The 69,486-nt window shown below is 36.0% G+C and overlaps 9 protein-coding genes across 11 annotated transcripts in view; 1 reads left to right on the forward strand and 8 right to left on the reverse strand.

Moving 5' to 3' along the window:
- Positions 1–5,677: 5,677 nt before the first annotated feature.
- On the reverse strand, positions 5,678–8,989 carry LOC140975695 (probable inactive receptor kinase At1g48480). The gene is made up of 2 exons (XM_073439551.1): positions 7,383–8,989; positions 5,678–6,593 (listed from the first exon to the last, which is right to left on the reverse strand). Exons 1-2 carry the CDS (start codon positions 8,749–8,751, stop codon positions 6,016–6,018), a joined length of 1,947 nt encoding a protein of 648 aa, XP_073295652.1. The 5' UTR covers positions 8,752–8,989; the 3' UTR covers positions 5,678–6,015.
- Positions 8,990–13,160: 4,171 nt separating this feature from the next.
- LOC140975696 (nudix hydrolase 17, mitochondrial-like) lies at positions 13,161–14,810 on the reverse strand. The gene is made up of 5 exons (XM_073439553.1): positions 14,520–14,810; positions 14,152–14,272; positions 13,952–14,035; positions 13,726–13,854; positions 13,161–13,633 (listed from the first exon to the last, which is right to left on the reverse strand). The coding sequence occupies exons 1-5, from the start codon at positions 14,609–14,611 to the stop codon at positions 13,424–13,426; spliced, it is 636 nt and encodes a 211-aa protein (XP_073295654.1). The 5' UTR covers positions 14,612–14,810; the 3' UTR covers positions 13,161–13,423.
- Positions 14,811–20,331: 5,521 nt separating this feature from the next.
- Positions 20,332–23,999, reverse strand: LOC140975697 (glutamine synthetase nodule isozyme-like). 2 transcript variants are annotated; one of them, XM_073439554.1, is made up of 12 exons: positions 23,817–23,999; positions 23,208–23,244; positions 23,015–23,118; positions 22,748–22,796; positions 22,545–22,651; positions 22,060–22,147; positions 21,798–21,926; positions 21,613–21,687; positions 21,433–21,486; positions 21,308–21,345; positions 21,038–21,197; positions 20,332–20,661 (listed from the first exon to the last, which is right to left on the reverse strand). In XM_073439554.1, the coding sequence occupies exons 1-12, from the start codon at positions 23,888–23,890 to the stop codon at positions 20,509–20,511; spliced, it is 1,068 nt and encodes a 355-aa protein (XP_073295655.1). In that variant the 5' UTR covers positions 23,891–23,999; the 3' UTR covers positions 20,332–20,508. The 2 variants fall into 2 exon arrangements, with proteins under 2 accessions (XP_073295655.1, XP_073295656.1); XM_073439555.1 differs by lacking the exon at positions 23,817–23,999 and adding an exon at positions 23,602–23,732.
- A 4,073-nt stretch (positions 24,000–28,072) lies between these two features.
- Positions 28,073–33,340, reverse strand: LOC140975698 (auxin response factor 2A-like). Its single transcript, XM_073439556.1, has 15 exons — positions 32,951–33,340; positions 32,746–32,861; positions 32,353–32,448; positions 32,222–32,278; positions 31,971–32,126; positions 31,806–31,890; positions 31,399–31,489; positions 31,156–31,320; positions 30,726–30,845; positions 30,519–30,594; positions 30,251–30,422; positions 29,200–30,125; positions 28,938–29,128; positions 28,628–28,823; positions 28,073–28,414 (listed from the first exon to the last, which is right to left on the reverse strand). Exons 1-14 carry the CDS (start codon positions 33,039–33,041, stop codon positions 28,646–28,648), a joined length of 2,520 nt encoding a protein of 839 aa, XP_073295657.1. The 5' UTR covers positions 33,042–33,340; the 3' UTR covers positions 28,073–28,414; positions 28,628–28,645.
- Positions 33,341–38,495: 5,155 nt separating this feature from the next.
- On the reverse strand, positions 38,496–39,020 carry LOC140975021 (putative invertase inhibitor). The gene has a single exon (XM_073438508.1). It carries the CDS (start codon positions 39,018–39,020, stop codon positions 38,496–38,498), a length of 525 nt encoding a protein of 174 aa, XP_073294609.1.
- A 929-nt stretch (positions 39,021–39,949) lies between these two features.
- Positions 39,950–40,468, reverse strand: LOC140975022 (pectinesterase inhibitor-like). Its single transcript, XM_073438510.1, has one exon. The coding sequence runs from the start codon at positions 40,466–40,468 to the stop codon at positions 39,950–39,952; it is 519 nt and encodes a 172-aa protein (XP_073294611.1).
- Positions 40,469–54,000: 13,532 nt separating this feature from the next.
- Positions 54,001–54,537, reverse strand: LOC140975023 (pectinesterase inhibitor-like). Its single transcript, XM_073438511.1, has one exon. The coding sequence runs from the start codon at positions 54,535–54,537 to the stop codon at positions 54,001–54,003; it is 537 nt and encodes a 178-aa protein (XP_073294612.1).
- A 4,406-nt stretch (positions 54,538–58,943) lies between these two features.
- LOC140975699 (uncharacterized) lies at positions 58,944–63,837 on the reverse strand. Its single transcript, XM_073439557.1, has 13 exons — positions 63,515–63,837; positions 63,370–63,436; positions 63,072–63,182; positions 62,562–62,757; positions 61,788–61,873; positions 61,279–61,474; positions 61,047–61,158; positions 60,835–60,962; positions 60,416–60,622; positions 60,159–60,268; positions 59,876–60,005; positions 59,468–59,617; positions 58,944–59,390 (listed from the first exon to the last, which is right to left on the reverse strand). The coding sequence occupies exons 1-13, from the start codon at positions 63,606–63,608 to the stop codon at positions 59,166–59,168; spliced, it is 1,812 nt and encodes a 603-aa protein (XP_073295658.1). The 5' UTR covers positions 63,609–63,837; the 3' UTR covers positions 58,944–59,165.
- Positions 63,838–64,675: 838 nt separating this feature from the next.
- The window catches only part of LOC140975700 (transcription initiation factor TFIID subunit 5-like), a 7,092-nt gene continuing 2,281 nt past the window's right edge, over positions 64,676–69,486 (forward strand). The window contains exons 1-12 of one of the 2 annotated variants that reach the window (XM_073439558.1): positions 64,676–64,949; positions 65,259–65,337; positions 65,676–65,754; positions 65,831–65,928; positions 66,018–66,074; positions 66,556–66,643; positions 66,901–67,010; positions 67,754–67,861; positions 67,961–68,112; positions 68,606–68,716; positions 68,812–68,881; positions 68,954–68,993. In XM_073439558.1, coding sequence (XP_073295659.1) covers positions 64,777–64,949; positions 65,259–65,337; positions 65,676–65,754; positions 65,831–65,928; positions 66,018–66,074; positions 66,556–66,643; positions 66,901–67,010; positions 67,754–67,861; positions 67,961–68,112; positions 68,606–68,716; positions 68,812–68,881; positions 68,954–68,993 — 1,165 coding nt within the window. In that variant the 5' untranslated portion in view covers positions 64,676–64,776. Of the gene's footprint in view, positions 64,950–64,994; positions 65,184–65,258; positions 65,338–65,675; positions 65,755–65,830; positions 65,929–66,017; positions 66,075–66,555; positions 66,644–66,900; positions 67,011–67,753; positions 67,862–67,960; positions 68,113–68,605; positions 68,717–68,811; positions 68,882–68,953; positions 68,994–69,486 lie in introns of those variants that run through there. The other variant, XM_073439559.1, reaches the window with a different exon arrangement.

Consider the following 69,486-nt stretch of genomic DNA (forward strand, 5'->3'; position numbering starts at 1 on the left):
TATATACACACACACATCATTGCAATTGATGATATGACGTCGAAAAATACTGACACGATATCGAAAATTGTCAATTTTCAGATGTCATATCAACAATCAGACCAAAATAACTGAAAAATGAAATTCGTATATCAAAACCGAATTTTGACAACGTAATGGATTAAAACACAAAATTAAACAAGTTAATGTAAAAATCATTTTCCAATTTTTTTTGTAAATAAATTGAACAGGAACTCAAAATTCGTTTTTCTTGGCCAATACTTTTATTTTATATTTGCACAAACACGCAACACGTATATCAAAGTAATAATGCCTATATATATATTATATGTGTGTGTGTGTGGGATTGTTGGGCTAGAGGTACTTAATAGAGAAAAATAAGTTGGTGTTATGATATATTTTTTTATTCAAAATATCTAATTTATTTTTCAACAGTTATTAATCTCAAAAAAAATTTTGAAAAATTGTACAAACACACAACGTGTGTATTAGGGTATCAAAAAATTTGGAAAAATTATACAAACAAACAACGCGTGTATCATGATATTAATACATGTGTCTGTGTGTTTGTGTGTGGGATTGTTGGGATAGAGGTAGAGATCCAGAAGTAATAATAACAACAACAAATATATACGGTACTCTACAGTTGATTTGTTACAAAAAAAATGAAGCCTAAAAACGTATAATTGCACGCTTTGATTCTTTTGGAAAGGCGCTTTTTACTCTTTTAGATTTGATGCTTTGACTTTTGGACTTTCTCAGGGAAACTTCTCTTTTTGGATTTAAAGTTGTGTGGTTTACCCTACCCACATGCTCTGTCTTCCCTCAATGCAATTCCTATCATTCTTGGATAGCTCAATTATTATTTAATATTTTTTTTAACTTTATTGTTTACATAAATATGTTCATTAATTAATTAATATCTACTTAACTAACATGGCATTATAAATTATTTATTTATCTAGGTTTGAGTATTTAAGAAATAATACATGCTTGATTTTTTTTTTTTTTTTACGAGTGCGAGTAGTCGTACTTTTATGAGATCATACATATGACGTTATGTATATCATATTTCAAGTCATCTCGAATAAATCAATTGTCGCCTAATTATTAGTGAAATCAAATTAATCATGATATTAAATATATTATCTCAATAAAATTGTGAGATTTGTGTATATGTTGATGCTTTAAAAAGTATAGAAAAGAGGAGCATATTTTGAAAAAAAAAAATGTAATTGTCATCTTTCACAAACTAAATGGGAATTAACTAACATCATGTTTATAGCTAGCAAGATTACCTAACCCTCAGCAAATTGTCTCTTAACAAAAAGTTATGAAAAAGGCACCCACTAGAAATTAGGTGAATCGATCTCATTCATTCGAGTTCAAATCTCAATCTTAAACTGAATATAAGTTATGCTCATATCCAAAATTACACATCCGAAAACTTGTAAATGTAATGAACTCGAAATCAAGAATCCAGTATTTTTAACGTTACGAATATGCTCGTGTAAAAACTAACAAAACAATTCACAATACTTACTTCCTTCATGAGTTGAGACTTCTTATTTAAAAACAAAACAATGAAAGATTCCAAAATGTAGTAACAATAATAAAATTGGACCCCATGTTGTTCATATATTGATGATTAGGGTTAGTTGGTCGATGATTTAAATCTGTATCTATATTCTTACATATATAAGATATATAAAAAAAAATTGCCACTTCCTCTTTTCTTTAGATCCTTCCTAGCAAAGCAGATGTCATTTCAAATAAGCTTTTTGGTTGTAAATAGGACCTTTGCTAACTTTATTCCTTTTCCTAGTGTGTGTGTGACATGTTACCCCCCCCCCCTCCCCCTCCCCCTCCTTTCTTACTTTTTGTTTGTTATTCATCCCAATTCTCACATATACATACATCCATATATATGTGTATGTGTGTGTGATACACCATCATATAAATTTATATCCAAGGGATTCAAGGAAATTTGGCACATTTGAGTTATCTAAGATGGAAGATTAATCCAAGAAAGTTAAAGATTTCTTTTGATTGTGGGAACTTCCATCCTTTTTCTTTTGTGAATGTGTTTGTCTTTCATATGAAATGAACCCACTATTGGAGATGAAGTTGATGGGAGCACATGGAGACTAAAAAGGTCTCATTCTCAAAAAAGGTTACCACTTTGCAACCAAAAAAGAAAAAGGGATGAAAAAAATTATAAAGAGATAAAAAGAGGAACAAACCATGCTCCATTCTCTTAATGGGTAAATGTACTTTCAAGTTTCAACCCTATTTTTTTAATGCCATACTTATGATAATAAATTATTTGAGAAATCAAAAGTTTTAGATGTATATATTATCTTAAATGATACTATGATAGCACCCACTCAACTTAATTAAACTATATATGTGATAGTATTTCAAATACTTTTTATTATTGTTGTTGTTGTTGTTACACCAACAAATCGCGAAAATAAAAATCGATATTCGAGCATAAATTTATACGTACCGAATGAGCATTTGTTGTATGTATACCATTTGCCATGATTGAGTTTTTGCCCCAAATGCTTTACATGCACCTCTTCTTGTTGCCCCCAATTTTATTTTAGTGGACTACACTTAATTCCAAACTAAAACGTCAATTATACATACACATATACATATACATATACATATATATATATAAACTAAAAATGGATAAAGATTTTAAAAATATACGTCTGCTTAATTTTTTTCTTAAAAGTACGAGGAAACGTCGATAGTACATGTTCCTTCAAAACGTATATACGACATTATTTTTCTCGGGTCAATATGTATGTATATTCGTTTATTTACGGATAAAAAAAAAGTGATATTCATTATTTTCGCGACGTAATTCGATTGTGAAGGATACATAAATTCAAATTCTTTGGCTGATAAGTGGCTCCAATGTTGTCGGCACGTAGTGTAGACAATAGAGTACCGATTTAGGACATACATTGGAGTAATGAGGAGGAGCAATTGATGAGCCAAAAATGGTTGTTTCTAATGTATAATGCAAGAATTCGTGCTATATAAAGACTTGTAAGTATCTAAGGGCAACAATTCTCGACAATGGGCTGACACTAATTTAATTTGTCGTATATATCGAATTCGAGTCGAAATCGAACAAGGCCCAATTAAAGCCCAAGCTCAGGGAATCAACTTGGGGTCCAATTTTATACCCAGTTAATTTGGGCCACATTGATTGTATTAATACCAATTAGAAGCCCATTCGTTATTGAATATTCGGCAGTGATCTCCACGATGGCCCAACAGGTAGGGCCCATATTGGCGTTTAAGCTATAAACGGCCCAAAAATCCCGAGAGGGTAGAATATGAAGATCCGTATTAAACAAGCCCGGTTAAAAACGGGTCTGGACCGGATCCGATTTGGTTAGCATAGACAGAATTAAGGATTTTCTTTTACTTTTTCCGATTTTATCAATATTATTTTTTATTAAATAAGTCGCTGTTAATCGTTATATTTTCCACGATAATAACCCTAAAAAAGAGTAAATAATAGTTATACTTTTTAAAAAAATCTTTAGTCATTTTTTATTGTGGATATATTCTAATATTAAGTAATTAGGTTGATTTCGTATTGTAATATTTGTTGTTTCCTCTATTAAAAATTGATTATTATCTTATTTATCAAAATAACCGACTTTAATTGTTCAATTGATTTGACTAGGGTGTAATTGTAAACAAACAGAATCGACCCGAATAATAGCAAAAATTTAATGCTCAAATTAAGTATATTCGAGTTCAGCTCGATATTTTTTTATTTTTTTTTTGCTCGAGTTTGGCTCGAAATGAAGTTCGATTTCGAGCTCGACCCAAATTCTTCGAACCTATTTTTGAGATAATTGAATTATTGTTCAGCTAATAAGGCTTGAGAATGAAAGTTCGAAAAATATATATATATATATATTAAAATAATAAAATATCAAGAGTTGCGAGCGGCTCGCGAAATATAAAACAAAATAATTTTAACTCGAGTTCGACTTAAGTTTGAACATATTCGATCTCGATTTAAATTCGAAAAATTAAAATAGGAATCAAATATTTTTCCAAAATTTTGTAAAACAACTCAATTCATCTAAGGTCGTCTTAGATTAGACAGAAATATGCCAATTTGACTTAGAAAAGATATTTGTTAAGACTGTAGGAAAAGACCGCCGTTGGTGTGATTTAAAACAAAGCAATAGCATTCATTATCACGTTCACGAAGTGGGCCAACAAAATCGCTTTTATTTTTTATTTTTTTTTTTTTTTTGAAGGAAAAAATCGCTTTTATTTGTAGAAAGGAAAGAATACAATTCAAAGAGAAAATGTCAATAATTAACCTGCTATTCGTAATATGTACGACATTTTGAGTTTGATATCATTCTTTGAGTCAATTACTTATATTTTGACGATGAAATTTAATAATTTTTGTTAAAATCATATCGAAATATGACTATATGACGACTATAACTGATTTAATTAAAGATATCAGACTAAAAATATGATACCAAAATACATCGCAATATTAAAATTGATATTTTTTAGAGTAGGTTTTTTGTGAGACGGTATGATACCAAAATACATCGCAATATTAAAATTGATATTTTTTAGAGTAGGTTTTTTGTGAGACGGTCTCACGAATCTTTATCTGTGAGACGGGTCAATCATACAGATATTCAAAATAAAAGGTAATACTCTTAACATAAAAATTAATATTTTTTCATAGATGACCCAAATAAGCGATCATTCTCACAAAAGTTTTTGATCATTTTTTAGACACGTATTTCATAACCATTATCAATCTTAATTCTTTAATGTCCCTCAGGCTTTAACTGCCGATTGGGATTGGGATTGGGATTGGGATGTTGAACCATTTGAGTACAATTATTTCATTTGACCTATAAATTTAGTTGGCATATGTATTGTTGTGTGTTGGATGTCATTTTCACTTAAATTAGCATTAATTATCAACTTTTTTAAAAAAGACTGAAAATTGTTGAGATCGATTTTAGCCTCCTTTTTCAGTGATTATGGATATTATGTGAATTTAAATCAACATATTGAAAAAGGAACACATCCACAACCATGATCGTCCCCATGACAAGTTATTGTATATTTTTGAGTAACGTGAACGCCTTTGAGCACATCAAATAGAATACATTGCTAAAGTTTACTATGTTTCCGGTTACACGTCGCGTCTGATGACTTGTAATCTATCTAACACGAAAAGTTCTAAAAGTGGAATGAGATATTGTGTTCTTGACCAATTGTGATAATCCCACATTTAGTGCTTTTGAAATTATACTCATCATTTTTGGTGGGCTACATTCAAATTACATGAAGTACTTTTGTGACCCTCACCAGCACTTTTTAGTTATCTGGTAATTTGCTTTTGCATGCAGTACTTTATATGACATAATGTCACACTTTTGTGACTCTCACCAGCACTCTTTACTTGTGAGGATTGCAGGTATTTGTCACCTTCACCAAGGCTCAAATTTGAAACATTATATTTATTGGTGTTTATGGAGAATTTGTTACCAGCTCCACGCAGTAATTTGATTGACAGATTCGAAACGAAATCGATTGATGTCGCGGTTTGATAAGAGTCAAGTTGCTGTATTAGCTCGTCGCGAATCCAAGTTCAGTTGTATGCAGCAAATTGAGTCACAATAAGTAACTACTGGCTCTTGATCAAATTCAACACAAAGGGAAATAATGAAGTTTAAAAAACAAAGCAAAAGAAAAAAAAAAGAGTAAAGGTACAGGCAATAATTACAGCAACCATATTCCATCCAAGGAAAAATGGACTAACGATGGGAGGGGGAAAAGTTGATGAGCTGCTAATTCTTGACAACTAAGAAGTAAGAACCACGCTCAAATCAACAAACGAATACAACCAAGCTCGAAAAAGATTAAATTTCTCGGTTGGAGATCTCTTGACAGAACTTTTTAATCAGCTTCAGTCACATGATCAACAATCTGACCTTATGTGTCTCGTGATGTTGATAGTTTTAGATCTTCGATCCGTCTCGCAACTTCAGAAATGGAGGGCCGATTATCCGGGTGCTGAGATGTGCAGTCGATACCGATTTGCAAGACTTGCACTAGTTCTTCCTCTACGTTCTGGTACCGGAGGAGTTCAAGATCAAAAACTTCAGAAGTCCACTCTTCTCGGACTACAGACTGAACCCATCTTGGCAGGTCGACTCCTTCATCATTCAAGAGGGTGTGTGTAGGTGCTTTGCCTGTAAGAAGCTCCAAGAGCAACACACCAAAGCCGTAAACATCAGCTTTTTGGGAGACTTTGCGAGGATCAGTCACTTCTGGCGCACGATATCCGGTGGTTCGGGTTGGAGAGGATGAAGGACCAACTAGATGGTTCAGTCCATAATCAGAGACTCTAGGTTCACACGACTTGGTAAGAAGGATATTTGATGATTTAATGTTTCCATGGGCCACATTGGGACCTTGAAAATGAATGTACTCGATCGCACGAGCAGCTCCAAGTAAAATGCTTGATCTCGCTTCCCAATTTAATGGTGTTCGACCAGCCCCTTTATTTCCTGAGCAGAGTATGGTTAAAATGGTAAGAAAGCCCATTACAGCAGCTAAATTAGTAAATTATCGCCAAATAAAGCAATTACTTGAATTTAGAGGTTAAAGGTTATGCTTTTTGGTGGAACACACCAAACTACCAACTCTTACCAATATAACCAAGAATTAATTAAACACAACGAGAAAACGAATAAAGTCAACTTCTAAACCAGAAAGAATTGCATATGAAGCACTGCCAGCATAGATGAAGTTGAATGAATAATAAAAGCGATAGATTGATACCAAATCTCTACCAAGTCTCTTATTTAACATATGACTTATATGGTTTTTTTTTTGTGTGTAAAATAACTTTCATCTAAGATAAAAACTTTAATCTATCATTTGCTACAAAATGAAATTCTCGCCAACTTAAGCTAAGTGGTTGATAAATCAGGAGCAGCAATCTCATAGCAGCAAATTTAGATGTTTGCTGGAGTTTTAGCCTCCGGTACACGTCACCGGCAATATATAAACATGTTATTCTCACTAACGATTTACATGCCAGAGAGCCAATTTGTCGATGTATCTTCGCATCATGAATGATTATTACAAGCAAAAATCCATATCCTACATAGTATCACTGTAAAAGATACTATCTTTGCAAGCAGTAACCAAATAGAAAGGCCAGATTTAATTTGTTCAGTGAAGTTTAATGAAATTTTGTAGCCTTGAAAATTCCCGTTGTATATTTGAGCCAAGATCGATATAAATATATCATAAACTAAATTGAAGCAGAGAATTCTAGAAATCTGACTCACCATGAAGAAGTGCAGAAAGGCTTCCCATTTGCATGTAATCATATACAAGAAGCTTCTCCTCTCTACTGTAGTAATAAGCTCTAAGAGGCACCAAATTATCGTGCTCCATGGCTCCAACCCCCTCAATTTTCTCCTTGAATTCTTTTTCTGAAGTGGTAACATCTTTCAACCTTTTCACAACCATCACAGTCCCCACTTCCAAAACAGCCTTGTATGATGTACCAAACGTCCCCTTCCCCAAAACCTCGGCCGAGGCCCTCAGCAACTCTTCCAAATCGAACATCCTCGACCCGTTACCAAAGAACACTAATTTCTTGGCAGCTGCCATGTCAGCTCCATTTTCTGCCCTCCCATTCCCATTAGCACTCATTGCAGCAGCGGCTGCGGAGGCCACAGAAAATCCATTGCCCATCCCGCCATTCTCAGCCTCCACTGGTTTTCTGCCCGAGTCATTTTCTTGGCTTTTGATCGCCGCTAAATCAACAGACCTAGCCTTCTTTCCGCTCCTCTTCATACACAAAAACAAAACAATAAATAGCAGTAAAATAAATCCAACAACAGATCCTATCACGATTCCAGCAATTGCACCAACAGACAACTTTTTCTTCCCACCATTTCCCGAGTTTCCACTCCCATTTCCATTCTCTTCAGGAGAGGCAGCCGGAACTTTCCCCCCGTTTTCAGCACATGCATTATCAAGAGGCTTCCCACAAAGCAAAGTTCCCAAAAACGCATCTTTGGGCTTCCCCCCAAGTCCTTTCGGCACCGACCCATTTAAATTATTAAAAGAAACATTAAACTGAGCAAGAAAAGGTATATCAATGTCGGGTAAAACGCCACTGAACTGGTTATCCTCCAGGTAAAGCGTACGCAGACGGGTCAAATTGTTAAACCCGGATGGAATTTGACCCGAGAAATTGTTCGAAGCCAGATTTAACCGCACAAGGGCCTGAAGGGAAAAAAGAAATTCAGGCACAGGGCCGGAAAACTGGTTCCCCTGAAGATAAATATTCCGAAGCTGAGAAAGCTGCGAGAGGTCAGAGGGAAGCGGACCAGAGAGATGGTTGAGGCGAAGGCTGAGAGTACGAAGAAGCGTTAAACCGGACAAAGTGTTGGGAGGAATGGAACCAAATAGAGACGAGCCCGGGAGACGGAGGACCGTAACCCGGTTGTTCTCACACAGAACACCAGGCCAGTTGCATGGGGTGGTAAGGGTGGTGTTCCAAAGCAGAGTGCGGCCGCCGACAGCGGACCGGAAGGCCAAGAGGGCCTCCCTATCAGTCGACAGATCCGAGGAAACAGTGAAAGAGAAGAACAAGAAAAGGAGAAACAACATTTCAGGGAACTTCCGTGAACCCAGTGCCCACATTGTGTAATCTATTGAATTATTGTGATCTTAATCTAGAAGAAGAAAAAAGGGCGGCGAATCATTTGGTTGAGTGCTCCATTATGAAGCATGTGGTGAAGCGGTAAGCGAGTGAGGGATTTGGTTGGGAGGGATGAACTTAATGAACGCCATGAATGAATCTGCCACTCTGTGTGTTAGAGAAAGAAAAGCAGTGTGTGTGTGAGAGAGGGTTATTCAAGTCTTGAGACGGAGTGATCCTAGCTGGGAATAAGGGGATTCTATTTTTTAAAATCAAATACCAATAATTTATGAGTAAGTTTTTAATTAGATGATTTTATATATTTTTATTCTTTAAATACATTAATTATATTTATATTGTATTATTCTTTAAATACATTAATTATATTTATATTTACAATAAAAATTAATATATTCGACATAAAAAAACATTATTTTTTCGTGGATTACTCATATAAAATATCTGTTTCACAAAATTGACTGTAAAACCGTCTCACATGAGTTTTTGTGACGATTTATATATGACATACAAATTATGAAACGGTGTATATTTATTATAGTGTCATTTCATTGATGAACACGAAAATAAATATAATAAATAAATAATATTTCAAACCATATATATTTTATATTTTCAACACCTTCGNCATTGTGATTTAAACTACTCAACTAAGTCAACCAAAGCTCAAAACATGCCTATGAATAAATAAATAATTTTTTTATTAATTCACAAAAAAAATTGTATGAAATATTCTCATAATTCAATTTTATAAAGGTCTGTAATTTGAATTAATTTATGAAATTATTTTTCATTATAAATATGAATTCATTCGATCTGTTGTAAATATAAACACGTGAGACAGGTTTAAAAAAAAAACATATTCCCCTTCTTGTTACTTAGTTTTATGTTTAATTTTCTTTAAATTTGCTATTTTTCTACTGTCAAACTTTTCTTTCGGAATTTATTGGTTGAATCAAAAGTTTCTTGGATTCGGTGTGAATAATGAAATATACAATTTATCAGTTAATTTGGTGTTCGGAAACGTGAATCACAATCAATTAATTTTTGGATTACTGTTAGGTCATCCACGATAAGAAAAATATTTCTTTCAAATATTTGTGGAACTCATAATTCACATCATCAATCAAATATTTTTCTACTCAAATATTTCATATTTCACAATCAAATATCACACCAACTAAATATTTATGGATCTCACTGTCACTTTAATTAATATTTTATTTTCATTTAAATAAAATCATTTAACCACTTTAATTACTTTCATCTATTATTTAGTATTATATTTTTATTGAAATATAAAACTAGAAAGATTATAACCATTATTTTTGAATAACTAATTTGTAATAAAAAAAATATTAATAAAATTAAAAAATTTATAACGAACTATACAAAACTAATTTACCACAAAACAATATTTATAACATTAATAATAATAAATTACAAATCATAAAACAACATTTATAATAATAATAATTGAAAATTAGTAATTCACAAAGATACTAAAAAAAGACATAAAAAATGTTGTGCATATTCCATTCAATTGTCCATTTATATTTCACATAATAATTAAATATAATTAAATAAATAATAAAAAATGAAAAAAAAATAAAACTACTTCATAATAATTAAATATAATTAAATAAATAATAAAAAATCAAGAAAAAAAATAAAACTGCTTGGCTTTTCACCTCGACCCACCCAACTCCTGCCGAGACCCAAAGACCCAAGCTCTTCACAATGGTCGAGGCACCTCGACCCAGCACGACTCAAAAAAAAACGTTGTGCATATTCCATTCAATTGTCCATTTATATTTTACATAAATAATTAAATATAATTAAATAAATGAAAAAAATAAATAAAACTGCTTCATAATAATTAAATATAATTAAATAAATAAAAAAATCAAGAAAAAAAAAATTAAAACTGCTCTGGTCGAGGATTCACCTCGACCCACCCAAGCTCTTCACAGAGCTTGGGTCGACGCATCTCGATCCAGCCCGACTCAAAAAAAAAAGCTCGACAAAAAAAAAAAGAATCTCAACCCATCTCGTTCTAAAAAAAAAAAACTCGACCCAAAAAACAAGGGCGTCTCAATCACGCTTGTTTCAAGAAATTAAAAAAAATACAATATCCGGTTACAAATTTGTAACCGGGTATTGTTGTGGCACACAAATCAATAGTGTGCAATGGTGAATATTTCAATGGAGAAGATATTTGGATGACATGGTTTGGATAATATCCACCGTTGTGGATGCCCTAAGCAAAAATAAATGAGAAGAAAATTACGAGAAAATATTAATATTAAGTAAATAAAAAAAACTGAGTCAAATTTTTCTTGATAATTAATTAATCTTAGTTTTTTTTGTTTATTATATTTTATCTGATCATTTTATCTTGAAATAAAAAAATATACAATAAATCAATTTCCCATATGGAATAATAATAATTAATATGTATATGGGACTAAAAGATTTTATTTTTGTGTATAAAATAAATTCATTTAATTTTAAATTATTTTAGAAATTCACAATTAAATGTTGGTTTTGGGCCAATTAATTTTGTTGGTACAAATTATATTTCCCACATATCATTAAATTTTCATTTTTAATAAATTAATAAAACAGTATAAAAATAATAATAATCGCATTATTATAATAATAATCATGGAAAGTCGATTATGAAAGTAAACAAATTATACACACATGACACATTCAAGATTAAGATTTAAAGCTCTTTGTCGAACGAATTTTTTATCGAATCGAACTTTAGGTGGCTCACGAACGACTTTGTTCGTTTACATCTTGAATTATAAAAACATAGTTTATTATCATTTCTCTTTTTAAAAATATAGATATTTTATTATCGGTCAATAATAATATTTATCAACAAAAATAGAGCCCAAGTCTCCCTTAACTCAAACANACCGTAATTGGGAAGTTGGAACGTCACAACTTGTCAATTTTAAATGTATATATATATATATACATGTTAGTTATATATTGAAGTGGACAAGTCAGAATAATCAAGATTATCCAACTAAGATTTTGTCGATTAATATGGAAATTCGAAAAATATTATATTTCCTGAGAAACCCTTTGATTTGTGGGAGACTCGCTGGCTTAATTAATTTCTAGAGCCTCAAATATTAGGCCCCAAAATTTTTTCATCTATGAAAAATGCTATAAAATACCATTTTTATCTGTTTGCTTTTATTTAGGATTTTCGGGTTTTCTATGATAACGAATTTCAGTCTTAGCTTTGCATCGAATCTTACTTAGTAACAAAAAAGGTATTTTGTTTTAGTTCGGCCTCATTGTCATATATGAAATAACGGAAGGTACAAATTTAGTGATGTTTTTTCCTTTCGGTCTGTGGTAGGAAAAAGATAACGTGAATTTTTTCATTTTTAGTCATTTTTCATTGAGAATACTGATATGATATTATGCATGTTAGTTTTACATTACGTTAAAATTTAATAAAATAAAAAATCAAAATTACAAAGATCACAAATATACATAATAAAAATATTTATATACAAACATAGTATAATGTAACAGGTAATAATAAATACTACTACTGAAGTAGGGCGGGCCGTATCATCAACGAAGAAAGGGATTGTGAGCTAAGTTAGTAAAGCCCATATCTTATAGTTCCGGCCCAACAAATAGGTTATTCATTGAGTCGGTTACACGTAATTCGAGTCGGATTAGTTTATTACTATCACTTATATGCATATCTCAATATCTTTTTTGTGAGAGACGAGTCAACTTTATCAATTTTACAATAAAAAAATAATATTTTTGACATTAAAAATATCTTTTTTCATGGATGACTACCAATTTTATAAAATTGACACGTGAAACCGTCTTTATGAGAGTTTTTTTGTGTTTTTCTTAAAAGTGTAGTTTTTTTGAAAGGAAAGTGTTTGTATAGTTTTGTACTTATCTAAAACTAGAAATCTGGACATCAAATATTTGAACTGGTTTTGTAGAAAGAACAGTGTTCCCACCTCAAATTCCTTGTTCCCATTGGCAAAGCAGTTGGCAATGAAACCAATTTGAATTGTACAAAGTTCATTTTATATGATAAAAATACTCAAAAATTTTATTTGTAATTTTCTAAAATTCAATTTTAGAAAAGGAAAGCTATGTTTCTAAACACAAAAACTCTTGTTAGACGGTGTCACGGATTAATTTCGTAGGTCAAATATCTTATTTGGATCATTCATGAAAAAATATTATTTTTTATTGTGAATATCGGTAAAGTTGACCCGTCTCACTGATAAAAATTCGTGAGACCGTCTCACAAAAGACTTGTTTATTTCTAAATTGTCTAGAAAATAGGCCTAAAAATCACTGATTCAATGTTAATGAACAAACTTTTAATACACATAATGAAAGTTACCATTCTTAATATACAAGTCACCCTAACTGCTTACACACGAAGTAATCTCGGACTCGAACTCGATCTCGAACTCGAGTTATGACAAGACTCGTGTAGTAAAAGAAAGAATGAATCCAAGAATGAAGCTGTACATAATCTCTACCAACTCTCCCTCCTTATACTACCAATTCCAAATCATTACAGCAACTAGTATGCCGCAAAGTTAACAACCCAACCCTCGAAAAGTCGTGGGATTATAGTCTAATAGATCAACTAATCAAATATCGATCAACATCATCATCCCCATTTTGAGCCCTCCTGCACAATCTCAATTCGTCCACTCGGCAAGATCCTAGTCTAGGCAACATCAGAGGCTCTTCCACCATCCTCGTTGGAGCCGAAAATTGACTGACAAAGGCCTCTAATGCCTCCTTCATCCAAGGATGTGCACATGCTTCTCTAGCTTCATTCACAGACATCTGTATCATATATAGGATCAAATGACATGTTAGAGAGATCATCATCATCACACGTGATATGACATTGAATTGTATAGTACTCTGAATCGTACCCAAACTCGTTGGCGGACATCTTTCTCCGGCCAAACATCGAGTTCCTCGGTTACAAGGAGGGGAAACATCGATGCCTCGTGGTATTTATCTTGGCTTCTGCTCTTGAAAACCCATTCGCCTAATTTATCCTGCAAGAAAATGGTAACCAGGAAATCTTTAGAATCACAAAAGAATTTATGTACATAAACATTGTTCAATTATTCTACAAGAAGGCGAGATATTCACCTCGAGTAAGCCGATTACACCGGCTTCTTCGATGGTTTCTCTTGAAGCAGCCATTCTGATATCTTCATCGAGTTCCCAACCACCCTGAAAATTCCATTGCAAAAGATCAGTCTCAAACCAAAGATGGTCTTAAATAACTACAAATTCTTGTCTTTCTCATTATTTTAATTCAAAGTTAACTAATATGCGCCCAAAACTACCTTAGGAAACATCATTCTTGGACTCTTTTGAGAGCTAATCAAAAGAACCTCCAAATCATGAATTGAAATCTCGTGGTTTTGGGGTGATTTGTTGGTTTTCCTGAATCTGTACGGGATACATCTGCACAATTCGTCAAAGGGAAGCGATAATCAGACAAATACATCATTTTCAGCCAATCATTGTATATCAGCAAATCAAAGAACAAAGAAAAGTTCCATCTTTGAAGCTTAAAAAAAAATTCCTCAGTCATCATTTTCAATTACAAACGCCAACTTCAACACAACCGGGAACCCCTTCTCAAAAGTTGCTGGGTAAAATCTCAAAACTTTTTATTTTCTTCAAAAGATAAGGTTTTCAAGAAAATTACCCGACAACCAGACGAAAACCCTGGCTGTAACGCTGCAAATGTCTGCCTGTGCGGGCGGGTAAAGCCACCAATTTCTTGATTTGCATGGTCATCACTAATAAATCAAATCTCCAATCTTTTTACACAGAACAAATCTCAGTAACTCCCCAAGAAGGCTAAAGGGAAGAAACTCAGGATATATCTTTCCACACCGTTTAAGGAACCACCTTAAAAATCTCCAGTTAATTATTCGCGAGAGAACTCAACGAATGACGTGTAGTTAATTTGTATTTATGGGGCTGTGGATAACTAATGCGATGAATCATCCTGTCCACTCGCTTTATAGGGGAAGAGGCATCAATTAATGGGCCCCAAAACTCCATGATTTGCTGTATTTTTCCTGGTTAATGCGTGTGAATATATAATATTCTTGAAATAATAAAGATTCGTATGTTTATTTGAATATTTCGTAAATACTTTCTTGCGTGGACGTGTCTGCCTTTGGGAACCGCCTCGTCTTAGAAACGAAGCGTATACTGATGAGGAACTGGATGTTTGTCCCGTATTTGTGAATTTGCAATTGACCCCTTACGATGGGGTTATTTGTTTTCAGCCCACCGATTTCTCTTTTTTTGCGAAACATCTATCTATCACGAAGTGTTCTTTTTAAGTTATATATAACTTTTGTATTCAAACTCGTCTTAAGTCTAAACCAAGTCGAACTTGAATTTGGACTTCATCTGAACTGAACTCATGTCTGAAATAGTTTATCTTTTTAGTTTTGAATCGATTAGAAACATCGAGTTGAGCTCGAACTCTATCATGAAAATACTTGTATTTATTTCAAGAGTAGGTCTCTTGTGAGACGTTCTCACGAATCTTTATATGTGAGACAGTTCAATCCTATCGATATTCACAATAAAAAGTAATACCTTTTCATGGATGACCCAAATAAGATATCAATATCACAAAATACGATCCGTGAGACCGTCTCACACAAGTTTTTACCTTATTTTCAATTCGATTATAAAAGTTTGGAACTACTTTTCAAATTTTAATGTGTCACTTGTAAAATATAACAGTTTGAAACTCTATTGAAATATTTAAAACACCTTGACAAATACTTTTATATTTCATATACAATTAACTCGTCACAACAAACCAATCGACCTAACTTAGTAAATTATTAAATGATATGAACACGAAGTACCGTCATGCCAAATTCAATATGTCGAATGAATCTATACCCAAACCGTGAATGATAGAAAACACAAATTCCTTCTAATGCATGCATATGTGCAATGAATAGACTACACGAGCTTAACTTTTATTTAGTTAAATTTATTTTGGGACAAAATATTTAACATGTTGAATATTCGTAGGGGTCGAACGGGTATTTTCGTATAGCTCGGGGACCAAAGGGCCAAGAAACCCTATTGATCAATAATTTTCAATGGGGGTGGGAGCAAAATTATCTAAATTATATGCAATTACCTAGAATCACCACCTTTTTAATCTAATAGTGGGAAAACTGTTGTCAGAGATGGAGCCAGAAAAACGAAATTAAGGGGACGAGAAAATATATTAAAAATTTTAAGGGGGAAGAGTGAAAATTTTAAGAAGACAAAGGTGGAGTAAAATAATTACGTATAGTATAACACCATACTCTACGTATATTTCACGGTCGAGTTAACTATGATGATGATGATGTATCTTGTCTAGACTATAATATTATATTTAATTAACACTATATGTTATATGCACTTTTATCGAAAACTTACTCCAAATTCTAAAATTATATGTAAGTGAATAAATAAACATATAATTGCACAAAGGTAAATGGAAAATTTTCTACTTTTCATCAAGAATGGATCCTTTCTTATGATAAAGTTCCTTGTGAAATAAATTATCTTATGCACTTGTGGTATTAGACAATGTCAACTTTATAGGGTCTATAAATTACACTTTTTTCAAACATATTACGTTGGCATGGATGAATTTAATCTATTTTAAGAGATATGATTTGAAAACTGATTTTAACATCGACTTAAAATCTATTTAAATCGATAGTAATTTGTAAGTTTCCTAACATAAATAAGAATAAATCTAAAACTCGTCATAATTAAATTTACTCGGTCTAAACTTGGCTTAAAAGACGTAACCAAGTGTTTGCATCGGTCCATACATATGAGATTACTTGGTGTAAAAGTGGAGGGGGAAACGGAGGGAGCATAGAACAGACCTATTAAGGCGAATGTCATAATAGTTTCATTTTTTATCTGAAAATGCTCTCTCTTCAATGAAATGGTTTATATAGATTAGGATTACGATATTCAGACCGAATCTTTCTCCTTCTTACACATTTCCTAAAAAACGATGCCTCGAACGCACTTGGTTACGTTAATAAAAAAAAAACCCTACACAATAAAATTCTAAATTCTAATAGTTCTAGAAACGAAGATTGTTACACAAGTAGAAAAATGTCAAATAAATAGGGGGCATCTAATAAGTGTGCAATTATACGTTTAAAATTATAATATTAATAATATTATAATTAAGAGACTTTAAAATATTAATTGTCAAAATTGTGAACACAATGGGATAAAAATGTCAAATTCCCAGACGCCCATTACATTTTTTTTCGCTGATCTTGGAAAGTATTCACATTCTAGAATAAAATTTATTTATAATTTCTAGAAATTAATAATTTTAGAAGATTAGAAAATGTCAAAAATGGGGCCATGATTAGCTTAAAAAAAACCAGTGTGCAGTCTTCTAAAAACATGCATATTATCTAGAAACGAGAGTTCAACAACCATATGATACTAGTTATTCTGTACATGTGATACATATATGTACAGTTTTTTTTATCATTATCGATAGACTAAAGTGAAATTTGATAAATTATGAAGGGACTAAATTGATATTTGAATTGTTGAAATAAAAAAATAAAAATAAAAGTGTGTATTGAAATTTAAAAAAACAAAAAACAAAAAACAAAAGTGTAATATTAATATCATATAAAGGTAAAGTTGGAAGAAAAAGTTGGTATCCTTCCTAAGTGGTTATTATCATATCTTCAACTTTAATAAAATAAAAAAATTACTGTCAAATAATGGATTAAATTGTGAGAATTTTTTCCCTTGTTTATTATTTTTTGTTTTATTGCATTTCATTGTCTTCCACAAAAACTGTGACTTTGTCCTTATATTAGAACATTTGAGTTTATCTAAATATAAAAATACCTTCTTGTCATAGTATTTGTGGATTTTATTGCAAAATTGTATACAGTAGANAATACTAATCTCAGTTAAAGAACATTTAATCATAATACATCTTTTATGACTCACACAATCAACCAGATGATAATATTTTTTTTACGACTCACATATTTCAATATTACTCACACTTAAACACGTTTAATCAAACGAACACAAAAACTTATTATATAAACGACTTTAATAAAACCAAAAACGTATGTTTCAAAAAAACTTATTATATAAATGACTTTAATAAAACCAAAAACGTATTTTTCAATAGAATATTTTAATTTAAAGAGAATTAATGTTTTGGGATGAATGGCAATCACTCGTTTGGCATCAAATTATTGTCCTTTTATTATGCCACAATAATTGGGGAAAGGTTAGGCTTTTGACTAAGTAAAATATCATATCTCGGCCCATTTATTTGATTCTTTCAGAAAGGCAATGGCCCACCAGCCCACAATAAATATACCTGTCGTAAAGGGGTCTACCGAAATTAAATTGAAAAAGTAAACGAAGAGGCTTTTAATATTAAAAATTAATTAATTTTACGACACAAATCGCCATCTCCACCTCGTTTATTAAAAAATATGAATGGATCGATATTCAAATACCAATTTTCTTTTTTACTAAATTGGATTCTGATTCGACTGATCATCTTTCGAGTGATCATCTTCTCAATCCAACACATCTTTTGAATGATTTAAAACAAGATAGTTTTATTTTTGTTTTTTTTATATTATGGAGCTAATTAATTTGGTGAAAAACAAATGAGGCCAGAATTCTTTTAGAGGAAAAAATTTCGAATTGTTTGAAATCTATATGAAAGTTTTAATACTCTTGGTTTTGCTCTTTATTGGGCATTAAGCGTGCTTAATACGGACCACGGGTTTGGTCATTTTTTTCTATTTGAGTAGATCTTTTGTAAGATGATCTTATGGATCGATATATGTGAAATGAGTTGACTTGATCCATACCTATAACGAAAAATAATACTTTTGACATAAAAAATAATAATTTTATGAGTAGGTGTCAAGAGATCGAAAATCAATCTCATAAAATTAATCTCTTTCACACTTAATCTGACATCATGTAAGTGTTTGTTTCTTATTGTCCTTAAATGTTGTGTGCCTATTCTTAGAGCATGCACATGCAAGTGTTTCTTGGATATGGACATGCATGATGGTGGGAGTAGAGTATATCTAAATGGATTTGGTTACTTTTCGAAATAATTTCTTTGAATTTAAATCAAGGGAAATTACAATGTTTGTTTATCTATATTTATTTGTTTGAAATTTTAATAATTTTAGTTGTAGTATTCTATTTTAGAGTTTTCTTCAATTTTGATCGTGTTTTCAACATGACGCGAACCTGACGTCGATGGAGTTGGCGCTTGCGTGTAGAGTGCACATAAACACTTCAAAAAAAAAAAAACTCCCAAAAAAATGAAAAATACAAGACAAACCTCAACTTTGACAGCATAGGCTAATTATCAAAATCGCATATAGACAACAAATATATGGGAAGAAAAATGCATTTTTTCCCTTTAAATTAATAAATTTTAAATTTCTAATAATGTTAGATGTATTTTCTACTAAAATTCGAACAAATCATACGAGTGAAATAGTAATTAACATAATCCCGTTTACATAAAATATAATCAAAATGAACAATAATTTTTTGTTTTCCGTGTGCGTGCCACTAGCTAGGACACGATGGGACCTTGGAGCATGTTATGCGGTAGAATTTTAATTAAAATATGTGATTCATGTCACATTATATGTTTGTTGAAAGAATCAAGATTCCAATTTTTCAAGACATATTCTATCATAGAATAATTTTGCAAAACAGATCTGAAAATTTAGGGTCTGATTCCAGTAAGTGACATTAGTCCAGATGCAGGCTTCGAATTTGTCATAAGCCTGAAATCACGAAAAAAACCGTTAGAAAAAGGCCGAGAAGGTGTCCCGACGTAGTCCCTCCGACGCTCAAGTCAGAGACTGAAGGTATAAGTGAAGAACAGCTAAGGGTGCTGCTAAAAAGTAATATATATATTGAATGAATGAATTAGACACTCAAACTTGGTATTTATAAGAAAATACATGGGCCTGTCATGAGCATGTCTTCCATTTAGGCTGGGATGAACCAGGGGTAGTGGGCCCATCCATGAGGTATCAGAATTGATTCATGAAAAATATTATTTTTTATGTTAAAATATTACGTTATACTACAAATGTGAATCGGTCCGATTCGTTTTATCGTCTCACATAAAACCTTTTCATTCTTTAAACAATACACCTAGAAGTTGTGATAACGGAGGTCGAGACATCAAGTGATAGGAACTTTTTTGGCATCAAACTATTGCATCTTTGTGTATTCTCCACTGTTCCCAAGTGGAAGAAAATTTCAATTCTCGAATTATGATCAGATTGAACATAAAAAATACTCGGTGATTTCTTAATACCCAACTTGGCACATATTTTTTGCAAGCATTTTTTTTTTGCTAAAAACATTTGAAATTCTATAACAGAACAACCTAGTTTCTTGATTTATTGATTAGACTAATGTCATAAACAACAATAATTCAATTCTGATCAGATAAGTTGTAAAACACAGGTATTGATTGTGCTATTGGATTTGTAAATAAGGGAAGTGCAGCAGAAAGCAATCAAATACACAACAAAGGAAACAGATTATGAATAGTCTCAACACCAAATTTTTTTTTGGACAAAGGTTCGACTGATATCTTATGGTTCCCAAAGGATGGTCGTTTCCGCGACCATAGAAGTGACAACGTATGGATCCATGTTTGAGGCAGGCCTGCGATCCTCGAAGTAACCTTTTCCATCTCTTTCGGTCTCCCTACCGACCCTGATGGATGCTCCACGGTTCGCCACACCCTGTCAAGACACAAGAAATTCAAGAAACTCAAACAAGCAAGGGCAAAATATGAGAAAGGCTAGTGGGAGAAGTGTTCCCAATTTCGGAGTTTTCGAAATCTTGTACTAGTTTGCACTAAAAATATAAGTAATTTACATAAACATATAGATAGATACCAACAACTACCCCCCCATTTAACTGGAATTTTTCTGCAAGGTATAACAGATATCAATTTTCCCAAACCCTCAAAGTTCATAGGCAGTAGGCAAATAACAATTTCATATTTGAAAATTATATCTCGATTCCGAGTCATAAATCCGAAGAAACCATACCATAGTTTTTAGCATGTTAACAAGTTTTGAGCTTAAGAAGGTATAAAAGAACTAAATGGTTTACCCATGAGAATGTGTCTATGCTGGCAGTCTCGTGCTTTCCTGTAAGACGACGTTCGTTGCCTTCTCCATACGCAGCAATGTGTTCCTTGTGCCTTAAACCAAGCTTACGAATCGCCTCCTTGATGACTTCATAGCCTCCATCCTCTCTCATGGTCTTTGTACTGAATATTTTCATATACGTTTTGCTTAGGGAACATGAAGGGACTATTGACTATGATAACAGGGTTAAAGAAGTTCAGATGAAAGAACATAATAGATGATAGAACTGAACCTGTAATTTGTATGAGCACCGGCACCATTCCAATCACCCTGTCACATAAAAGATAACATTGATACCATGAAAACCACCACAGATTTGAGTGAAACAATGTGCATGGTAAATCACGAAGTGCTAACCGGAATTGGCTTGGGATCCAGCGAGAGGACGACTCCAGCTATCTCAGTAATCCGCTGTCAAGATTTCAAGAATGTGTGAAAAATAGTGCAGTTGAAGCTGACCAAATCTAGGATGAATCCAAGAATAGTGCTTGAGATGAAAAAAATAACAGAAAGCCAGGTTTTGGGTAGAGTGTGTACCTCCAGAATGTAACGAGCAACCCATATTTGGTCACCTGCTGAGATACCAACAGACGGCCCGACTTGGAATTCCCACTGAGCAACAGAAGCGCATGTATGAGCACATTTGACGGTGAAAACAACATTGAAACACCAAAATATTATTTTTGATATGATCCTATTGGATGCTATAATGTTTTTTTAACCTGGGCCGGCATAACTTCTCCATTAATTCCACTAATGTTTATGCGGGCGTAGAGACATGCTTTGTAATGAGCATCTACAACATCACGGCCATATGCTTTATCAGCACCAATCCCACAGTAGTATGGTCCCTGAAACAACAAGGGAAGATTATGGTATGGCTGTAAAGTCAGTTCCGAATCCGTTATGTACAAACAACTAGATCACGAGTAGCGTGAAAATGTTACAACGTGATAAAGAATTGTGGAAATGTCACTCCAGTACCTGTGGTCCGGGGAACCCTCCAGCAGGCCAGCCCAAAGGCCAGACCACGTCTTTCTGCAACAAAGTGTATTCTTGCTCGATACCGTACCTGCATTTTTATAATTTTACGTTAAAATTTAGATTTTGTTGGAAAGAAAACACACAAATGGATCAAGATGGAATCTGTTGCAACATGGATAATTGCGAGAAACTAACCTAAGGTCCAAGTAGGATTAGGACTTAAGAGTAAGTGTTCTAGTTGGGTTAGGAGTTAGTTGTGTTGCTTGTTTTATTCTTGATTGTTGCTAAGAGAAATTGAGAGACGAGTGTGAGATCTTTTCTCTATTATAAAAGAGTTTTTCTTCGATCAATAAAAGCTATTCTCTTCAACTTTGTTCAATCGAATTGCATCCAAGTTCTTTGTTGTTCAATATCAGATTGTTTCTATAACATTTTAGAAACAGAATCTTGGAAAAAATGTAAAAGAAACAGGAATGAGAACATACCAGGGTACCTCAGCAGAAACCTTAGGATCGCTAAATATTTGAGCAGCTCGATGCCTCTTGTTTGTGGGAATAGGTTCTCCAGATGGAGTGTAAGTATCACACATGACCTATGGAAAATGAACAAAAAAAATCAGTTTATTTTCACTAACTCGCACAAGAGATAATTTCGTTGTCGTGCTAGGATATCAAGTGATGGGACTTACAAGCATGTGGCTTCCTCTCCTGAATGGATCGGGGAAAATCGCTTGAGGGCTGCATAAAAACAGAACAAGAACATGTTTCCACTTCATTTGGAAATAATGTTCAAAATCTTCCATTCAAATACAAGTTCCAACAACCCAAAAGTTTAAATTTTAATTTGTATCTGATGTCCCCAATAACTTATATCTCTAGTTCCACTTTTCAATACGTGAATATAACAAAGAAAATGGTTGATCATAGTGGAGGACTTAAGGTGAATGAAGCATTACTAAATAACAACTTCACTGTCTGCACCAGGGGCTTGACCAGTGCTTGAACCGTCGAAATTCCATTTCGGAAGCTCTGAAGCATCAGCAACTGGACCAGGTAGAGTCTGATTCACAGCACAAGAAATGAACAATCAAACTTGATAGAGAACCTTATCTTCTCAACTTACTAATGTGTGGTAAGGAAAAAAAGTACCCTGGCCTTGCTTCTGAGCTTCCCAAACGCATCAATCCTGATAAATGATCAAAACATACACATGAGAAAATGTAAACGTCTCAGTGAATCCAGACACAGAGTTCGAAGCAGTGGTGGAGGAGCGGAGCCGTCACTCACTCCCCTCAAAACAAGAAAAATTCAAATTTCATTGATTTTTCCTTTTTTTTCCTCCAAAATCTGAGTTCTACAAAGAGAAAAAACAACTAATCCTATAAACTATATTTGTAGCATCCAGAAATCGTCTGAAATGAAATAACAGATGACCACTTCGACAAAGTTACACAACATGGACATCAAATCAACATGAACCCAACAAAGTTCACAAATTTAAGGTTACTACATAGTAAAAACATGCGGTATAACACCACTGCACCTCATCCAGAAACTAAAGCTCCAACCTTTTTGGAAATCTCATCATGCAAGAACATAAAACAACCAATGTTAAAACATATTTTCCTGGGGAAAAACAAAAGAAAGAAACGAAGCCCGCAAACCGAAAGCTGGTAAAAATCAAACCTTACGCATCAAAACAACAACAAAAATGGGGCAAAAACAGATAAATAGAAAGGAAAACTTGAAAGAACTGACCATATATACTCGTAGATGGATTTTTTAGTGACTTCTGAGAGGTTCAAGTTGATGAGATCATTGAGCAGAGACATTTTTCCTCCTACAAATAATAAAAAAAAAAGAATACTAAACAATATAGCACCCTTTGAATTGGCCAATAGATGATGAATGGTTGGTTCGGATTGTAAAAAAAGTGGACGAATGAACATTTTATAGCCATTTTAAGGCGTGGAAAAATATGTAGCATTTACGAATTTATATTCTCTTTTCTTTTCGTCACATCCTTATAACACTATCGAGTTAATACAATAGTTTGTAAACTTTATTAATTGGACGTACAACGTTAGACAAAATAACACATGTTCAGCGGAGAAAGTGTTTCATAAATTTCAAGACCATCTACCATTTATCGTTTTAATTTAAAACAATTACAGCAAATGAGTTAGAAACAAAATTCTTTGTTCAAGCCGGTGTGTCTATAAAAATATATAGATCTCACATGTCCAAATTTAAATTTGATCATTAGATATAGTGTGAGCATATTACCTTTATTCTAACATCTCATCAATCGGTCACTCTCTATATCCAAATGACAAAAGGAATAAGAAAGCAATTTGAGAAAATAAAAAAATTCCCACAAAATTTTGTAGATTCTTTGATACTAAATAGGCTTCAATTTATTTCCTTTCTTCTTCGATCGTGTATTTTATGGCAATGAATAATATTCAATAATCAAAATCAAAATCAAATGATGGAATATTGCATGTTGATTGAGAGTAAAATCCACGCTTAAATTTGGTATGATTCGGTTATATTAACATTTCAATAAAAAAAATCCATAGATATCGTATATTACATATAGCTCATTTGGCGTTCGAAACTCAATTATAACAAATTTTTTCGTTTTTCGAGCTATAGGTTTCATATAAACATTGATTCTGTATAATAAGGTAAATTCCACAGAATCTTTTATGAGAATTTACGCATTCATATAAATCCAACTAGGAATCAAAAAGGAATAATTCTTCAATGGCCAACCATACATTATATTCCTCTCATTCATCCAATCCTAGTCCTATATATAGATACGTCGCAAGCCAAGGGAATCCATTTAATTTATTTCATTAATGTTTATAGAATTTGAGGCCCTAAATTAAAATTTGAAAAAGATATTCGAATTGTAAAATCAAGAGTTATAATGACTCGATAAAGATGGAATTTGTATTTTCCCAAAAAAAAAAAATTCTTCATTAAAAAAAGTTATGATTAGTGATAATATAATTTATTTATGACAAAGTTTTATTTTTCCGCAACGTGCAATAAAGTTTGTTGTGTGCAATAATTGTTCCTGCTTGGTAGAGCGATCGAACTGTAATGCTTGCGCTGCTGTGCGGTTTAAAAGATTTGAGTTGCACCATTACTACTAGCTATAGCTTTTGGTAAAGCGCCAAACACTCGGTCCTACAATTGGTATCACAGCCAAGGTCACGGGTTTGATTCACATTGATTGCAAGGAGTGCAATTATTGGGAGGGAGATTGTTGTGTGCAATAATTGTCCTTGCTTGGTAGAGCGATCGAACCGTGGTGCTTGCGCTGCTGTGCGGTTTAAAAGATTTGAGTTGCACCATTACTACTAACTATAGTTTTTGGTAAAACGACAAATACTCGTTCCTACAAAGTTTATGCATAGTATAATTTGTGGGAAATATTCTAAATTTTTTGAATTATTTTTTAACATGTCCGAAGAGTACGATTTAGGACTACTACCTTTGCAACTAACTACATATAATTTGACAAACAGCCTACGCGACAACTCATTCCAATGGAACCAGTGGATAAAAATATAAATGTAAATGAATTTAAAAAATAAAAAATTCTTGAACACTATTAATTTGAAGTATTAGCAATCTTTATAATCATAATTATTATTCTAATAAAATAATAGGGTTTTTTTTTAAATAATTATTATAATGTAAACATGTATTTACAACATTTTTTCCCTTTATTATGTAAAAAAAAACTTTAAGTGAAACAAAAATTAAGAGAATCTTGTGATTCCATTGGATTTCTTGTTGGTAAATGTGTCCTAATTCATTTTCTTGAGGATTTACCATAAAGGCAGAACTAAAGCACAGAACAACTTTGTTTCTCTTGCCTTTTGTCTTGAAATTATTGGCCAACTTGATTTTGTTCTTGTATTCTTCTTGAAGCCAGCAGGATCAAGGATTCATGTCTTCCTCTCATCCTTCTGTAAACGTTGTCTTCGTCACCATTGATAACGACGATTAATCAGTTTAAGTCCAAAGACTTGTGTAGAACTTGAATTTTATAAAGATAATGGCGATACAACGATACAATTATCAGAGCACACATAGACCACAAAGGCACGACGAGCAAGCGATTATGTTTGTATGGACTGAATATGGATAGTTTATTCATGGACTTGGTATGGTTAAGGTATGAAGTGTAGGATCTTTCACTTTCAGTATGATGATTGTTTGCAAATTACCACTCAGGAAAGAGGAAAAAATACAGTGATACAACTACTCATAGAAAAGAAACATAAAACTTGCATCCACTGGCAAGAATGTGAAGTACAATGGATATCATCTAGCAGCAGGGATTTATAAAGATGAAGCCTGTGAAAGATTGGTTTCAGACCAGAAACATCTGAGTATGGCGTATACGTATGGAAGCCGGTTCTGACTGAGAGCATTATAAGTACTGATCAGGGACAAGTTGAAACATGAGATGAATCTATTCTGTCAATGGTTGAGGAGATGGTTCTGGAGGACTGGAGGAGCCCAACTGCTAGGTGCTACCATTTAGAACTGACTATATGTGGCCATCAGAATCAACATCCGTGGGCAAGCATTTCTCAGCCATGCTAGTTCGTATTCCCCGACTCCAGTTGCACCAGAGGAGACGAACCTAGCAATAGGGAAGGTTGGGATTTTTAAGCCCCACGCGAGCGCGACGAATAGCACAACTGCTGGATTTTACAGCTTCTTCTTGTCCAAGGACTCATCTATGTAGTTCATCCTCCGTCTTGAGGATGCGATGAGATTCATTGGCCGACAGGGAATGTCGGCTTCTGTCACAACATGGCCTGTGTCCCTTGCTTCATTTTCTGCATGGGTCATCTGACTCATCTCCTTGCTCCTATCAACAAGAACCATAATGAAAATGTACTAGAGATTCAGGATCTAAATCTTAACCATATATGACCATCGAAGTGGCATAGAGATCACAAAAACGTTGCTACCTACTCGAAGACACGACTCGGAAAAGCTTCATTCTTCTCCTTCATATCTGCCTGAGCTCTTTTTTCTCAAGAACACGTGCTGACACACCTTCACCCCCACGAATCAATCCCGGAAGCAAGTGCTCCCATCCAGTGTTAGAATGCTCTGAATCAACATCAATAACAACAGTCAACATATACATTAAAAAAAAAAAAAACCACGAAGAACTATTAGCAATGCAGAAAATAAAATCAGAGTGGAGAACTCAAGCCCGACCCGTTACAATTTTGAAGGACCCGATACACGGGCAAGTCTAAAGCTACATCAGTAGATCCATACCCAAAGTGAATGGGTTCTCCTAAATTATCAAGCAATCTTTGAACATTTTTGAATTATAAACACATGTGATGATTAGTAAAAAAATTATTAAGTTTGATTATGTATGAAAAGATGTATAATTTTTTGTTTTCTCCCATAAACTTCACCTATAAATGCTTATTCATTCTTCATTTCAAAATCACATCAAAACACAAAATCCTCTCATTTACAATCATAAATATAGAAGTTAGATAAATGATTTAGTGTGAGAGCGTTTATCTTAGAAGGAATATGATCAGTGGATAGAAAGTGAGCGTTAAAATATGTTCTGAGTGAATACTTTGTATTCTCTATTTCTTTCTCTTATTTATTATTAATAAAAAAGTGATCTCCTCTTTAGATTTAGAATGAACATAACTCAATATTGAACTGAATCACTATAAATATTGGTGTTCATCTTATTCATTGTTGATATTACTTATGAAATTACACTACAATATTACCTCGTTTATTTCCTTGATATCCCAACATGTTCTATCCGTTAAACATATTAGACAATTATATTCATAATATTTTCTTGACATTTTTTTTAACTTGAGCTATATAACAAAAATATCCGACAAATGTTGTGACACTTTTCAACAAAAATTCAAAAGTCGCAGTCCTAGAAAACCGTATTGAATATAAATAGGAAAGTTGGAAATAGAGGATCAATATGAAAGCGCTACAGGAATCATATCATTAATAATACTTGCAAGAGGAAAGACCATGCCAAGACATGCACTCGGCTCTGTGTAGCACTTCTTAATTACATAGATCGAAGATATCTGCTGGCAAATACATATTTACAGGCCAAATGGTTGCGAAAGTAATGATACTTCTACCACGTTGTATACTACGTACGTATATCAAACATAGAGCACCATATGTTGGCACCAAAATTGTATAAAAATACTAGAGATTGCGTCGAAACTTCATCACATAAGCGTTTCTTTTTCGGTGTCCCCAAAATTGTAACCAGTTAGATGGATATATTCCTCTCCTTTATATATCTGTCAGGTTGTAAAGGTACATGTTAGAAGCATGGTATAAGAACTGATGGAAGAGAAAGAAACGGATCAACGTGTGTCCATGCATGAGAAACAGATCACAGTGTCACCTCCGCTCCCTAGTGAAAAACCCTCCAAGGATGAAAATCAAGAGCGTGCACTTATTTTATCTCAAATCACCTAAACATAATCATTTTAGGATAGTAAGATACGTACCAGAATAGAGGCGAACACCTAGAAATCTCCCAGGTTTGATGATGAAGTTGTGGGTATGTTCTTCATTTCTTTAGCATCTGTTCCTTCCGCGACAGATGAGGTTTCTTCTCCTTTCGAAATCAAGGTGCCTGGATTCATACGCTGGACCTCCTCTTTTGTAACAATTAATATCTTGCGGACCATCCCACAGAATTCTCTGTTTTCAACAGCAGAAACCGCTAGTAAGGAGCAAGCAATAGCATGGAATATAGGTAAACAAGGTGTGTTCAAAATTTCAACTTAAACACGTAAATTTCAAAGGAAATCTTACTCCCAGGGATCATCTCCAACAAGCATCATATCATCCTCGTCATCAGTATACACAACGAGCCAATCACTAGTCTGAGCTTTGAGTTCACCATTGAATTCAAACAGATTATCCAATTCACTAATCAATTCGCTATAGTTACTGAACTTGGCAAGTTCCACAGATCTACCAAGGGCAGTCCCCTGCTTGTGAACCTAAATTAAGGAAAACTTTCATTAAAAAGTGAAAGATTTCACGAGAGAAAGAAAGTGGTTAAGTTGCAAACCTTGGTGCAACTCCTTGTCGAACCAGAATGCCCTTTGCTTTCTCTGTCTCTAGATACAATATTGAAGGTTTTGAATTTTTTATCCTGCTCACTAGTGGAAAATGGATCCACCGGTTTTGTTCCCTTCACTTGATCAGAAGACGACTGATCAGATTCAATTGCAGGTGTCTGATGAACATGCTTACCATTCTGCATATGACCCAATGGTTCAATCACATTGGCTTGCGTCATTGGTGTATCCAAAGGCGTGGAGTCACTTATGAGAGAAATACCAAAAAGCTTACAGCTCCCTTCATTTAGTTTCATGGCATCATGCTGTTTTGTGAATAAAGACTTTGGAATCAGCTCTCTCGATTGGGACGACATTTGGAGGAATGATGAAACAGGAGGCGGCATCGACCAGTTTGCTTGTTGATTCTCACTTTTGGGATCATTAATTATTGAAAAATCTCTAAAAGCACCGTATCGAACGTCCCCGCGTGTCTGATAAGAAGTATCCGCACCTTGTCCATGGGTCTTTAAGCTTGAATCCATCAGATTAAGTGAGAAACCAGAAGGCACCGTAGACCACATGTTCCCAATTAAGCTAAATTTATCTTCACGCACTTGTGCTAGACGCTTTGTAGTCATTTGATCACCAGGAGGCAAACAGAATTCACCTGGTGGATTAACCTGCACCCCAAAACCTGATAGAAGATCCCTGAATGAGGACTCGGGTGTTCCTAAAGGTAACCACTTCTCTGGCCCACATCTTCTTGAAGCAGAGGCATCAATCTTCCCATCATCCAATGAGGGATTCCATATTAGTAATGGCTTCTCAGAAGAATCTGATTCATTATTGCCTCTCAAGGTCAATGATTCTTGACCTTGCAAGGCCCTTGGAAACCCAACTGCAGGTGAAGGGTCTACTGTCATCTTGGATGGGCCTACATTACAGAAAAATTATAATAGAAACAAATTTCATTTCTAAATTTCAATCACCAGTAGTCCAGTAAGATTTGGCAAAAACAGCAATAGCATAACATCAAGCAGACTAATATAAGTAACACACCTTCCCTAGTAAGAACAGAAGAGTTGGGGGATGACGGTAAAACATTTGAACGAGGCCTTTTTTGCCTGGGCACTGGAAGTGGATTCAATGCAGGAGCAGAAAGAGCAGGTTCTATTTTCCAAGGTGAAACTCTATCTGGTCGAGAAATTGTGGAAATTTCATCCCACCGCACCTTCAGCACAATTGAAAGATGAAATGTCAAACTGAGATAATGAAGGGATTTTTGGAAAAACAGGGGAGTAAGTCACAAACTAATGATATTTGTTACCTTTAGGCATCTCCATTTTGATTCAGCCCACTTTCTGGAATCTGCATCTTCAATACCAACAATAGTTCCAGTAAACCTACAAAATTAATTGATATTGGTAAAAATACATAAACTATGCCCACTGCATTTATAATAAATATCGCATATCAACATTCAAAATGCTAAGAATACTTGTTCCAAAAATAAAATGCTAAGAATACCGCCTACCTCTGCTCTGGAGCTTCTTCACCTTCAAATCTCATTTTGAATCTCATCCCTATCGAATAATTGTTTTTAACAGACTCCATGTACTGATCGAAAGGAATGATAAACTCAGCTGGGCTGGTCCTGTGATATGTATGTAAACACATGGACAAAAATTAAAGCTTTGAAGAGTTGAAAATATGCAACCGGCCACTAGCTATAAGCAGCCCACTCTACAACTATTCACTCAGTAAGTTATCTAGGTTTATAAGAATTTTCAACATCTCAAATGTCATTTTGACATCAGCAAATTCATATGCTTTCCCATAACAAAGTTGATATGATCATTGCCAACATATAAGCAGCAGCAGCAGCAGCAGCAGCAGATTGTACTTTCAGATGTAATTTTTTGGGAAAACAGCACAAAGACAAGGGGTGAAGTCAAATCACATACCTGGGCTTGTAATATACAATGAACATGCTTTTGGTCTGAACGGCATGCCAGGCTGTCGCCAAAACACCAAGATGCATACTATGGCTTGATATGACCGACGATGGAGCAACTCCCTGTTGTCTCATGGCACGCCTAACTCCGACCCGCAACTCCCCATTCTCCCCTCTGAAAATATTTAGCACTAATTTAAAACATGATAAAGAATGATGCAAAGAGCTGCATAGGAAGCTATCAGCATCAAACCTCAAAAATATAAAAGCATCCCCAGCGACGAGCCTCTTTGAGCTAACAAAGAGGCTCCAACCACTCTGAAGGAGGTGTCTCCGAGGTTGGCCTGTATGCCAGAATTTGTCAAAATATCATCATCCCATTCTCACAAGTCACAAGAGACATGCAATGCTTCAAGAGTTAACATACTTGGAGAAACTTCAATGATACAACATGAGATTATGAGAAATTCAACTATCTATTGCGTTGCCTACGCTTATTTTGGCTGTTTCTCCATAAAAAAAACTGATAGGATCTGTTTTTAATGCATTAATTTATCTTGGTACATAAGTTTGGTATTTGAGACATCATTCCAAAACATAAGCTAAGGTAAACTTAAGCGAAGGTAATAAAAACATAAAGACAGAACACTTCAAGTTTACCACGAAAAATATGCCTGAATCGCCATTCATTCCCATGCAAATCTTTGGCAACTAATTCTTGAGTGGGGGGTTGTCTTGACATGTCCTATTAAAGCAATCAAACTATCAGTAACACCGTTAAACGACCACAGAAACTCAACAAATTTCAGGTTGATTAATTCTAACCAGCGGGGGAAGACATTCATCAGCATGCCGTCTCAACACCGAAAACCCACCATGTGTGCTTGTATCTGATGCAGTAAGGGTCTTACAAAAAGAATGAACGTGAAAACATGGAGGCGGTGGGGGTAGAAGTTCCTTCTTTACTGCATTCTCGTCTTGCTGCAACACTAAACTTCTTTAGAATTAACCCAAAAAACCTCTAAATCAAAATCCAATGAGCGAGATACATTTACACAAACAAACAATTATCTTACCTCAGGTTCGGGCATCAAAGTCACTTGAGCAAACACCTCGTCAGTATCAGGTTCCGCCTAATCACACAGAAAACACGTAACTCAAAATAAAGTCATTAAAACGGGTAAACTACACAAAAATTTCCAAATACCTTCAAATCTACATTAACCACTCTGCAAAGGATCTTGGGAGGAAGATTGTACACCGGCATCTGCTGGTCTGCGCTCTGATTAGTCGATGCCTCCACCTATTCAAAACAAAACACCCCACAAATTACGAGCGCAAAACGAAACTACACGTATCAGCGGGTATGGAAAATATCTTCCAAACCCATTTAAATAAATCTCCAAAATGTCTTTGATGCTCCTCAAACATACATTCCGTGAACAAAAAATCAGCACAAACCCACTTGCTCGTGTATTGTAAAAAGCCCGAAATCAGAAACGAGGTAAAGAAGACAGTAATTAACTTAGATCAATATAAGATGCGAAAGAAAACTGGCACACTTTTACAAAACAGAACATAAAAGAAATTAGAGAAAAACCTGTTCTATGTGACCCTGAGGAAAATAGAAAACAAGCTCGTTTTTACGAGGAACAGTTACTAAAGGACCGGCGCAGGCCTTCCATAGCTCCGCGTACAACGCCATCTCAGCATCCGCTGAAGAAAAACCCCAACAAAAGAAAGAAATTGGAGTCGAGGGAACCCATCAAAACAACAAACAACCAACACAAATTCACAACAATTACCTTTTCCTGTGCCGAGGCTCCCCATTTCCGGCCTGGAATCACAATCATTAACCTCGTTACAGTCCTTGATCGGCACCTCGGAAGCAGCCATTTCGTAAAACCCCGATTTCAACTCAGATCTCCCATCCCCCAATAATTCCCAGAAAGAATCACGCGAAACCCACAAAAATCCACACTGCTCAGCCTTCAACAGAACAGGTACTTCAAACTACGAAACGCGTGTTCGCCCCTCTACTGAAAAGGGATTCCACAAGAACTAAGAAGAAATCTCGGAAGAAAACTTGATGGGTATCCCTGCGTGCGTTTGCAAGTATCGAAAGTATATCTAAAAGCATGGGAAGCCAAATGGTATGGAAGAATTGATAGCTAATTGGTGAGGAGAGAGAAACAAGGCTTGTCGATAAGAGGAGTCGTCCAAAACTGGCGTGGACACGGTAACAACCTTTTAACCGTGGTTAAAACATTGACGATGTCTTACAAATTAGGAGTAGATATTTATGTTATGAGACGGTCTCATGAATCTTTATCTGTGATACGGATCAATCTTATCGATGTTTACAGTAAAAAATAATAATCTTAACATAAAAAATAATATTTTTTCATGGATGATCCGTCTCACAAAATACGATCCGTGAGACCGTCTCACACAAGTTTTTGACAAACAAAAAATCTCTCCTCAACTCTAAAAAAAATCATATTACATTTATTTAATTATTTATATGACAATTTATTTTCTTTTTTATTAGATTTTAGCCCACAAAAATAATAGAAACATTGCATATAAAAACTCAAATATTCTTGAAAAAAATTGAATGAAAACAAAATACTTGGATTTTTTTTTAAAAATTTTTTCTACAACTTTATTTGATATTTCTTTGGTAAATTTTATCACGGACCATCTAACTTTCATTCTAAAACTTCTTTAAATGAAAAGCGTGTAAAGAGAAGTCGGGTTATCACGATCTATGATAAAAACACATATGTAAAACAAAGTGATTATTACGTAAAAATATTCGAATTGATCGTTAACTAATTTAATCGCTATTTTAAGAAATAACGATTATCACTATCAAGAGATTAACCGAAAGCCGCGATTTAATTTTTATCATATATAACTTTTGATAAAACGTAATATTTTTATTCGAAATTAGTCAACAAACAAGTACTCATATAAACATGAGAAAGTAAAATATTCAAAGATCTTCTGGTCTACCTGATTACACCAAATAATTTCTCATGTTTAGGGGGCAGTATTTAATAATGTCAGCTTTTAACAACGTTAGTCGATGCCAAGATCCGATTGGGCAGGAACTTAACGGCGTTTGTCTCAGACGTTAACTTAGTTCCCATGGGGAAATGGGCCTGTCGTGCTATTTACGGGCACAATACGATGCGGTTTAATGCGCACAACACACACCCCCTAATCAGGGTTAGCACCTTTTTAACCATGGTTACGTTTACTTTTTCTTGTGATACTGCGCTGTCCCCGGCTTCCCTGCGCCTGGGTGGTACAATTACACCACCCCCCCTACCCCTACCCCCACCCCCACCCCACTCCACTTGTTTGTGGTTTTTGTTTGATTTTAATTATGGAATGCCAAAATTGGTATTACGGTGGTCCTTAAATTATTGTGAGTTGTCGTTAAAAAAAATTAGTATATTGTGAGACTGTTTTACGGATTTTTACGTGAAACGAGTCAATCATGTACATATTTTTAATAAAAGTAAAAGTTTTATTATAAAAATTAATATATTTTTTCTGGATGACCCAAATAGAATATATGTCTCACAAAATTGATCTGTAAGACCGTCGTTTCACATGAGTTTTTTTGTGAAAGAGAAATTATTAAATTTTCATTATATTTCTTATGAATAATAAAAACTTTTTTTAATTAATAAAGTTAATTTTGTATACATTTATTTTGGTCCTAAAACCATTTCTTTGTTTATTACAAGGTAATAAAATCTAGTTGAATTATAAAATCTTTATTGTTATTGAAAAAAAGAACAATGTGTTAGTTAAATTGAGTTTGAAAATTTGTATAAAGTTTTGTTTTTATTAATGGGTTCATATAAAATTTATTGCAAATGATACTTTGGAAGACCTTTCATTTGTTAATTAATTAACTATTTGATTAATTATTAATTATAGCCTTCTAGATAATTAAAGTCAGCTCAAACTTGAATTATGTAATCTAATATTAAATAAAACAAATCTCTACACCCTTAAACTTAACCAAAGTGGAAGGGTTCTCAGCTGGAAATTTTTATCAGTATCGTTTACGAAATTTAAAAAAACGAACTCGTGTTTTTAAAAATCAAACATAAAATTCTATGTAACTGAGGTAATTAATATACCCGAGTTTTAAAAAGACTATAGTCAAATAAATTTGATAATAATTTTATCAAATTAAATTAATTTTGCAATATGCCGAGTTGATGTAGGTTTGGTTTGCTAATACCTAATATCCTATATTAGGCATTAATTTCGTGTTTTTCTACTTAATCCCCTGATTTGATAGGACAAGCTTGTACATTATTATCATTCTTATTATGAGTTCCTTGTTTCTTGTTTTAAACATTTGGTCATGCTTAGAACACATGAACAACATTATAACACGACGATTTTACGGTACTTCAGACTATAAGTAAAAACGTGCAAAAAGAAAGTTACAGCTCAATATCTGTATTATCAAATTTTAGTCGTTAGTCTTTTTTTACGTGACGTTGATATGGTATAACGTGTTCGATAAGTCGTTGTCTCATTTTGACATGGTCCAAGTGAATTCTTATAGGCCATCAAGATTTCGCAATTCATTAAGTGTAAAAATGCTTATTCTAATTTCTTTATTTAATTTAAGGCTTTAGGCCAAGAAATTTTAATTATATGTTTTAGTGGCATGTTGTAACAAAAATTGACCACATTTGCTCACAGAACACATGCGTGCTTCGTCCCTTTCCCAGCCAAGGTAAAATATGCTGCCCCTATAATATTTGCAAACAAAAATACAATAAATCATAATTTATTTGATTTTTTTTTTATATTTTCGACACACCCCTCTTATGTTTAACTCGTAGGCGAGTTGAATTTCGAACACGTCGAGTTGAATTCGACTGCGATTTGAATTCAGACACGGCGGCATAGATTTAACTACATTTTGGGATTATTTTTTCTACGGATTAATGCCGGTTATTTTGAGTAGGGGTGTTCAAACTTCGGATAAAACCGAAAAAATCGAACACCAAATCGAACCGAAAACTGAATTTTGTAATTCGGATATAAATGTTAAAACCGAAGTTTATTTGGTTCGGTTTCGGATTATATATGTCAAAACCGAAAAAACCAAAATTTCATTAAATTAATAATTTTTTTATATTTTTATTTATATTATATATTTTGATATGATATTTAGTGAATGAAAAACTATTTTGAATATTTTTTAGTTGATTTTTGTTTGTTTAATTAATTTAGACCTTATATTTAAATATTTTACTAATAAAACATATAGAAAGTTAACATATTATATTTTACAATATATTTATATTATTAATTTAAATAATTATACCAAAACCGAATTAACAGACCGAAATAACCGAACCGTTTTGGCAGAAAACCGAACCGAACCAAAGAAAAATGGTTCGGATATCGGATGATATATTTTTAAAACCGAAAACCGAACCAAACCGAACCGAACCGACTGATGAACACCCCTAATTTTGAGATATATTTATATGTAGGTGTTGGTGAAAAATCTAAAATTTTTAATTATTAGTTATTAAAATACAGAAACAAAAGTTGAAATGAATTGGTTATAAATTGAATTAGCTGGATTCGAAGGCCTAACTGAGGAAAAGGCTATGCACCCCGAAGGGTCCCAACCGAGTTGTCCACTAGAAGTTGTGTGAGGTCCAAAAGTTGCAAGTGGATGAAGGAATCTAGGCCGAATATTTTGATAACATATTTTAAATTTAATTTTAATGGTTTTTTTTAATAAAGAAAACTAAGAAAATAATATATTATATTGTCACGGTATAACAGGTTATTAAATAATTTTGCACAATTTTATGAAATGGTAATATATTTATATTTAAATTTAAAGTATTACTTTTTTATTGTTGATATAGATCGAGTCGATCTGTCTCATAAAAATAGATTCGTATACTCAAATGAGACATGTTCGAAAATCTTAAGTGAAGACTGAAGACAAGTGTTTTGGTGAATATGTCGAAGAAAGATACAAAATATATTTGATTTTATTTTAGAAAAATATATTTGTAACTATATATTTATCAAATTATACACAACTCATTATATAAATAATTTTTAAACCCCAAGATTTTGAGCTATAATATAACAATTAATATAGTGGATTTCTATAAGTGAAAAATTAGCTTAATAATAGTGATTATGGTGGGAGATATAAATTAAGATAAGTAAAAATACATTATGAGAAAATGTGTTCACATATGATGGAACTCAGAGTTTCTATTTTCCGACGTTTACTGAGTAAATTCTCGAGCTAACACAATAACTTATAAGTTACGTTGGTCAGATAAACCACAATAATATTTATAATAAAATAATATTAATCAACGTATAATATAAATTTATTACATGAAAATAAATATTTTTTGGGTAAACATTATTATTATTACATGATAAAATTGAGATTCGGATTCAACGCCGTTCCCCGTAAGAATTTGTATTTTGATGTGACCGTTACGAGTTCGAAAAGGGTGGGCTCGGTGGGGGGGTGGGTTGCGGACTTGAAACGGGATTCCAATGGAGCACGATGGCGGATTTCAAAAACCTTATTCAATCGGATTTTATTTTTTGTTGGTAATAAAAGGACAATGTAAGCAACAGTTTAATTGGGTAACCGGCAGCCACGTATACACTTTTTTCGTTGTTTTTAATGACACGCGGCAACACTTAACCGACATGTTTCCGTTTAATCTATAATTATTATATTATTATATATTATACACACGCAACGCTTACGTCGAGTTTGCTAACTTTCTTATTTCTTCTTTGTATAGGTGGATTGTTGAATACATCAATCAAAACATGACGTTTGTGTTATTATACGATTTAAAAAATTTGAATTGTATTATTAATATCAACTATAATTTCTGGTAAAGTGTCAAACGATAAGTCCTACAATTAATATCAATGTCAAGATCATGAGTTCGATCCTCATTTATGCCTATGAATACAATTATTGAGAGAATGATTGTTGAATTATAATAACTATCCGCTTTTGCTGTTGTATAATTTAAATCATTTGAATTACATACATCACTGTCATCAATTATAATTTTTGATAAAACAATAAAAAATAAATTACAAGACGAAAACCAACTTTTGATTATTGTCAATGTATTTGAAAATGTCATTTTAAAAAAAAATTAGTTAGATCAAGATTATTTTACGAATTTCCTCGTCAATAGACAAAATGTAAGGAACATCTTATTAATTTTTTTGAATTATAATTTATTCTTAGTACAAAGATCAGATGTAACATACTCGATGTAACATTAATATCTACCATGAAGCATTAGCTATTATTTGAATAATATTACAATAATTACTCAACTGCAGGTTATCATTCGTAAGAGGAGAAGGCAACGAGTTATCAATAAACGATTGCTCGCAAGCAGTAGCTCCCTGACCCGCGTCGTTCGCATGCCGATAAAGGTCCATGTAATGCGCTTTCCTTAGATCATCCGGCGCTATTCGTAGAGCAGCCAATGCATCGTCGTACGCATGCAAGCATTGGGTCAGAACATTTTTTAGTTCCGGATCCGATGCGAAGAATAATCGTTTGTTGATATCTGCCTTGGTTTTCGAAGCTTTATCCGTGGATTTATCAATGGTGATTTGCCCTAGCTCCGACAGGGAAGCCGTTCGGGTGGCCGGGTCAGCCCCGAACACGTTCAAGCAGAAGGCTATGTCTCTAGTTTTATTGCATACCTTTTCGAGAAGTGTAGGCGTAGCATTTGTTGTTACAAATAAATATACATTGATGACAAGCAGAAAAATAATCTTGTAATTAAGTGAGGATGCCATTGTTGATTTGTGGTTTATGAGATTTTTAATTTTTAAAATAGGATATATATAATGTTTTTTGCATGGATTAATGTGGAAAACAGCTAATTTAATTAATGGGATTTGCTCAATATCTATGGAACAATCAGGTCCAGATCATAGAGATTAATTCAAGATTTATTGCAAATTATAGGTTGAATACTTGTTATTATGAGTATTTCATTGATTCATGACATAATTCAAAGATGAGATAAGATGATATTAAAATTATTAAAATTAGATATGAAAACAAAATTTTTTTATATAAAAAAATTGTTAACTTATATTATATCATATTAATAATGAGACTAATAATCGAAAATAAAAAGTTATCATACCGAAACCAAAATTTAATTAAACAAAAAAAATCAAAATTGTAGTAGTGGGAAAAAAATTTCCCAATAAGAAAATAGGAAATTTAAAATATGAAAAGAAACGATATAATGTTTCATTAAACATCAGCCTCATATAAAAATAACAATATTTAAAACACAAAAATTTTTTGTGAGAAGATCTCGTGAGTCAATTTTACGATACAAATTTTATTATTGTAAATATGAGTAAAGTAGACTCATCTCAAAGATAAAAATCCGTGAGATCGTCGATTCAATTCATATTTGTAATTAAATATAATATTTTTGAAATAAAAAACAATAACTTTTACTAATATTTTTTCATAAACGAATCGATTCTGAAATATATCTCCGAATGTCATAATAGTTTGTGAGATATTTAGAAATATAAAACAAAATGAAGCAGAAGATGTCGATTTCCGACAGTTATCGAACCTCATTCGAAAATTGAAAAAAGACGAAATGTACATAACCTTTGTTTGAACCAATCAAACACTGCCACATATACATGAAAATTCGATGTTTATATATTTATTTATATATAATAATATATATTAGTTAATATATAGCTATTACTTCAATAATGTTACAATAATCACCCAACTGCAGATTAGCTCTCGTGAGAGGAGAAGGCAACGATTTATCGATAAATCCTCGCTCGCAAGCAACAGCTCCCCGAGCCGCGTCGTTGGCATGCCGATAGAGGTCCGCGTAATGCCCTTTTCTCAGATCGACCGGTGCTATTCGTAGAGCGGCCAATGCACTATCGTACTCATGCACACATTGCATTAGCACATCTTTTAGTTTCGGATCCGACGTGAAAAATGATCGTGTCTTAGTATCTGTCCTGGTCTTCATAGCTTTATCCGTGGCTTTATCGATGGCGATTTGCGCTAGCCCAGGCAAGGAGGCGGTCCGGGTGGCTGGATCGGACCCGAATACGTTCAAGCAAAAGTCTATGTCTACAGTTTTCTTGCATACTTTTTCAAGAAGTGTAGGTGCAGCGGCATGTGTCGTTACAAATAGATATCCATGGACAAAGAGAAAGAACATCTTGTAATTTAGTGAGAATGCCATTGTTCTTTTTTCAAGAGAAAAAAGTTCTTGATTTAATTTCACAGTTTATGGGTTTTTAAAATCTTGAAATTCGGATATATATTATTAGAAAAATCGTTCTGTCAAGGTAAGTGGATCGTAGGAAACATCAAGTGGAGCAGATGATCTCGTCCGCAAAATAAGATGGGATTTGTTCAATATCTCTAAACAAATCATATTTAGATGACAATGATTATTATTCAAGATTTATGGTAAATTATAGGTTAAATACTTGTTTAATGAATAAGATATATATATGGGTAACCATGAATCGATTTCAAAGACGAGACTACATACGTCTGACAAAATGAATAAAATTAGAAATATAGGAATTTTTAAATTACGAAAAGATATACATATAGAAGTACATGATTTTATTTAAAAATTACAATTGCGTATAGTAAGAATGTAGTACTTTTATATTAAAAATATTGCTTATTATTGTAAATATGAGTAGATTTCATGACCCTTCTAACGAACAAAGATATGTGATACCGTCTCACACGATACCTATTATAATTATAATTGTAGTTATAAAAGGAATAATTTTAAAATGTTATAATCATCATTAATTTTATATATATATATATATATATATATGTACAATAAAAGGAAAAATATAATTTAAATATTTAATAGCTTTCTCTTTGTCAATATTAGGATTTTGTTTTCTGTAAACAACTTTTGATCCCTAAATTTTAATCGACTAGATCTTTAATAAAATATGATATTGGAAATTGAAGCAGCATAACGCTTTAAAAAGATCACTTCAAATCACTCTTTTCGTACTTCAAATCAATTTATTTTTACACAAATTTTTTACTTTTTAACCATAGGCAAAAACTTGTGTGAGACGGTCTCACGGGTCGTATTTTGTGAAACAAATCTCTTTTTTGGGTCATCCATGAAAAAATATTATTTTTTATGCTCAAAGTGTTACTTTTTATTGTGAATATCGGTAGGGTTAACCCGTCTCACAGATAAAGATTCGTGAGACCGTCTCACAAGAAATCTACTCTTAACCTTATGATTCTATTGGCTTTTATTTTCCATTTACTTTTCACTATCATATCAATCTTTACATAAATCCAAATAATAATTACTTTTTTTTTAAAAAAAAATACACACCTTTATATATTGTTGGCACATTCAAATTTAAATTTCAAGAAATATATTCACGTTCAACTTTTATTTTTTTTTTATTCTTTTAATTAATAATAAGAACTATGTTCATTAGCACAAGTCCAATATTTATATATGATACCCCATGGATGAGCCCATCAAGATCCGGCCCATATCTAGGGCCCACAGGTAAAGGGCCCATGACAAGCCCATGCATCCCCCTATAAATACCAGGTTTGAGCGTTCAGTTGGATTATTCACTATATTGTTTTCAGCAGCACCCTTAGCTGCTCCCCCCATATATCCTCAGTCTCTGACTTGAGCGTCGGAGGGGCTACGCCAGGACACCCTCCTGGCCCCCTTCTAACGGTCTTATTTGTGATTTCAGGCTCAGGACAATTTCAAACCTGCGTCTGGATTAGTGACACTCGCCGGAATCGGACCCTAAATTTCCCGTGAGTATCACTTGGCGCCGTCTGTGGGAAAACTTGAGTTGAGACGTAGAGATGGTAGGCAGGAAAGGAAGTAGAAGAGCTACCTCAGCATCATCGCGTCCTCAGAGGGGACCCGAACAGTCTCATGTTGAGACAAGACATGAACAACCGCGTCTTGAGACGAGACAGGAACAACCTCGTCAAGAGACAAGAACCGAGCAGCCCCTTCACGAGACAAGGGTCGAGCAAACCCGTCCCAATGAGAACGTGGGGAACTTGACCCTGGAGCAGTTGGGCCAATTTATCACCCGGACAGTGGATGAGGCCATGAAAAGGAATCAAGAGTTTGTGTTTGTAGAGAAACAGGCCGCTCGTCAGGAACGTGAGGAAAATGTTGAAGTCCACCAGAGCAGGGTGGAGGAGACGCAACCCCTCCCAACTGGGGAGATCAGTGAGATGGGGGAGATGTGGAAAGAGATACGGAGGTTGAGGGAGCAGGTAGGAAGCATAGCGCCGGTACCCAAGAGAAGAAGCTCTTTTTCACTAGCCATCTTGGAGGAAGGGCTTCCTCCGAATTTCCGACAATCTAACATTGGTGAGTATGACGGAAATACTGACCCCGAGGAACACTTGGGGAGATTTGAGAATGCGGCTTTGTTGCACCAATATTCAGATGGAGTCAGGTGCAGGGTGTTTCTGGGCACGTTGGTGAGGTCAGCCCAGCAATGGTTTAATACCCTGCAGCCCAACTCTATACAGTATTTTGAGGATTTTGCTACAGCTTTCTTGCACCGATTTGCCAGCAGCAAGAGGCATCAGAAAAATTATTTGAGCTTGTTTGTGATGAAACAACAGGAGGCTGAAACTTTGCGAGAATTTGTCCAGCGTTTCAACAGTGCAGCGCTGGAGATACCAGCGGCTACCCCCGACATCATGATAAGTGCTTTTACCCAAGGGCTGAGGGGGGGAGAATTTTTTAAGTCGTTGGTCAAGAAACCTCCGTCGAGCTATGATGATTTGTTGGCTCGGGCGGAAAAATATGTGAATCTAGAGGATGCTCAGCAGTACAAGAGGATGGAGCAGCGGCTTGGGGGAGGAAGAGTTGAGGGGACGGAGAGAGGAGGAAGGAAGAGGGGTGCGGGCGAAAGGGAGGATGACAAAACTAGAGGTAGAGGACAATTCTCCTCACATGTTCCTCTGAACAGGAATAAGGATAAAGTGATGGAGGTAAGGGAATCAGGGGAGGAGGGGGAGAAGTCGCAGAGGGTGGAGAGCAGTACTAGGCTTCCACCGCTAGGCAGGCAAGAAAGATCTTCATCCAGGGATGAACCGAGAGCTCGTTCATCATCTAGACGAGGTCGAGGCCCTCCTTGGATAAATCAGAGGGATGGAGAATGGAGGAGAGAAGATCGAGATCAAGATGTCCCTCGGGAACCCGTCGAGCCGAGGAGGGGAAGGAATGAGGACAACCACCCCACGAGAGGAATGATTCATATGATATCGGGGGGTGCTACTGATGGAGATTCCGGGCGAGCTCGGAAGGCGCATGGAAGAAGGTTGGAGAGCTTTGAAATATCTAGGGGTGCAGACTTACCCCATGGATGAGCCCATCAAGATCCGACCCATATCTAGGGCCCACAGGTAAAGGGCCCATGACAAGCCCAGGCNAAGCTCGGAAGGCGCATGGAAGAAGGTTGGAGAGCTTTGAAATATCTAGGCGTGCAGACTTACCCCAAGATCCGGTCGTCAGTTTTGGGCCGGAAGACCTCCGAGGCGTTGTGGCTCCACATAACGATGCCNCCTTCTAACGGTCTCATTCTTGATTTCAGGCTCAGGGTGATCTTAGAGCCCACGTCTGAACTAGTGACGCTCGTTGGGATCGGACCCGAAATTTCCCGTGAGTATTGAAGGTGGAGGGATTTGAGTTCGAGCCGATCTCCACTCCTCTATATGGGTTTGCAGGACATGCCATCCCGTCGTTGGGTCAGATTTTCCTTCCTCTATCTTTGGGACATGAGCCTCGGCGGGTAACGAAGATGACAACATTTACTGTGGTGGACACCCCATCTGCTTATAATGGAATTCTGGGACCAGCCCTAAAGGATTTCAGAGCTGTAGCGTCCACGTATCATCAGAAGTTGAAGTTTCCTGAAGGGAAGGAGGTTGGAGTCTTATGCGGAGACCAGAGGGTCGCGCGTCGGTGTTATGAGGGGATAGTGAAAGAAGAGGGGAAGAGGGCGCGTGTGGAGGTCAATATGATCAGAAGGGGGCGAAGCGGGTTGCCCGTAGTAGTGAGGGAGATTCATGAGGTGATGGATGAGAAGTCGGAGATCGTGGCATTGGGGCCCGATAAGAAGACGCTAAGGATAGCCCCTGACCTTGAACCAGAGATCAGAGATGAACTCATTACTTGTTTACATGCTAATCTCAGCGGGTTCGCATGGTCAGCCCAAGAGCTCACAGGGACGAGCCCCGATGTAGCAGAACACCGATTAAACATTTTACCAAATTCTCGTCCCGTGAAGCAGAAGAAAAGACACTTCGGGCCCTAGAAAGATATAGTTATAAAAAAGGAGGTGGGAGAGTTGATCAATGCTGGGCACATTCGAGAGGTACAGTTTCCTACTTGGCTCTCGAATGTTGTTCTTGTTCCGAAGAGTTCAGGGAAGTGGAGGATGTGTGTGGACTTCAGAGATCTCAACAAGGCATGTCCTAAAGATTGTTATCATTTGCCTCAGATAGATCAATTGGTGGACTCCACAGCTGGACATCAGTATTTGTGCATGTTGGACGCTTATCAAGGGTACCATCAGATTCTCTTGGCTGTGGAGGATCAAGATAAAGTGAGTTTCATCACCTCTGAAGGAACTTTCTGTTACGTGATCATGCCCTTCGGACTCAAAAATGCCGGAGCCACGTATCAGCGATTGATGGATAGAGTCTTTTCTGAGCAGGTGGGAAGGAATGTCGAAGTGTATGTGGACGACATCATGGTAAAATCAAAAGACTCAGCCCAGCTCATACCAGATTTGGTGGAAACCTTTGCCACCCTCAGATCCTACGGGCTGAAGCTGAATCCTCAAAAGTGTATCTTCGGGGTGAGGAGTGGAAAGTTTTTGGGTTATATGGTGACAGAGAGAGGGATTGAGGCTAACCCCGAGAAGGTTCGAGCTATCCAAGACATGGTTTCTCCCCGAGGACCGAATGATGTGCAGAAGTTGACGGGGAGGATCGCAGCGTTGGCGAGGTTTATCTCGAGGTCTGCTCACAGAAGCTTACCGTTCTTCCGGACTTTGCGGAAGGCGAAAAAATTTGAATGGGGTCCGGATTGCGAGAAGGCTTTCACAGAATTGAAGGAATATCTTGCCGAGCTTCCTGTCCTGGCCAAGCCGGCAGCTGGTGAGCCTTTGTGGGTATATTTATCTGCCACTGAAGGAGCTGTGAGTTCGGTCCTTGTCAAGCTAGATGGATCCGTTCAACAGCCGGTTTACTATGTTTCGCATGCACTCAAAGGGGCAGAGATCAGATACTCAGGGTTGGAAAAATTGGCTTTGGCTTTGGTGATGACAGCAAGACGTTTGAGGCCATATTTCCTATCTCATCCAATTGTGGTACTCACCAATAGTCCATTGGGGAAGATCTTAACTCATTCAGATATGTCTGGTCGTTTGGTCAAGTGGACTACTGAACTGGGAGAGTATGACATCCAGTATGAGCCGAGAACAGCTATTAAAGCCCAAGCCTTAGCCGATTTTCTGGCTGAGACCGTGCATCAAGAAAATGAGGACCCTTGGAAAGTATACGTGGATGGTTCATCTTCGAAGGAGGGAAGTGGGGTGGGAGTGGTACTGATTTCACCGGCTGGGGAGGAGGTGAAGTTAGCGGTAAGGTTGGACTTTCGAGCATCCAACAATGAGGCAGAATATGAAGCTGTATTGGCAGGACTTCGAGCAGCCAGAAACGTGGGAGCTACCCGGGTACTTATTTTTTCTGACTCACAGCTGGTAGCACAACAGATGAAGGGAACGTATGATGTGAAAGATGAAAAACTTATTGAGTATGCTCAAGAAGTGGACAGAGTCAGAGAAAAATTTGCAGAGATTACATTTGAACAGATTCCCAGGAAAGAAAATGAAAAGGCGGACACTCTAGCCAAAATGGCTGGAACACTGGGAAGTTGGAAGACTAGAGATGTGGTATTCCAAGTTGAACTCACACCTCACACGAGTTCACCCGCATTTGAACAGGGGGAGGAGGATTGGAGGACTGGCATAATTGATTACCTGAAAGAGGGAAAGCTTCCTGATAACCCTCGCGAAGCTCGTAAGTTGAAGACAAAATGTTCGCGTTATGTGATGATCGGAGAAGTGTTGTATAGAACGTCTTTCGCAGGGCCGCTTCTTCGATGCTTGAGTTATCAAGAGGCTGATTATGTACTCCGAGAAGTTCATGAGGGGTGCTGTGGAAATCACTTGGGGGCTTATGCGTTGGCCAGGAAGGTGTTGCTAGCCTGTTACTCTTGGCCCTCAGTGCTGCATGATGCTCAAGAGATAGTGATGTCTTGTGATAGTTGTCATCGTCATGCCCGGTTGCATCACCGGCCGACCGCGATGATGAAGGCTATCACGGCCGCTTGTCCTTTTGCCCAGTGGGGAATGGATATTGTGGGGCCTTTTCCTATAGCTCCTGCTCCGAAAAAGTTCTTATTGGTGGCAGTTGACTATTTCTCGAAATGGGTGGAAGCAGAGCCGTTGGCAAGAATCACTGAGAGTGACGTTCTGAAATTCTTATGGAAGAATATAGTGTGCAGATATGGGGTGCCTAGAAGATTGATATCTGATAATGAGAGACAGTTCCAAGGGGCTAAGATCCAAGCTTGGTGTAAAGAGATGAAGATCCAACAAGTTTTTACATCTGTAGCTTACCCGCAGAGTAATGGGCAGGTGGAGGTGACTAATCGGACGCTGGTGCAGGGTCTGAAAGTTCGACTTGGCAATGCTAAGGGAAATTGGGTTGATGAGCTACCAAGTGTCTTATGGGCATACCGAACCACCCCAAGAGAAGGAACCAAAGAAACTTCTTTCAGTTTGGTCTATGGTAATGAGGCAGTGCTCCCAGCTGAGATTGGGTTGGAATCAGCAAGAATAATGTTTTATGACGAAGACAATGGTGCGAGACGCGCCACTAACCTTGATCTTCTGGAAGAAAAGAGAGAGGCTGCCAGCATTCACATGGAAGCTTATAAGAACCGTATTGCACAGTCTTATAATCGGAGGGTCGTTCAGAGAAACTTCCAGGTAGGTGACTTGGTCCTGAGGAAGGTGCCAGAATAGCAGAGAGGAAAGTTGGACCCAAAGTGGGAGGGTCCCTTCAAAGTGATCGAGAGGCTGAGCTCTGGAGCGTATTACTTGGAGAATGCACAAGGCAAGGCTTTGAAGAGGCCTTGGAATGCTTATCACCTTAGGAAGTATTATTCTTGATTCTATCGTTGATGTATTTTATTTTCTGAATTTTCCTATGTAATCCGTGGGAATTCAATAAAATCAAGTTCTTCTTTTCAATTCATGAAAGTTGTTGCATTGGGAGGGTGAGAAAAAATAAATTTTCCTACTAAGGCATCGCCTCGTAGAGGAGCAGTGTTGGGGCCGGAGAAAAGTTAAATTTTCCTACTAAGGCATCGCCTAGTAGAGAAGGAGAGTTGGGGCAGGAGAAAAGTTAAATTTTCCTGCTAAGGCATCGCCTAGTAGAGGAGCAGAGTTGGGGCCGGAGAAAAGTTAAATTTTCCTACTAAGGCATCGCCCAGTAGAGGAGTAGCGTGGGTGAGAAAAATTAAATTTTCCTACTAAGGCATGGCCTAGTAGAGAAGCAGAGTGGGGGCAGGAGAAAAGATAAATTTTCCTACTAAGGCATCGCCTAGTAGAGGAGTAGCGTGGGTGAGAAAAATTAAATTTTCCTGCTAAAGCATTGCCTAGTAGAGGAGCAGAGTTGGGGCAGGAGAAAAGTTAAATGTTTCTACTAAGGCATCGCCTAGTAGAGGAGTAACGTGGATGAGAAAAATTAAATTTTCCTACTAAGGCATAGCCTAGTAGAGGAGCAGAGTTGGGGCAGGAGAAAAGTTAAGTTTTCCTGCTAAGGCATCGCCTAGTAGAGGAGCCGAGTTGGGGCAGGAGAAAAGTTAAATTTTGCTACTAAGGCATCGCCTAGTAGAGGAGCAGCGTGGGTGAGAAAAATTAAATTTTCCTGCTAAGGCATCGCCTAGTAGAGGAGCGGAGTTGGGGCAGGAGAAAAGTTAAATTTTCCTACTAAGGCATCGCCTAGTAGAGGAGCAGAGGGCAGGAGAAATTTCATTTTCTTACTAAGGCAATCGCCTAGTAGAGGAGCAGAGTGCATGAGAAAAATTTAATTTTCCTACTAAGGCGTCGCCTAGTAGAGGAGTAGCGTGCAGGAGAAAAATTTTATTTTCCTACTAAGACATCACCTAGTAGAGGAATTAGAGGGTGGTGGTGTTGAATTTTCAATCTCCTGCTAAGATATCACCTAGCAGAGGAGTTCATACCCTGTCGATTTTATTCACCCTAGTGATTTAAAGGCAACAGAGATAAATTAAAAAGAAGCAGTGAATGCGAACGCAAAATACTCAATACGACAGAAAACAAGTTCGTACATGCCAAAAGTGCGCAAAAAGAAATAACCAAATGTAAACCTCACAAAGGTTGCATAATACTACGGAAAGTAAAGCAGTGCAGAAAGTAACAGAATATGGCCCGAAGGCCTACAGTATCTGCATAAAGGAGAAAATAACACAAGTTTTTTTTTAAAAAAAACATGGTCTAGAGATCAGGAGGGAGACTCGCTACAAAGTCCTCAAGGCTAATAAAATCAGTGGGAGCGTCGGCTGGAGGGTAGCCTTGAGCCTTGAAAAGATCAACTGCACCTTCAAAACGCACCTCCAAGTAGTGAAAAGCTCTCGGGCCACAGATCTCAACGAATTCTTCAGATTTGAGAAAGTCTTCTTTGAAGGAGGACGCTTCTGCAGCATGTCGCGCCTTGGCGTCTTTAAGTTCAGCTCGCGAATTCTTTAACTCCTCCTTCAGCTTCTGGTTCTCTTTTGCGTGGTCCTCTATCAGTCGCTGAAGCTCCTGTTTCTCCTTCAAGAGCTCGCCACATTGAGCTTGGGACTCGGAAAGCTCCTTAACTTGTGTCGCTTTCGCTTCATCTAGGGTCGCCTGGAGTTGGTCGCAAAGAGCCTTACTTTCGCGTAAGTCATGGCAAGCGCTGGACCGGGTAGCATTGGCACGCTCCACAAGCTCCCCTAAGTACATCATGCCCTGAGTAAGATAGATAAGAGTGAAAAGACGACAAGAAAAGCAAGCATATATTGAATATCAGTCTAGAATCTGGAATGAAAAGTATACCTCAGCGATACTGCTGCATGTCCGGCGGGTAAGATCAGACCATCCCAGTGAACTCATGAACGTCGCATCTGCGTGGGAAGGAAGCTGATACAATATCTTCCGAGCTAAATGAGAAGGACCTCGACCAACGATGACCGACTCCGGCGTGTATAAAGGGTGTAGACTCGGCCCGGTGATAGGCCCATCATCCGACTCGGGTGCTTCCGGAGAGGAGGCCGTTGTGGCCGAGATCTCAGAAATCTTGCGCTTGCTCTTCTGTGGAACGGACGGGCCAGCGTCGGCAGATGTCTTTTTTTTGCCAGATGGAGGATGTGATTCAGCCTGAGGAAGTGGGGAGGAGGCTGGCTCCTGAGTGGAAGAGGAGGAGCCTGTCTTCTTCTTCTTTGCCGGGGTGGGCAGGCCAGCGGGTTTTGTCACGGTGGTAGAGCATGTTCCCTTCATCCCCGTCTTGAGTGCTGAGGCAACTGAATTCTGAGGTACTGATGATGAACCCTCAGTCTTCTTCTTTGCAATTTCACGGAGAAATAGAGCATTCATAACTCTAGTACCTGCAAGCAAAGACAATGAACCAGATGAGACTGTTATCAAGTAACGTAATAAATAAAAGGAAAAACGAGAAACATAAAAAATGAGAGTATCTACCAGCATTCTCCTTCAGCTTAATTTTCGCGGGACTTAACCCGGCGTAGCACAGAAGATCTTCAGACAGGAGTTGTGGAATACTAAAACATCGCTCTCCTAACACACTCATTATCTGCAGATACTCCTTATCTTTCTTATAATCCTTGGACAGGTCGGGCTTAGTGAAAGTAGGGTACCAATCCGTAAAGCAAGTTAATTCCTTAAGAGGCTGGATAAAGAAGTAATATTTTTGCCAGTCCTTCACATGACTGGGGGCCCCATCGAAAAGTTTGTGGCTGGACCGGGAGGTCACATAAAAAGGTCCCTCTTTTGATCTGGACAGAACTAGGAAGTAGGAAAAAGTGGTGCAGCTCAAAGGGAGATCTAAGGCCCTGAGTAACACAACGAAACAACTTATTAAACGGAAAGCATTGGGCGTCAGTAAACCTAAATGCACCTGATAGTGCTTGCTCAACTCTTGGAAAAAATCGCACAGGGGGAAACGAAGACCGGCATCAAAATGATGCCGAAAGAAGGTATAATAGCCCTTGGGGGCTAAATAGGGCCGGTCCTCTGGACTAGGAATGATAATCTGGTGAGAAGAAGGAATGTGCCACAAAGTCCTAAGTTTTGACGCACGACCAGGAGGGATGTGGGATGACAAGTGACCGTACCATAAGTTATCTGCGTCAGATAGGTTCATTTGTTGGGTCACGTGACGAACTTCATTACCAGGACGACTGCGGGTGTTGACTTCCTCCTCATGGAAATCGAGGGTAAATTCAGGATCAGCTATGGAAACTCTACTCTGGCTAGACTCACTAGATTCACTAGACCCGCTGGACCTCTCGGAACCACTCGAGGAACTAGACTCGGAATTGGAAGAATACATAAGTATTAAAGATATTCTAACAAGACAAGGAGAGAACTGACCCGGGTAAGGCGCGGAAAAATACTCAAGAGATAGGACCGCAAGAACGAACAAGTGATGAGCTCGGGCGAGCGTGCGCGTGCTGGCAGGGGTGACGAGCGGCGAGGGAGCGCGCGGGCGGGCGTGCTGGCAGGGGCGGCAGCGGGGAGGCGCGCTGGGCGAGCGCTCGTGCGGGGCAAGGGGCGCGCCGGGCGAGCGCAGAGGCGCGGGCGAGGTGCGCTGGGCAGTGGCACGCTGGGCGAGCGCTCGTGCGGGCAAGGCACGCCGGGAGAGCGTGAGCTGTCGGGAGTGCTGAGGGCTCGGGCGGCGAGGCGAGCGTGACGCGGGCGGCGGGGGCGGCGAGACGAGCGCTCGTGCGGGGCGAGAGGTGCGCAGGGCGTGCTGGCAGGGGCGCGCGCGGGGAGGCGCGATGGGCGAGCTCTTGGGCGGGAGAGGAGCGATGGGCAGTGGCGCGCCGGGCGAGCGTGAGCTGCCGGGAGTGCTGAGGGCTCTGGCGGCGAGGCGAGCGTGCGCGGGCGGCGGGGCGAGCGTGGCGGGGGCGGCGAGACGAGCGCTCGTGCGGGGCGAGAGGTGGGCAGGGCGTGCTGGCAGGGGCGCGCGCGGGGAGGCGCGATGGGCGAGCTGTTGGGCGGGAGAGGAGCGATGGGCAGTGGCGCGCTGGGCGAGCGCTCGTGCGGGGCGAGGGGCGCGCCGGGCGAGCGCAGCAGGCTCGGCGAGGCGAGCAGAGGCGCGGGCGAGGCGCGCTGGGCGAACGCGCGTGTGGGCGAGCGTGCGCTGCCGGGCGTGCTGAGGGCTCGTGCGGCGAGGCGAGCGTGGCGGGGGCGGTGAGGCGAGCGTGGCAGAGGGCAGGGCTGCTGGGGGCGAGGTTGCGCGTTGAGGGCTTAGGCGGGCGCTGAGCTCGAGCCAGGCGATGTCTAAGGTGCACGTGAGAGCTGTTGGGCGAGATGGCGGCCGGAGCTGCGGGCGAAGGTGACGGTAGGGTGATTGTGAAGCGGCGCTAAGGTTAACGCGCAGGTGAAGCGTGGGCAGGGGAGAGCTGGTGAGTGAATTGGAGAGGAAATTTTTGTGGGAGAAGTGAGAATGAAAGGAGAAGGCGACCTCTATTTATAGGGGAAGCACGACCAAATCTTTCCTTTCAAATCAAGATTGCGAATTGATTTGATATCTTTCCCTTCAAAGCAGGATTACGATTTGATTTGTTTCCAAATCTTTGGAGACCGACGAACAGCAGGAAAATTGCACGGCCTCACCCTTGCGATTGCTTGTTTCTGAAGAGCTTTTGGGGGCGTTGATCCCCGTAATTTTCGCAGTGGTAACATCATTCGTTAACGACAAACGAAATTAATTTTCCTGGCACGGTACGTCCTCATCGCCGATAAACCAAGGACATCACAATTAATCGAACTTTGAACCTACGATTCAGTTCGACTCGGGAGGGGGAGACTGGTGATACCCCATGGATGAGCCCATCAAGATCCGGCCCATATCTAGGGCCCACAGGTAAAGGGCCCATGACAAGCCCAGGCATCCCCCTATAAATACCAGGTTTGAGCGTTCAGTTGGATTATTCACTATATTGTTTTCAGCAGCACCCTTAGCTGCTCCCCCCATATATCCTCAGTCTCTGACTTGAGCGTCGGAGGGGCTACGCCAGGACACCCTCCCGGCCCCCTTCTAACGGTTTTATTTGTGATTTCAGGCTCAGTACAATTTCAAACCTGCGTCTGGATTTGTGACACTCGCCGGAATCGGACCCTAAATTTCCCGTGAGTATCAATATACATCATAAATTAAGGTGTAGGAGGCGCTTCTGTCTTCTCCTCTCGATCAGACATTGAATTAGTCGCTCTTATTACGATACAAACGATTTGATTCGTTGATCTATACACAAAAACAAAAATATTGTTAAATACGTCGAACAAAAAGAGTTTATAATCGTCTAGAATCAACCAAGAGTTGAGAAATCTGAACTGCATGGATCGATATTTGTTTCTTATTAATTCCAACATCATCGTACTATTATTTTATAGCTAAACTTGAAATAATAGATTAATTGTTGTCGATTCTCATCGTGAAACATGTCTTCATGGATACATAAAAAAGGAAACATTTATGTAATATATTGTATATGATAAGAAAGCTAAATGGATGCTGAGTTTATGCATCTAACCTAAATTTAAGCTATATAATTTGATGCAGAACTAAAACAAGAACATTTTTTAAAAAAACATGAGATATTGATTTTAATTAAAAATATATAAAATCAAAGGGTTTAACGTTTATTTGGACAAGTGAGATCCGTAACAATATATGAATCTCACGTATTGGATATAGCGTGAAGATACTACCATTATATTACCTCATGAACATATTTTCTTTATTTTATCATTTTTGTCCTTTTTATTATTTTTATGACCATGAAACTCATAGTCCTATCTTTCGATTCGTATTGGGTAAATCTTAGACTAACATAATAACGTGAAAACCATGCTTATGAAATAAACTGCACTGGATAAACTAAATACTCGTTTAATAGAATATTGGTATAGAAAATTTAACTCCGGCATCATGAAATTTTCCATAGAAGGTTATGACTCATTCAACTATAAATCTCCAAGTGAGAATATATGACAAACAAAATATTGGTTTAAATTATTTGACTTTTAAAAAATTAAATGGATGTAAAATAAAATCCAATAATTTAATTCTATTTTTTTAACGAAAAATTTCATTTTTGATTTTCTATATTATTAAACTTTATTCTAAATTTGTATCTTTGTTTTGTTTTGTTTTTTGTGTGTGTATATTTAGTTTTTTTTCTCCATGATATTAATGTGACATCGATGTGGTCTTGACATAGTGTCGATATTGGATTGACGTGACTCAATATTTTCGATAAAAAATAAATAAAATTGTTAGAAATTAAAATATATATAATTAAGACGTGACAAAATAGAATAACAATTTTTTTTTAAAAAAATAAATATATAATCACCCTCCTACGTATAAATCATTAGCCACCACCTTAATAATATCACATAAGTCCTCCAACTGCACATTAGCTCTGGTGAACGGACACGGCAACGAGTTCTCGATATACGTCTTCTCGCATCGAGTAACCGCAGTTTGCGCCATGGTCGCCCGCAGAAACAGGTCACTGTACAGTTTTCTTCTCAGGGAAAATGGCGCTACCTTCAGCGCGGCCAATGCGCCGTTGTACACATGCACGCATTGGCTCAGCACGTCCCTCTCTTTCGGCTCCGTCGAGAAAAACAATCGCATGTTGATATCTGCCCTGGTTTTTTCGGCTTGGCTCGTGGCTTTAGCAATGCCTATCTGAGCCAGCCCGACCAAGGAAGAGGCGGCGCGGGTGGCGGGATCCGACCCGAATACGTTGAGGCAGAACTCTGGATCTGTAGCTTTGTTGCATTCTGTTTCGAGAAGCGTGGCATGTGTTGCTGTGAATAAGCATGCATGGAGAAGAACAAGAAATGATGATTTCAGGAAAAAGAACAGCTTGTCTGCCATTTTTGTTTGATGCAGAAAATTAAATATTGTTCTTGATTTGTGGTTTATTTTTATGGGTTTCGAATTTTTTTTCCAAGATATATATAATTACAGAAGCATTTTACCAAGGTAAGCGGATTATAGGAAACAACGAACTCAACGGGATTTAATTTGCTCGATCATTCAAACATTAATTATTCGAAGGATTTATTGCATATCATACGTTGAATTTTTATAATTTAATGAATAATATGTCTGTAACCGACAATAAATTTCCTTAAATTTTACGAATTAATGATTGAGATTAGAAATATGAGAATTTTGAAATGTAAAAACTCAAAAAATTAATTCGAATTTCACGGCTTAAATTCAACCAAATAACTAATAAGTCGAGGGTGGATACTTGGACAGAATAAGTTTGGTAAATTTGGATTTGAAATCTTTCATTCAAATGCACTTTTGCCATGTTTGGATAATTTTTAAATACATAAATTTTAATCAAGTGAACAATTTTATACAAAAAATTGATATATATAGGCAATTTAATTAAAGAATCTCACAAGTCTCAATCTCGTCCTTTCTGACACCAACCCATGTTTAAGAAGAGATTAGCAAAATGATAGGATTAGGGGGACAATTTAAAGTTGATTAGGTGTGATAAATACAAGGTAATGATGAACAATATACAGACATGGATTGTGATGTGTCTACTTATGGAATCTTCTGTCATTATTATAATTATAAAAATATAATAATTGGGGTGTTAGGATAAGATACATAATATATAATATATACATTACACATATTCTGGACTTTTGTTTTGTCCACGGTCGGAGATTTGTTGGCTTTACCTGACATCCAGATACAGTGATGGAGCTGGGTTTTCATTTTTACTTAAGTTAGAATTTTTTAAACTATGATTGAGTTAATATTGACAAATGGAGTCCTCGACTATCAGAAAATAAGACAAAATTTTATATATAAAAAATATCGAAAAAACCAAGTCGTCCGGGCGGTACACAGGGCTCCGCCCGTGCCCAGATAGATGAAATCCAACAAAAATAAGATCATCATCAAGGATTGAGTCAGAAAATAGAGGTTTAGGAGGAAATTTTTTTTAAGAGGACGAACAAATATTAGGAGAAAAAAAGTGAAAAAATATAATTATTTTAATCCCTTAATCAATGAATTTAAAAAAAAAAAAAAACCGATCAGCAAACTGAGAAATGGGTACGATGAAGGGAATTGTATCACTTTTTTGCGAATATTTTGATTTAAAAAATAAAAAAAATACTAAAAAAGGCATTAAAGTTCTGTTTCTTTATTAGTATCTCTATTTGGTTTCGACATCATAGGGAGATTGTTAGGCAAATAATAAATTTTAGCCACTTTATATATAATCTGATTTAATGGGAATTTTCAAAGTACATAAGATGTAAATGAAATTAAATACTTGTCTATTCCATCCAACTAAATAGTTATATCGTTCAACTCTCATTCAACATGCACCACAAATTACCATATAATTAATCACATTGCATAATCTATAAAAAAATTTGTCACTTATATTGCACATTTACATCATATTCGATCATCTCATACAAAAAACTGAATGATAATGTTAAGATTAAAACTTGGACCTAATTCAACCCTAAAAGCTAACTCAAGAGGGGAGAATTATCCAATCCCATATATGCAACTTTCAGAGATTTTATCCAACATGTGTGAGACAACTAATACAATCACTCCCACGCTCAAGAATGAACATTTGGAGTATGGAGTTTATGAATAACCCAATTATGTGAAGAATGAGTAGCCCAACTATAGGCAATCCAAAATATAACAGTGAAAATTGAACTCTGATATCATGTTAAGATTGAAACTTGAACCTAACTGAACTCCAAAAACTAACTCAATGAGGATAATTGTCCAAGCCCATATATGCAACTCCCATATATTTTATCCAACTACAATTAACATGTACTACAAGTATCAGAGACAATCTGGATCTGAAAAGTGAAAAAAAAAAAAAAAACCCTACTAAAACAAGGACACATCCTTAGATTTGAGTTTATTGATGTTGTAATAAACATTTTCATCTAGCTTAAAAGATTGCATATTCAGAACGTGACAGTTGAATCTTAGGGCTATCAAAACTAAATGGATTGGTTGTCTTTATCTAGTATCTGTTAGAACGGTGTGCATGGCTATAAATTTTTTAAATAAAAAAATTATTGTTTATTAAATATGTTGCCAAATAGGCAGATGTTTGGGTTTTTTTAATAATATTTTTTTATTATTATTATATGAATTGAAGTATTTGGACATTGTACAAGATCCACAAAATAAGGAGTAACATTTGCGCCACACCAATGGACATAACTCTCAAGTCCCATCAACCAATGCATCTAAGAATTTGGATTTTAAAAAAAAAAATTTTGTTCACTTAAATGAAACAAAACTTGTATTCTCAAATCTAGGTATGATTTTGTTGTGTAAATATGTAAAAGAAAGTCACAAAAAATTTTGTGAGACGCTTTCCCAAATCAATTTCGTGAAAAACATATTTTTATTTGAGTCACTCATGAAGAATATTAATTTTTATGTAAAAAAATATTACTTATTATTATAAATATGAACATGATTGACTGGTTGCACAAGTGACTACTTAAAGAAAATAGCTCTTCTTCATCACATCTTTTTATCACCCATTGTCTGATCAATCCTTTCTATTGAGAGTAGATATCTTGTGAGACGGTCTCACAGATCTTTATTCGTGAAACAAGTCAATCCTGCCCATTTTATAATAAAAACTAATAAATTTTCATTGACTAACCAAATAAAATATATGTCTCACAAAATTGACCCGTGAGATCGTGTCACACTGTCACATAAGTTTTGGTGTTATAATGAATAGCTATGCCTATATATATATATAATGTTAAATAATGCATTGTGTTGTTTATGAGTTAATGTGTGGCAACTAACCCATCGTTGGGAGTATACCATTAATGGCCCAAGGGACCATGCACAACTTACATGTAAAAGAAAACAAATCAAGAAACACACACACGTGTGTGTGGATAATTATTTGAGTTCTGATTCATTCTTATCAAAATTTCAAATAAAGGGATCATTGTTTATGTCATTTAAAATAAACAATATTGTATTACCATGTTGAACAAGTATGTATATACATTCATAATTCTCGACCAACACTTAGCAAAATGGGAAAAAATAGATGTATAAAACCGAAAGCTTATCGCGGAACTATACAAATTTGAAGTATACATTTATGAATTTGTAAGCCATTTTGGTTAATCACAATTACATTATAGCAAAAAAAAAAATGATATATGCGTTTGGACAACTATTTTAGGGAAAAGAATTACAATTAAAAAGTAATATGTTTTGATTCCATCATTACCTTCATCTCTAAAATCATAAAAAAAATATTTCTCAATTATTCTTTAAAAACTATATTTGGAAAACAATTTTTTAAAAATATTTGTAAAAAAATATTTTACAAAAATCTTACCCAGATACAAATTTTAAGTTTTTTTTGACTTATACAACACTAAAAATATTTTCAAAGTATTTGTCCAAACATAATCACAGTCTCTTCCATTATGGTCAAAAGATACACATATATAAAATTATTTATATCGAATCTTTTACCAATATTCATCCCCAGAACAATTATAATCATAATCATAACAAAAGTTGCAATCTTATATTCAAATTAAAAGTTGGAGCTCAAGCTTTGTGTAGTCGAATCATTGAAGATTTTTGGTGGCTACAAAATTTGAGTAGATCATATAAATATTAAAGTGTGTAACAAAATGGAAAAGGGGACCATATTTAGTAGCATGTGAGTGTTTGTAGATGAGTTGTCCTTAGCTTTATTGTCGATGATTTTATACTACAAAGAGATCGAAGAGGGGCCATGGCCTTTCTAAATAGTAGAGGATATCAACAAAAATCTTCTTGTCTTAACTATCTCGAATGAAATTTTGTCACCCTCGATTCATTATCTAAGTTCCAAAGTAAAATTTCAAATAACATGCTAAGATATTGAATTACTGACTTAATGGTACAAATATGATAGACTTGTCATACATATTTGTCATATGTTTACTGGGTAATTATCCTCTTTTATTTCTTATCTTACAAAATAAAATCAAATAAGATATCGTCAAATAATAATCATTCATCATCACATCAAACGAACGAACCAGATTGTGTTACACAAGCTTCTTATAAATCAAGATAATTGCTTTAAAGCTAATCATAGGCAATTGCTTTCCTTGTTCAAACCCTTTCCTCTAAACTGGAAATCTTGCCATCTGCCTATCATATATTTCAGTGACTAAGAGGTGACCAAGGTGGGGAATATGACATAAAGGATTTCTGCAGCAAAAATTAGATGCATTTCAGATAAAATCTTCCTATTTCTCAATTTCAGTAAATTGTTCTATCCCAGTTCACCGACCAAGTTTGTGAAAAAAAGTTTCAACCTTCAAAACACGAAAAGATGTGTAAGTTGGAATGCAAACACGAAAAAAATATGCAAGTTGGAATGCACTACATGAGCAAAACTGCCAAAATCTGTCATCGAGCTCATAAGTTTCACAGCGACCTTAGCGATTTCATCTCCAAAGCCTGCTGATAAAACCCTTTTTGTTGTCTTTCTTCATACGGTTTTCAAGTGATGGGAAGTCGATTAAATTATAGGCGAGATCAAGAACAATGGGATTACGAGGAACCGCTTGAAAGACAGGCGGGAAAGTTTCAATGTGAGGTATTGACTTTGTGGCAGGATCACCAACAGCCGATTCATAGGAGTCCAATTTATCCATGAGCAGTTTCTCTACCTAAGGCAAACACACAGATAAGCTTATAAGCACATAGTGCAATTTTAGAAACAAAAGGAAAAACCTGCGAGTAATACCTTGTTATGATTTCCGGTTAATGATATATTCGAAATCTTTTTTGAAAGATTCTCTGGAACCTTCTCCTCCTCCATAACCCCATTTGCATGCTCTACACAACTGTTGGCTCGACAATCATCGTAAAGAACCTTCAAATCCTTGACAGTGACCTAAAGATAATCAAGAAATGAGTCGAGTAGAAGGTCAAAAGGGGCATTTCTGTGAAGTGGAGCATTACCAACTCACAAGCTCTATACGAAAACAATTTATTTCAGAGACTATGGTGTGGTAAACTGGAATACCACATGAACAATATGAATTAACCCTTCCCATGCAAGTGACAGCAGGATTAAAGCATTGGTGGCAGGAAATCTACTGGAAGCAAGCTTAAGGATGTTTCATGGTGAAGAATAAAACGCTTGGCATACCTGATCAATATTTTTTGAACTCTGAAGCTTCTTAAGAGCAGTATCAGCCAGAGATCGAGCTCGGCAGTATAAAGCATATGCTTCTGCCCTCTTTCCAGCCGAGCTGTAGGATTTAGCTAAGTAAAAGCACCTGCAATAAGTTGGTAAATAAGTCCTCCTTTAGGACATTAAGAAACAAAACGTAAATTAACGGAGTATGAGAAGAATAGTTCAAAGACTGGAGTCGAGCAGAATAGAAGCAAAATAGCAAAAGGGGAAAAACCAAATGAGACCAGGGGAAAACCTTTCAGCTCGGAATACAAAACTTTTGAGTTCACATTCCTCAGCGAAGTTAACTTCTTCGGCTCTCCTATCTCTTCCCGAACTAACCAAATCCGTAAGGTCGGCGGTATTCTAACAGAATCAGAAGCATTTACTATATCTTCGTCAAGAATAGGTCATACAGTGGAATAAAATTATGCTTGTTAGCCTAAGTTTTAAGAACGACGGTGCAATGAATATCAAAATAAAAATTAGCAAGACGATAAAAAAAGTCATTACCTGTAAAAGGAGATCGTACAACCGGACAAGCTCTTCAGGCTTTGTGACTTTTTCACTTTTGTCATCCCTACTCTTACTGAGTTTATTTTTCGCCAAGGTCACCAACAGCTGATTTCGTTCAATTGTTCGCTGTCCTAAAACAGCACCGATTGCTTTATCAAGGCCGCTAAGATCATCCCTCATGTTCTCGGTATTACCTGCAGTAGCCTATTGCAATCAAAATACACGAATCAGACTCCTCAAAGTGAATTGACAGTTGAAAAGCAAATCCCTGACAAAACCAAAACCCCCTAGACAAACTGTCAGAAATAATCATCTCTTCCTTTTTCAAATAACTCTCTGATTTTTTGTACAAAGGTGTTACAAAAAAATCAAAGACTAAACAACCATAATTTCTCATAACCATAAGCGCTTCTTACCAAGTCGTTTCTTATGCAGCTCCTGGCTTCATTATAGGCAGCAAAAATTTTGTCAAATACGGCAAGCTTTTTCTCCCCAGGAAGTGAATCTGCTGTTGGACCATTGATATCTTTCTCCAACTCTCGGGCTGATCAAATTTGCAATACATAGACAGAGATTTAGACCTGTTTCACGCAAGAATATAGGGGTTTTTTTAAGGGTAAAATCTGACCTTTAAGTATGGAAACACGAGTCTTTGCATTTGAAATAGGAAATCTGTGACCGAGCCAATGAAATTCTGTCATAGATGCAGCCTGCTGAGATCGAGCTTCAGCCATGACAGCCTGCCACAGGCAACCAAATAAACTAATAAACGCATACCCATGTATCATGTATTGCATTATCCATTCTTAGTAAACGTTGTGTAACAAGAAAACTAAACTAAGGAAAGAAGTAACACTAACCTCCAGTTTGGATTTAAAAAGATCCAGAGCAGGCCCCTCCATTTCTCCTATCTGGACAAGTTCAGAAGTTTGAAAATTTGATTCCCCAATTTTGTGCATGCAATATCGTATATTAGGCTCAAGCTCCTCAACCCGCTCACGGCATAGAACTTGAGTGTCTACATCTCCATACTTGCCAAGTTCCTCATAAACCGCCCTATTAAAATTGATTAAGTTATGCGAACACAACGAGTACAAATCAGGACCACTGAAGTTTCTAGAAATAGCTTAAACCGATAGACAAAGAATATGAAAGAATAAGGAAGTAAGAAAGAACAAAATTACTATATAGTTGAGTAGTTTAAACCGATTGACAAAAAATATAAAAGAATAAAGAAACGAGAAAGAACATAATTACTTGTAGAGTTGACTACCATATTTGCACAAGTTGAAGAAAACTAACCCTACTGTTTGCCTGTTTTACATATCATGGGAAAGTTACATACTTTAAGACTAGAACTAGAATGTACCTGGCACTTTTGAAACTCTTCAGTGCAATGTCCCAGTTCCGATCTTGTTCAAATAACAAATTCCCTTTCATATACGAAGCATAGGCCTAAAAATTAGGATCACAATCAGCTCTACCAGAAATCTCATATTTTGTAAGTGGTGATCCCCGGTCCCGGAATATGAGCAAAATTTGTGACTTAAGGCATTAATACAACAAATGAAAGATAATTATCAAATATTTTGGAATCCCTCGAGATGCTGACAACAAAGATGACAATGACACACCGACATAACATGCTGCTAAGTAGCTCTGTGAACATATCGTGCCCAATACATCATTATTTAATTGGCATAATGGCAATTATAATTATAATGTTATAAAGAGACAACTTGGATATGTTTTACCAAAAGACTGCATCTCAAATAAATCACTTGGTGCTTGTTGATGAATGAACATTCTCATATCCACTTTTATACCTCAGATTGCTTCAATATAGCTACATGAGCAATTTCAACTTTTCAAGGAGAGACCACAACACGGACAATACATTCTTTTTAGTTTTTTCAACATTATATAAATACTGTTTCACCATTTTACAGAGGCTAAAAAGCAGGTATCTATTTTAAGTTCATGAATAAGAAAAAGGAAAGTTATCATAAGAGAGCACTAAAAAAGTAACGGTGTGCTAGAAAAAGAATGAAATTTGTTGGTCGATGTAAAGTCAGTAAAATGTTTTCAGTTGTAGCACACCATATACCAATACTTAAAGCCTTAGAAACTCATGGGTTCAAACCTCTGCTTCAAGAGAGGTCCTAGAATCTCCCTTGATGGAGCACAACTCTTGGAAAAGGGTAGCCCATTTCACTGCCTTCCTCAGTCTACCAATGAGGTAACACCTTTGACGTGCATTTGGACCATCCGGTAACGTTTTCTTTTCCATTGCATAGCTCCATGCTCTTTCAGCAGTATACAGTACCAAATGGAGAAACCTGCTTTGATTTCACGAGCATCAATCTATCTAATTGGCATATCCTTGTGGCAGTAGATATGACTAAACAATCAATACTTTTTGTGGGGGATAAAAATCTCATTCCTCACCCTTCATAAATTTAGAAACCTGTGAACTTTTAGCAAAATGGAGAAAAGCATCACAATTCACAGACCAGCATGCATATTTTGCACCTCAGGTAAACAACCAACGTTCTCTTGTAAGGAACAAAGAAGAAGAATCCCCAGCCTATGTTCAGCCAAGTAAAGATACTGGCACAAACAAGAAGAAAACACATGCCCGTAAAATACCTACCTGACATCAGTGACTATAGCTACCGTAATAGCTCTCTTTGTATATTTCCCACGGCCATGAGTGAATTTCAGTGACTTGTACAACCTTCTCAAACGTGCAGTGCAGTACCTCCTAAAAATTCAATTGGCATAAATATCACAATCAAAATGGGGCCAATTCCAGCACAAAGATAAAATATTAAAACTTTCTTAACCTATTCCCAACAAAAGTCTCCTCACACATTCAAAATAAAAAAGCACGTACCACACGCATGCAGAATTACACATAAATCAAACAATGCACATATCATGAATTATACCTGTATCGGGTATAATCACCAAAGCGTAATCCATGCTGCATTTGAGCCGATTTCAGTAGCTGCAACACTGCAAATCCCCTTAAAAATATAAAATTCTTCCACGCCGAAGCAAAAACAAATTAACTTAACAAAAGGTCAAAAATACCATTAATGGAGAATTTGGGGTTATTAGTTTGATCAGATGGGGATGAACTCTGATCGTCGATCTCCATAGAGGCCGCATCATTTCCCTTCGCCATTTAAATAATTCGTAAAGCGAGCTTGAGATCTGGATACCTTAGGCGTTTGTAAGAATGGGAATCGAATGGATTAGTACAAAAAGAAGACAAATAATACTCCAAAACTTCTGACTGCGGCGGGTGTTCGCATCGCACGGCGGCGCCGAGGTTTTAGCTCGTCCTTCTCGTGGCCGTGCCGTCTTTTCTTCGATTTTCGGATCGCTTGTTACATGGACATCAATTGGAGGGTTTTTAAATTAATTTAAATGAAATAAAAAATAAATTAAACCCCGACAATTTTTTATTTTCTTTTATATTGTGAATATCACTATTTTTTATATTGTTTAAATAAATAAAAACTTTATATTATCAATAATCATATAAAATAAATTAATATTAAAAATTTTAAAATTTTAAATAATAATATTATCAAAATTAGATATGAAAAAATCGAAAATTATATATATACATACATCACATGTGAATTACGTTACTTTTAATTAAATTAAAATGTATTTTAGTATTATTAATTAAATTAAAAAAATTAGATATGATTTTGATTATTCTTATAAAATGTATGTTAAATCGAATAAATCGAGTTTTTAAATAAATTCAATATTTTTATTAATTGTTTAAAATAAATCACAACATTTTAATTTTTTTGAAAAATTAATTCCAACTTGAAAAAAATTTCACGAAAACCAAACGAACCAAATCGAATTAAAGTCAATTATTTTAGTTGTTTTCAACTCATAACTCATTAAATATTAATAATTAATAAATAATAATAGTATAGCGAAATCGACTTATTAATTTGGTTTAGATTATTTTTATAAAAAAAATATGATTAAATTCTTAAAAAAATCGATTTAATTGAATAAACATAAGCTTCAAATTTAATAAATTGACTAAAAAAATCTTAATTTTTTTTATATTTCTCCAAAAATAAAGGATAATTTAAAATTTTTGCACTCCTTCAGTCAAACTTGTTACAGTACCGAGGGTAAATTTGTCAAGACAGGTAAACCTGGTCTGGCAGAAACAAGTTCAGCATTGGAAATAACAATACTTCTTCTTCTTGTTCTTCATCGTCTTCCTCTTCACTTGCAAATAACTTCGGGGGAGAGGCAAACTTGGAGAGTAAACTGAATTTGGGGTTTAGGGTTCTTAACATTGAGAGATTGAGAGAATGGATCAAGAAGAAATAGATAAAGTGGTTCTGGCTTATTTAGACAGAAGGGGCTTTAAGCAAGCAGGCCTCGCTTTTCAACAAGAGAAGCAGCAAAACACTAAAGGCGGCGAAAACTCCTCAAATGCACAAATCGATCCCGAGATTGCCAAGCAAATCCTCGCATTCTCTGAGTATGAGCAAAAGTTACCGCCTTTTTTACTCATTTAATCGAATTTCATTGATTTCATGTCTACTTTTTTTACTTCGAAAGAAGGTAGGATTCAACTCTTTAAATTTGCTTGTTTTAGTTTTGAGGTTTGGTATAATTACTGTAAAGAGCCTTTTTTTTCAACTTATACACGGTTGGAACCTTGATGATGGCATTAACGTTGGAAAGAAACACTAGAGGACAGCATGTTTTCTTGGTGTGTGCTTAAGCTAATGTTATTTGTGTGTATCGTGATTGGGTTTGGTTATAAGTTTTAATGATGGGTTTTCAGAGTGGATGGTCCTGCACAGTACCAAGAAGGGTACAACAAACTTCGGTCTTGGGCTTATAGTTCGTTGGATCAATATCAGGTAATTATCAGTTGTTTTTGTAGATAGTTGTTAGCGCATTGCCTGAAAGCATTTTGCTTTATTTGATGGTCAAGTTCTTCTTTTAGCTTGTTGATGAAGTGATAATAACAAAACTCAATGGTTATTTCTGAGAATGGCTGCTCGCCTTCGGTGTCATTCTAAATCAATAGGACTTCAATAGTTGATAGTTGAATTGATTTCCATGTGCTGGTGCGCTGTGGTGTTGTTTCATTTTTTCCTAGTACTAGGTGCATTAATGATATGTTGTCCCTAAAATGCTTCAAAACAAAAATGCATCAAACTTTGCTTTATTTTTCTTATATATGTTTACCGTGCAGCATGAGTTGGTCCGCGTTTTGTATCCAGTATTTATTCATGGGTTTATGGATCTTGTGGCTAAAGGTCACATTTCAGAAGGTGTGTTCATTTATATTTCACAGTGTGCACAAACTGTTTACAGTGTAACCTCTTCAACCATTCCTTTCTTTTTCAGCCAGAGTTTTTTTTAATAGCTTTCGAGGAGACCATGAGATGATCCATGCGCGTGACCTCCAAAAATTAGAGGGTGTTCTTTCTCCTTCACATCTAGAGGTCCAGCCACTTTCCTAGAATCATTTCTGAATTTCGTTAATCGACGTATTCAAACACCGTCTTGTCTAAAAGATTACTTATTTCTGTAGGAAATGGAATTTGCTCGTTCCCTAAGACAAAGCAAAGTGAGCATGAAGATATGTCAAGTAATTTGTTACCTCTCATAATGGATGCATATTATTCTTATCTATTATGAGCTACATTATTTCGAAGCGTACAAAGCTATGTAGTTTTTGTATGTCTCAGCTAAATTTTTTATGAAGTTGAAACGTTCGAACTGGAAAATTGTAAAATTTGCAATAATTCAGATGTTTTTAAAACAATAGTAAAGGAGACGGCGTTCTTAAAGTTTTATGTGATCTAATTTGTAAGAGAAGTGGAAGAGTCTTACCCACATAGGAATGAAGAACCAATTATGAATCGTAAGGGTGCTGATATTGATTTTGTGCTTAAACTAAATTTCTCGAGTTGTCCTATTGATAGATTTATAGTAATGAACCAACACTTTTTTTTTCAGAATTTTGAAGTTTTGGGAGTGATATGAAGAAGAGAGTCAATGACTTCTCACCTGGATCATATATATCTTGTACTTATATGACTGAAAATATTCTCATTTGTTAATTACAGTACTCATACAACCTACTTCTGCAATATTTGCATAAGTCTCAATCAATTACTATGCTTGGAATCATCAACGAGCACATCAACTTTCAAGGTATAATTGTGTAATCTTAATACAGCTCATTCATGAAATGGGACTCCATAATCACCAAAAAGGTTCTTGAGCTATGCAATCGACTCACTAGCTGGAACTGAAGAGAGCACTCCTCTTTAATAAAAAAAGAAGGCTGAGGCACCAATTGATGTCGACAAATGCCTGAATGCATGATTCATTTATATTTACCTCTATCATCCCGTTTTCTTCATTTCTCTTTTTGCCTGGGTATATTAACTTGAAGATTCAATGGGCAGTTTCTCCTGGGCAACCAAGCTCTATTGCTGATGATACTGAATTTGTTGCACTTTATGGAAGTGGCCAGGATGCAGCTGATTTGACAAATCAGAAAGAAATCCATTGGGGGGTTAGTCTATTTGTTACAGTTAAGACACACAGACACACACGTTTATGTCCATGTACACTTCTTTTCTCCGTACGAATTTGACTGAGTTAATTTTAGGTGATTGCATCTTTGAATGTCATATCACGACAAGAAAAAATTCTCTGATATGTTCTCATAAGTAACTTTCAAAGTTAAGATAATGTAGTTGGTGTTACTCTTTTGGCAAGACTCTTTAAGAATAGAAGAAATTGTAATCATATTCTACTACTAGTATACTTTTGGTTGTACATGTAGGAGGAATCATGTCTATTTCGTCAATAAATGCAAGATCATTTGTTGCTTTGTAGGATAATGTTGTTGTGTTTGGCTGGCTTAAACAGTTAAACACTAGCTAGTGGGCATAGAATGTAAAAAGACCATGCATTTTTTTTACAAGGATTGGAGTCTTAATTCTAGAAATTCGTGGTTGAACTGCTACTCATCACTATGTGTCCTTTTTGTTATTCAAAATATGGTTGCATTATTGTCTTTATAATTGGGACAGATACTGTTCTAATGGGCTGGATCCTTGGAAAATGATTTTATTATTCTCCTTGTGAAGTAGTGTTTGTTATATCATACAAATCCAAGTGGTTGGGCAATGTGATTGTCAATGAACTGGATTTAGTTTCAGTTCGATTTATTTCTTAATACATGTGTTCTTTCAACGTCTTTCCTCTTTTTCTCCATTTTCCTACCTTTCTTATACCTTTCAATTTGCACAGTTGCTTGAAGATTCTTTGGAAGAAAAGTTGGAGAAGAATGGTGTTTCCAATGCAGATTCGGAAAAGGCAGATGGAGAACTGAGGGAGGGGGAACTGGAGGAGAATAAGGTAGTCAATTTTTTGGTTTCACAAAGTTCACTTAATTATGATACTGAGTAGGCTGATTCTTTTACTCTAGCTATTTAAAATACTCTTCTCCAATTCTAGAAAAAATCTGTTGATGGGGGAAAACAAGCCACTACACTTAAAAAGCTGAAAAAAGACAAGGCTGGCAGTGCAACAACGAAGGCTTCTCGTTCAGAGAGTACTGCAGTATCTGGAGCTCCACACGTCAAACCAGAGCTAGCCTTGCCAGTAATGTATTTTCTAGAGTACCCTTTCTGTTTTTTCATGGTGATTTATTGGTTATAGGAAGACAATGGAGTTTAATAGAATTTGTTAACTTCCTTTTTTCTACTAACTTGTTATGTTATTGCAGTGTGCATTATATGATTTAAAATTTGGGCGATTGTTACTTTTCTACAAAAAAACATGTTTTTCATATTTGATGTATAAAATGTTTTGGCTGGGTAGATGATCTCTCTGCCAGAATAGGAGTTTAATCCCATTCACTTATTCAGGGACATGTACCTGGGTAAAATACTACCTCGTAAGAGTTAATCAACCGAATGTCAGTTGTCAGAAAGAATAAGTTAGATCCCAACAAGATTAACATTATGATTTTAAATTAACCCATCCTTCTGTACCTGCGTCCTGCTTAGGGAATGATATTGAATTATCAATTAGGTACAGCTATTTGCTGTTTTTGGTGTGACAAGTGTTGTTTATATTATTTTTTATGTTTTTTCTTAGACCACCAGAGGTGGAACATTCTATTCTTGATGACTTAAGGAACCGTGTGCAGTTGAGTGGCGGGGCATTGCCTTCCATCAGCTTTTATACCTTTATCAACACACATGATGGGTATATTTGTTTCTTTTGAAGATTTATACTTAATTGATGAGATGTAATTTCATTATATAGTTATTTTCTGGAAAACTGTATTGTGTGTCACACAGGTTGAATTGTGCTTCGATATCTAATGATGGGTCATTGGTAGCTGGTGGATTCTCAGACTCATCGTTAAAGGTTGTTTACTTTTCTGTGTGTAATGTAGTCGCTATTGCTCTTGCTTTGGTAACCCGTCACTATAATTTCCAGGTTTGGGACATGGCAAAGCTTGGGCAACAAAATGAGTATTGTAAGTTGATTTCCTTGTGTTTCTCTTCATTCTCAACCAATAATATCTCATGTCACACTTATTTTTTCTCTTGGATTTTTAATTCTGGTGTTTGTCATAAGTTGGTGAAAGATTTTATACGAAGTGTACAACCTATTGACTTAGTATTTAACTAGTATGCTATACCTGGATTAGTCTCAGTTAAATGTTCAAAAATTTCTGCTGAAATAATTATGGAAACTTCTACAAAAATTAATGGTGCAGGAACCAATTATTTGGTTGATGAATCGTCGAAAGAAATGGTTCATATGCTTAGTAAAAGATAACGATTTATTGAGGGAAAAAGAGTCATGTCTATATGGTCGTCCTTGATTTTGGATTATAAAATGTTGATTGATGAATGAATATGCATAGTATCTTTTACCAAACGATCTTTCTGAATTGGAAAGCAAACAGGTGTACAAAATAATCTAACATCCATATTATGCATTTGAATTTGAAAGGCTTGTGTCAC

The sequence above is a fragment of the Primulina huaijiensis genome, chromosome 4, assembly GCF_012295235.1.
Source record: "Primulina huaijiensis isolate GDHJ02 chromosome 4, ASM1229523v2, whole genome shotgun sequence".
Taxonomy (NCBI): domain Eukaryota; kingdom Viridiplantae; phylum Streptophyta; class Magnoliopsida; order Lamiales; family Gesneriaceae; genus Primulina; species Primulina huaijiensis.

What these genes read in the sequence shown, in the direction of transcription:
- LOC140975699 (XM_073439557.1), bottom strand. Translation starts at nt 63,608, where the DNA reads ATGGCGAAGGGAAATGATGCGGCCTCTATGGAGATCGACGATCAGAGT. An exon ending in GCTGCATAAGAAACGACTTG is followed by an intron (nt 60,623 to 60,834) that starts GTAAGAAGCGCT and finishes TGATTGCAATAG; the next exon opens with GCTACTGCAGGTAATACCGA. An exon ending in GTTCAAAAAATATTGATCAG is followed by an intron (nt 59,618 to 59,875) that starts GTATGCCAAGCG and finishes GATTATCTTTAG; the next exon opens with GTCACTGTCAAGGATTTGAA.
- LOC140975023 (XM_073438511.1), bottom strand. Translation starts at nt 54,537, where the DNA reads ATGGCAGACAAGCTGTTCTTTTTCCTGAAATCATCATTTCTTGTTCTT.
- LOC140975695 (XM_073439551.1), bottom strand. Translation starts at nt 8,751, where the DNA reads ATGTGGGCACTGGGTTCACGGAAGTTCCCTGAAATGTTGTTTCTCCTT. An exon ending in CCTTTCTGCACTTCTTCATG is followed by an intron (nt 6,594 to 7,382) that starts GTGAGTCAGATT and finishes TACTCTGCTCAG; the next exon opens with GAAATAAAGGGGCTGGTCGA.
- LOC140975698 (XM_073439556.1), bottom strand. Translation starts at nt 33,041, where the DNA reads ATGGCTGCTTCCGAGGTGCCGATCAAGGACTGTAACGAGGTTAATGAT. An exon ending in ATTGTATATTACAAGCCCAG is followed by an intron (nt 30,846 to 31,155) that starts GTATGTGATTTG and finishes TACATATCACAG; the next exon opens with GACCAGCCCAGCTGAGTTTA. An exon ending in GAAGAAGCTCCAGAGCAGAG is followed by an intron (nt 30,595 to 30,725) that starts GTAGGCGGTATT and finishes TTAATTTTGTAG; the next exon opens with GTTTACTGGAACTATTGTTG.
- LOC140975021 (XM_073438508.1), bottom strand. Translation starts at nt 39,020, where the DNA reads ATGGCATCCTCACTTAATTACAAGATTATTTTTCTGCTTGTCATCAAT.
- LOC140975022 (XM_073438510.1), bottom strand. Translation starts at nt 40,468, where the DNA reads ATGGCATTCTCACTAAATTACAAGATGTTCTTTCTCTTTGTCCATGGA.
- LOC140975696 (XM_073439553.1), bottom strand. Translation starts at nt 14,611, where the DNA reads ATGACCATGCAAATCAAGAAATTGGTGGCTTTACCCGCCCGCACAGGC. An exon ending in GTGTAATCGGCTTACTCGAG is followed by an intron (nt 13,855 to 13,951) that starts GTGAATATCTCG and finishes ATTTTCTTGCAG; the next exon opens with GATAAATTAGGCGAATGGGT. An exon ending in ATGTCCGCCAACGAGTTTGG is followed by an intron (nt 13,634 to 13,725) that starts GTACGATTCAGA and finishes TATATGATACAG; the next exon opens with ATGTCTGTGAATGAAGCTAG.
- LOC140975697 (XM_073439554.1), bottom strand. Translation starts at nt 23,890, where the DNA reads ATGTCTCTGCTCAATGATCTCATCAACTTGAACCTCTCAGAAGTCACT. An exon ending in GGAGAGGAAGCCACATGCTT is followed by an intron (nt 22,652 to 22,747) that starts GTAAGTCCCATC and finishes CATTTTCCATAG; the next exon opens with GTCATGTGTGATACTTACAC. An exon ending in TTGCTCGTTACATTCTGGAG is followed by an intron (nt 21,487 to 21,612) that starts GTACACACTCTA and finishes AAATCTTGACAG; the next exon opens with CGGATTACTGAGATAGCTGG.